This window comes from Mustela putorius, unplaced genomic scaffold (genome assembly GCF_011764305.1).
Source record: "Mustela putorius furo isolate JIRA1106 unplaced genomic scaffold, ASM1176430v1.1 tig00000281_pilon_pilon_pilon, whole genome shotgun sequence".
Classification (NCBI taxonomy): domain Eukaryota; kingdom Metazoa; phylum Chordata; class Mammalia; order Carnivora; family Mustelidae; genus Mustela; species Mustela putorius.
In genome coordinates, this window is record NW_025421343.1 from 29,048,075 (window position 1) to 29,120,163 (window position 72,089).

Here is a 72,089-nt window from a genome sequence, read left to right on the forward strand (position 1 = left end):
AATGTCATCTCTTCTACACCGTGATCTCTACTACACCTTTGTCTTATGAAATAGGTTCATGATAGGGCATCGCCTGATCCTCTCCACGGGGGGGGGGGGGGGGAGAAATTCCACAAAATGGACACGATATTTGGTGGATTTCTCAGTCTCTGGCTATTTTCCTCCTGCATGAGTTCTTCAGAAATCTGAATGGCAGCCCTTAAAAGGCAAGAATCATGTCTCACTCAACAATCTCCCTCCACCCCTTACCATTTTCCATATTTTAAATAATAAATGACTTTAGAGGGAACGAGTGTGTTCAGGACTTAAATTCACACCCATCCAAATAGGTTATGCTGAGTCTCTCTTCTAAAAGCCTGCTATGCCCCCTACGAAGACAGACAGACTTCTGGTCCTTAAAGGGATAAGGTAGGATAACTGTTCTGACCAGCTATATTTCAACACTGCATTTCAACACTGCAGGTCTCAGTGTCTCCATATATTGTGTGAAAAGATGGAACTAGTGGATGTCTTAAATGTGCTTCTGCTCTTTCATTCTGAAAGAACACTATAACATCTTCTACAAGGTCAATAGGAAAACATTCCCTCCATGAAAATTTTAGCAAGACTGAGACAGACTATCTTGTTAGCTAAGCCACTGTCATATTTTACTCTCTGGTTTCAAAAACCACTCCCCAGAAACCTAAATTTACCATATTTTTTGTAGCACTCTAGTTTTAGGAGAAAAGGGAAATACATTTAGGGATGGGCACACCTTCCCTTCAGACTTTTACTATACTCAATCTGCATACATATTCTAGTCCCGACAGAGAAAACGGGCCAAAAACTATGGTCCCAGAGCATGGAGAATACCTCAGTTTCAAGGGAAGAGTTAAGATTGTGTGAAGTTTATTTCACCCTATGTTTAAATTAAGAAGGTGCACATTAGGGGCACTAAGGCTCTTTTGGTAGAGCTTGGCAGGTTTGATCTTGTGGTCATGAGTTCAAGCCCCACGCTGGATATAGAGATTACTAAAACATAAATAAATTTTTAAAAAGGAAGGATTATGATCATGTTTTTTTTTAAAGATTTTATTTATTTATTTATTTATTTGAGAGAAAGAGAGAGTGAGAGAGAGCATGAGAGGGTAGAAGTTCAGAGGGAGAAGCAGACTCCCCATGGAGCTGAAAGCCCCATGCGGGACTCGATCCTGAGACTCTGGGATCATGACCTGAGCAGTTGCTTAGCCAACTGAGCCACCCAGGCACCCAGGATTATGATCATGTTAATCTGAAATGACAATAGGGTTTTTTCAATTTCCAAATATGTATATTACCATATTAAATCAGGGTTGGCCTATAAATTCTAGAGAGTGCCCTCTTGTAGCAAATTTAAAAAAAAAATGCAGTTGCTGAATGGCCGCAGTTTTGTCCCAAGATTGCACCTCCTGGTCAAAAGGGAGCTGCCATTCATTGAGTGCTTATTACATTTCAAGGACTGGCCCAGATATTTTATATGGTAATAAGATAAAGGTTTTAATAAAGCCAATTTTCAATGTCATGGAGAGAACTGGAAGACTTTCATTTCACTGAGCCCAAGCTATACCTTAAGATTTATGTCACTGAGAATATCTCGCCGTCTGTGTATTCCTAAACATTAGGGGTGGCATCTGGCCTTAGCGCATTCTCCAGCACCTTGCCTGCACCTGCTTCCACGACTGAGCTATGGTTGAGAAATCATATAAGTTATATTTCTCTTTTGTTTTCAACTCAGAGCCCCTAATTTCAAGTTGACAAAATGAAGACAGAGGGCAGAAAAGAAGCAATACTTTTAAAGAAAGAAAGAAAGAGAGGAAGGGAGGGAGGGAGGAGGGGCGAGGAAGGAAGAAAGGGAGGCCAACAGTAACAACAACAACAGGGCACCTGGGTGGTTCAGTGGGTTAAGCCTCTGCCTTTGGCTCAGGTCATGATCTCAGGGTTCTGGGATTGAGGTGAGGCCCATGTCCGGCTCTCTATGCAGCAGGGAGCCTGCTTCCCACCGCCTTTCTCTCTGCCTGCCTCTCTGCCTAATTGTGGTCTCTCTCTCTGTCAAATAAATAAATAAAATCTTTTTAAAAATTCTTTAAAAAAGGGACGCCTGGGTGGCTCAGTTGGTTAAGCAGCTGCCTTCGGCTCAGGTCATGATCCCAGCGTCCTGGGATCGAGTCCCACATCGGGCTCCTTGCTCCGCGGGGAGCCTGCTTCTCCCTCTGACTCTGCCTGCCACTCTGTCTGCTTGTGCTCACTCACTCTCTCTCTCTCTGACAAAATAAATAAAATCTTAAAAAAAATTCTTTAAAAAAAAACAACAACAAAAAAAAACCCACAGCTCTACCAACACCTTATAAAAATCTTCATGAGCCCAGGAATTTTTCAATTCAAACAAAATTACTTAGCATCCATGATTTGAGAGGCATTTAATAAAAAGAAAACAGAAAACATTTACATGACTACAATTTGTATTTTTCAGTAACATACATCATCCTCAGACCTTTCAAACGTCTTGTTTCTTGTACAGTGAATTTCTGTACTTAGTACCTTACCTGACCAAATTGGTGTACCTTTCCCAAAAGGGCTTGCTAAACATTTCCAATGCTTGCCACACACCTAGATCCGAGAGGACAAATAGTTTCCTACATTCTGATTCTGAGTCTTTAGCCCCTCCCTTAGAGAGCCCAGCATCTGAGCACCCACTCTAGGGTGACCGGTCCACCAAGGCTGCAAATTCTAATACATACTAGCTGATCAGTCCACATTCTTAGGGGGTTCCATGGGCCCATAGCCTCCAATGCTTTAAGGGAAACTGGAATGCAAGATCTAACTTTGAAAACTTCCAATGTTTAAAGAAAAAAACAAAAAACAGAGAAAGTCAAACTGTGTGAATCCTTGTCTGAGCTGAACAAAAGATGTTTTCTGCCCTGCCTGTGCCCTCAGGGACTTGGAGGACCCATGTTCAGGCTGCCGCTAGGAAATACATTTCTCAGCAGATCCCAAAGACTGCCGTGAAGAAATTGCAGAAAAGTTGCCAAGCACTTCTGGAATGCTTCCATGTCACTGCCAATGTCCTATCCAGGCAAGCAACAACATATGATCTTGCTCAGTCATTTCCCTCTTTTGACACTCTCTCATCATTTGGGTATTTCCACAGGTTTCTGAGAATATCGGAATGGGCAGTGTCTACCGTAAAAGGCTTTTTCACTCTCTCACTAGCCAACCAGAGTCATGTCTCTCCCTCTGTGGTCAAGAAAACCTGACATTCAACAAACCCACACCAGTTTTCTGAGATATCTCTGACAGGGATCTGGGAAACTTCAGGAGGACAAAGGTGCGAGACCGTGCACAAATTTGAGATGGGGTCAATGCCTCCACCTTCGGCCATATGAAGAGAGGGCTCCTCTATTAAAAGCCCATGTCATCACTTCACATCCTTCATAATTAACTGAGGGAGAGGAAAGCATGACTGGGTTTTCATTTGGGAGATTTGCTCGGGGTCCATGCAGCTCCAGAATTTCAATATTGCTCATTTGTATAGGCGTAAAATATGTACCTTTAATAAATTCTACAAGCACTGCCCTCAACTGAAAACTATCCTGGCTACAGGGATTTCTTACATTGACAGAGAGCCACACATACTTAGATCACCCAAAGAAGGAAAGACATGGGGAAGTTTCGCACTTTCTAGGAGGACTAGATAAAGAGCAGATAGATGTCTCCATGCAGAGAAAAGCCTTGTCAAAGCTTCAACAGGAGATCAGGAGAGAGACCCTGGAAAGACACACAGAGACACACGGAGTAGCCACCCCACAGGATCTCCAGGCTGGCTGTCAGAACACAAGAGGCCTCCTGGTTTATATACACATGGGAACTTTCAAAGTTACAAGCTCAGCAGCTTGATGGTGTTCAATAGTCATGTGGGAGCTTTTAGTTTCTTTTTTATCTGGTTTCTTTAGAAGATAAATGGAATGAGGGCCTTCCGAGATTTGGGATAGTCCTCAAACATCTTGAGGTAGAACCTAAAAGATAAGAAAGGAACAATTATAATAAGCAGTGGTCAACCACTGAGGTTTGCTGGGTCTGAGATCCTTGTTCCAAACCAACCTACAGTTACGCAGGGCCTGACACTTGCAGATGACCCTCTGTCCATTTCCCTCCTCCCTCCTGCATCTCCTCCCATAAATGTTGAAACTTCTTGGATTGGGAAATAAAAGTAACTGCCAGAGGACAGTGGTGATGATTGCGCAACATTATGGATGTACCTGATGCCACTAAATGGACCACTGAAAATAGCCAAAATGGTAAATTTTATGTTATGTGTATTTTACTACAATAAAAAAAGGGAAAAGCCAGAAGGAACTACTCAGTGGATTCAATTGTGAATTAAGGAATCAGAGCCCCCAAAGATCATGGGCAAGATTAATCCTAGAGAACTGGCAATTTCCCAGGAAAATATCCCCTCACAAAGCCTTGGAAATGCCAAGAAAATGTTACCTCGTATTCTGGGTTGAATTGTGTGCCCCCAGAATACATGCTTGAAGTCTTAACCTGGAAGACTTACCTGGAAATAAGGTCATGACAGATACAACTTAGTAGGTAAAACAAGGGCATACTAGAATAGGAAAGGCCCTTAATCCAATGACTGAAGAGAACAAGAGACACCAAGACAGAGACAGGAAGGGGAGGAGGCCATGCGGACATGGAGGCAGAGAATGGGGATAGAGCTGTAGACCATGGAATCTCAGACTGGGGCGCAACCAAAAGCCAAGAAGAGGCAACGAAAGATCCTTGCCTAGAACCTTCAGAGGGAATATGGCCCTGCAAACACTTGGATTTCAGGCTTCTGCCTCCAGAACTTGAAAGAATAATTTTCTACTGTTTTAAGCTACTCGATTTGCAGTCATCGGCTTTGGCAGGCCTGGAAGATTAATACTCATTGTGAAATGGCTTTCTCCTTGAGTGACCAGGCTGTCCTAGCTAGTTGAAGCTGATAGTTCTCCAGTGATAATCACGATGATGCACTCTGTTAAGGTACCTTGATGTGAACGGGGGACAAACAGTAATAATATGTGACAAGAGGTGGCTGGTTTCTCGTGCTATGCTCAGAAAGGGGTAAGGAATTTCTTCTCACAAAGGCCAGTTAGCCCTACAGGAAAGATGCCTGGCCTTCCTTCTGGAGCCATCTCATCTCACAGGACAGGGCCATGGTTTGGATTTTGCTGTTGCACCAGCTGGAAACCTCTGGTGGAACTGCTGTCCCTCCGCTGACTGGCCTCACCTGAGACTACTGCCCAGGACCCCTCCAACTGCTGGCTGATGGCACTCTGCCCTCTTCCCCTCTGCTTCTGGTGGGCAACAGACTCTGCCTCAAGGGAGAATGTGGACGGTCTGACAGGCTGGAGACGCTCTTTCTGAGGACAGCTACTGTTTCATTCATTTCCGACACATCTGCATAAAGTCCACTCTGAGGAAAAGATTCTTGGTTTAACCTTCAAAACTACAAAATTAGCCTGACTAAAACACCCATGCAGGAGCTTAAAGGGTCCCCTCGGTCCTGGTTCCAAAGCTGTTCCCCCTTGAGCTATCCCTTCCTCTCTGTCTCTCCAGCTGCAAATGTCATTTGGGATCTGAATGCCAGAAAGGATCTGAAGTTCAGGTGCAAATCCTGATAACAGCTTAGTACATTACTCTTCCTTGCCTTGCAGTGATGCTTTTAGTTAATGCCTTTGTCCCCAGCCCATCCCAGGTACAGGGTCTGGCGGGGAGGTAGAAGTTAGTAAGGCTTTAGCCTAGACCTATAGAGAAAGGGTTCTAAGCCCCTACAATTCCTGGCATTCTCCAGATGAGGGGACAGTCCTGAAATCACACCACATAAGCGTTCACTTATTGTAACTTCCCAGGAAGCAGCTATGACCTTGGCTGGATTTATGGAGGGTGGGTGTTGCGGATAGAGGGGAGTGCCAGAGTAAGCACTGGTGTTACACAGATTCTGGGAGATTAATCCTGGCGTTTGCAGGGCTCTGTGATTACCTGAACTATTAGCACCAAAGCCAGAATTAAACATGGGAGCCACACTAGACCAGGGGCTAGCCTTTCCCCTGGTGGTACTATATCGTGGCTGGACCTCAGGATTATCTGTGAAGCTGCGGACTGTGCTGCCCATGGGACGCACTTTGGGAAATGTGGCAGAGGTCACTTGAACTGAAGCACGGAAATGGAAGATACTTCAGGGACCTCTCAACCCTTACTTAGAACCCATTGCCAGTGACCCTACTAGGAATGCACAGAGCCCGGGTCAACTAACTCATAATTTCCTTGCCAGGAAACCTTCTTCCATAAGGTAGCAGGTGTGGCTTCCCAAGTCACCGAGGGTGTGCCTCTCCCTACATGGGTTTCGTTTTACTCATTTAAAACAAAAAAAAAAAGTATTTACGGTACTGTCACCCAGCTGAAATCCAAATTCGGTGAAAGCCCAGAAAATCAGAGTTTACCAATCCGGACTTGACTGATCAAGAAATTTACCTGTGATGGTGAAAAGCTCGAAGCCCCAGGAAACAAAGTGAGAAAAACGCAAATCCAAGTGAAGGGAGGGACCAACTGGCCAGGGCATAGCCGATCCATTCAGTGATCTCACCGAGGAAATTGGCTCCAGAAACATACTTAAACAAGCCACCTGCATGCGCAGAATGAAAAGTCCATCATCAGAACTGGATCACGGCCACAGTCAAACCCCACTGCTTTGTTCCAAAACACATAAAGGCAGTTATGACAAATGTGGGGCTGGAGACTTCCTTATGGTCATCGCAGTCTGGTGCAATCCTCTTGGAGAGAAGGGTAAACACAGTGACAATAGCCTGTTGCCCTCAGAACTTCCTGGAATCCTGTCGCCAACTGCTTGATGGGCTCAAGCTAATCTCTAGCGACTGCTGCACCCCTGACTCAGGGCTGGACAATGATGAAGAGCAGGAGGTCTGGTTTTTGTTTTGGAACAAAACAAAACATTTGTTTGGGAATGTTTGGAAACATTAAGTAATGTTTCCAAGCTACCTCACTTTTCCCCTGGACACCTGTACAGCGTATTTCACGTATTTCAGACAAAATGAACAACATGTTCTGTGACAACCTGAGCTGATTCCAGAAGTAATGAGAGTTTCCCATGGCATTTGCAGGTCCCCACCCACAAGGGAGTGTATGTAGACTGTTCAAGTTGAAAGACGTGAGTGGGAGCTGCAGGGGTTTTGCCCCCCATGGGGGCCTGGTGAGGTCTGCTTCTGCTGATGTTCAAGGTTTACTTTTCTTTTTTTTTTTTTAAGGCTTACTTTTCTATCCAACCATATATGTCTAACATCAGACCTGTAAATAGAAATCAATACATTTCCAATGATAGTAAATGTATCTACTTTCTGCCCCACAGTAAACTAAAACTAATTTTTTCTTTCCATATTTATATAAAGAATATTTTGTTTTTAAATCATCCTGTAACATACCTTAATAGTTAGAAATGAACTTTGACAATCTACCTGTTAAGAGAATTCTGTGCTTTTCTTTGGCTAGTTTTTGAGTGAATATTTAAAATCCCAAAGCTCCTTCAAGTTGTCTTCCTTAAGGATGACACTGCATGAGCAATTCCAGACCGGTGATTTCCCAGACCCTGGGAGAAACCACTGACCTCCTACAGAGGGTCTATAAATTGCAAATGGGATATCTCAATATATGGCTCCATTTTTGTTGGATATAGACATCATGAGGATGTCAGCAATGCTTAAATTCATTTAAATGCTTTCCTGAATTCATGGTAGCCCTGCCATTATTTGATTCATAAATGAATATCAATACCATATTGTAATTTAGGAAAAATTTTAAACATTTTAAAGATTTACTTTATTTACACCCATTTACAGCAAAAAGGGTGTAAATAATAAGGGTGAGGATAAAAATAAATAAATAAAATCAAAAAAATAAAAATAAATAAATAAACAATAAGAAACAAATAAATAAATAATAAGATAAATAAATAAAATAAAATGAATTTAAAAATAAATAAATAAATAAAGGTAGATAAAAATGAATAAATAAATAAAGATAAAAAGGGTAAATAAATAAGATTTACTTTATTTACACCCATTTAATTACTCCCATTTACACCCATTTACAGCAAAAAGGGTGGGAGCTCTCAACCCACACATATAGCACGTAAAATAGTGACAGATTACTTGGACTAATCACTCTCACCTGCTTATGTTTGTCAACGTCACACATTGGTTTCTTGGAAACAGTTGAGATTTCAAATATTCTGTGACTTCATATCTGACAATGCATTTGTACTTGCAAGACCCCCATCTTAATTTTTGATTAAATAATTTTGGCTCATCATGCCACTAAGAAAATACAAGAGGCAGGAAGTAGATACAGTACAGTGCTACCCCTGACACTGACTAGATTAAGTCTGGGTCAGCTGGAGAAGACAAGTCATATACAATTCAGCTTTATTGGCTAACTCATGAAGAACCAACACTGTGTGTACATATGATGCTTAATTTTCTGTGCTAACCTGACTGGGCTACAGTATGCCTAGATATTTGATTAAACATTATTTCAGTGCATAAACAATTAATTCTGGAACACGGAAAAGAAATTTTAAAAATAAATAAATATTTAAAACATATGTATTTTAAAAAAATTATTTCGGGTTATGTCTGTGAGGTTGTTCCTGGGTGAGATTAACATTTGAATCTACACACTGACTAACGCAGATTGCCCTCCCCAATATGGATGGACCTTATCCAACCCACTGAAGGCCTGAATAGAACAAAAAGGCCAAGTAAGGGAGATTTCACTCTCTCTGCCTGACCATCTTTAGGCTGTCGTCAGTCTTCTCCTGTGCACGGACTAGAACTCACACCATCTACTCTCCTGGGTCTCCAACTTGCAGGTAACAGATCATGGGATTTCCCAGCTCCCATAATCATGTGAGCCAACTCCTCAGAATAAATTTCTTTATGTATCTATCACTGTATCTTTATCTATATCCTGTTGGCTCTGCTTCTCTGGAGAAGCCTAATACGGTACATGGTAATCTTACCTACTGTGACGAGGTGGCAGCCAATTCCCCCCTTACCCCAAGCTTCGCTGTCCCCCATCCTCAAGGTATTATGACATTGTACCTTCCTGAGGGTGCCCCTAACTGAACTTCCAGGTTTAGATCCATAAACACCAAAGTGCTGTGGGGTAGAAGGGGATATGAAGGAGAATGCAGAGGCAAATTGGGATATATTGTGTCATTTGGGCCCTCACTGCCCCCTCTATAGTTGCTGCTCATAGCACAATCCCTGGGACAGGCTCTCAAGGCAGAGTGGAAATCTGGAGGTGTTACCTTGTGGAATCCTATAGATGACTTCTCCGGGCTTCCTGAGCTGGCGCAATATATAGTCACTATGAATGTTGACTCCCATTCCCAAAATAAATAAGAAGACACCTTAGCAAAGAAGACAGAGGGAAGAAGTTACAAATGTATCCTGGCGGGATGCCTGGGTGGTTCAGTCAAGTTAGGCGTCTGACTTTGGCTCAGGTCATGATCTCAGGGTCCTGGGATTGAGCCTGCACTGGGTTCCCTGCTCAGCGGGGAGCCTGCTTCTCCCTCTCTCTCTGCAGCTCCCCCTCCTTGTGCTCTTGCTGTCACACACTTTCTCTCTCAAATAAATGTAATTTTTAAATTTTATTTTATATAAATTGTATTTATATATAAATTGTATGAATTTATATATATAATTTATTATATGTAAATTTTGTATCTTATTTATTTTTTTTTTTTTTTTTTTTAAAGATTTTATTTATTTATTTGACAGAGAGAAATCACAAGTAGGCAGAGAGGCAGGCAGAGAGAGAGAGAGAGAGGAGGAAGCAGGCTCCCTGCTGAGCAGAGAGCCCGATGCGGGACTCGATCCCAGGACCCTGAGATCATGACCTGAGCCGAAGGCAGCGGCTTAACCACTGAGCCACCCAGGCGCCCCCTTATTTATTTTATTACATATAATTTATTTTAAAAATAAATTTTTTAAATTAATTTTTAATTTTTTATAAACATATATTTTTATCCCCAGGGGTACAGGTCTGTGAATCACCAGGTTTACACACTTCACAGCACTCACCAAAGCACATACCCTCCCCAATGTCCATAATCCCACCCCCTTCTCCCAAACCCCCTCCCCCCAGCAACCCTCAGTTTGTTTTGTGAGATTAGGAGTCACTTATGGTTTGTCTCCCTCCCAATCCCATCTTGTTTCATTTATTCTTCTCCTACCCACTTAAGCCCCCATGTTGCAAGGGAAGCAAGGGAAAAAATGAACTATTGGGATTTCATCAAGATCAAAAGCTTTTGCACAGCAAAGGAAACAGTTAACAAAATCAAAAGACAACTGACAGAATGGGAGAAGATATTTGCAAACGACATATCAGACAAAGGACTAGTGTCCAGAATCTATAAAGAACTTAGCAAACTCAACACCCAAAGAACAAATAATCCAATCAAGAAATGGGCAGAGGACATGAACAGACATTTCTGCAAAGAAGACATCCAGATGGCCAACAGACACATGAAAAATAAATTTTTAAATGTATCCTGGTTTTGGTGTTTTTCTCACAAGCTAAGTTTCTTTTGTTTTGATTTGTTTAATAAAGGAGAAAGAAGGGCATTCAATTTCAAATTCTAAGAATGCTCCAAAGATATTGCAAAGGGTGGCCAATTAGCCATTGTTCCAAGTTTGTGTGGAGAGGCCATATTTTCATAGATCAAAAGACTGACAGTATACACTGACATGAGATGGAACAATGTGGGAGATGAGAGAAAGGGAAGAACACCATTGTCCAATACTTGAATGAACGAATGAATGAATGAACAATAGCAAACTTTTGGCTCATTCCCAAATAATTAAATTGTGGTTGGCAAACAACCACTAATTCCAAACCCTCCTCCTTTGCCTGCCCCCACTACAGAGGCTGGAAGTCTGAAAGCAGTCACGTGACCTATTTCTGCCATAGGATACAAAGAGACATTTCCTTGGAAATTTTTACTTTCCTGATAAAAGGGAAGATGGGACCAGTGCCTCTACTGCTTCCCTCCTCTTTCATCGCCAGATGTGATGCCTTGAGCTATAGCAACTGTCTTGCAATCGTGAGGTGAATACAATGGGACCAGAGGTACACATGTTAAGAACAGCGGAATAGAAAGTATAGAAATTTCCAGGAATCTTAATGATATCTGTAAACAACTAAAGGAACGCAGAAGCCACCTACCTTTGGACATTCTTGTTATGTCAAAAATAGACATTCTTAATTATTTAAGTCATATGCACTAGTTTCCTGTGACTCACTGCTGAGAGCATTCTGGATTGATCCACCCATTCCCATGGAACTTAACATAAGTCAGACTGGGGAGCTTGGCACCTAGCAAACTGGTTTCAACCACTATCGGGTCACACCCACAGTCTTGTTGCCCATTCATGAGCTCAGAAAGAAGCCCTGGTCTGACGTGAGGAGAGCCAGGATCAGGGATGTGAGGTCTTGCTCCCCAATGGGCACCATGACAACCCAGAAACACTCACTGTTCCACATAGATGTCCAACTTTACCTCTCAACAATGTGTATTTGTGCTATCAAAATACAAGAGGTGAAAAGCAAGAACACTTTAATCAAAAACAGATCTACTCTCACCTCCTTTGCTATGACAGGAAACAATGATTTGCAGTCTTGTCTAGTCAAAAGATCATTGGCCATTGTATGGTGACAGGTGATGACTGCACTGATCTTGGTGAGCACTGAAGAATGCCTAGAATTGCATAATTACTACATCATGCATCTGAAAGGACTCTAACATTGTATGTCAACTATACTTCAATAATAATTTAATTACTGGCCTAGAAGAAAGGGAAACTGGGGAAAGACACCAATGGCAGGAGGTTGAAAGAAGGAGGGGAGATAGCACGCACAGTAGCAGACAATGCAGAAATCCTAGACTCTGTGTCTATGTGTCCTTGGGCAAGCCACTGACCCTCTCTCAGCCTCCGTTTTCTCATCTGTAAAATGTAAATTTGAATAGTATCTATTTCACAAGTGCCGTACAAGTCTCCCTCATTTGTTCACTCATTCACTCATTTATTCATTCAAATAATATCAATTGAGAGCTTACAATACAAAGAGTTGTCCTAAACACCAAGGATACAGTCATGAGAAAACAGTCAAGGTGTCTGTTTTCATAAAGCTTATATTTTAGCATAAGAAGACAGAAATGAATTCAAATAATTAAAACATTTTAAATCATATAATGTCACTGTAAAGCAGAAAATCATAGGATCATGAGATAGAAAGTGAACTTGGGGTGGGGGGAAGGTATCTCCAACTTAGATGAGGTGAATGGGGAAAACTTTTCTGAAAATTTGGCATTTTGACCTGTAATTGGAATAATAAGAATGCACAGATCTGAGGGAGAGCAATCTGGCATAGGAATTAGCAGGTGCAAAGGCCCTGAGGCTAGAATAGTTTCATTATGTCTAAAAAAACAGAAGGAAGGCTGGTGCAGTTGAAACTTTAAGATAGAGGGAAAAGTGGGAAAATGTGGACAGAATGCTAACTAAAAAAAATATATACCCTGGGGCACCTGGGGGGCTCAGTGGGTTAAGCCTCTGCCTTCAGCTCAGGTCATGGTCCCAGGGTTCTGGGATTGAGCCCCACATCAGGCTCTCTGCTTAACAGGGAGCCTGCTTCCCCCCCTCTCTCTGCCTGCCTCTCTACCTACTTGTGATCTGCCTGTCAAATAAATAAATCAAATCTTTTAAAAAAATACATTAAGCATTACAGGCTTTGGTGAGGAGTTTGGATTGTTACGTACGAAATAAAGCCACTGGCAGGTTTGAAGCAAGGACAAAATAGGAAATGATTCTCATTTGTTATTGCTACAAAAGAAGTAAATATGTTATGTGGAATACTAAATGTGAATGAGCAAAAATAAGAAAACCGAGACACCTTATTCCACCACTCAGAAATTATAACCATTAAACACTTTAATGTACATCCTTCCAGATTTTCATCTTACATAATATCTAGGTCGTATTTCAGTTTCCCCAGATAGCCCCAAGATGCTTCTTATAGGTGGTTTGTGAAAACCAAAGTCCAGTATAGGACCATCCTGTTATCTAGACATTATGTCCTTTAAGGCCATTTTAATCTTGCCCAGACCCATACTCTTAGGGAAAAAGAAAAAAAAAAGATTTTTTTTTTATTCACTTTAAAGAGAGAGAGAGGTATTCATACACACACAGGTGGAAGGCAGAGGGAAAGAATGTTCAAGCAGACTCCGCAATGAGTGCAGAGCCCAACTCTGGGCTCGATCTCATGGATCATGGGATCATGACCTAAGCCAAAACCAAGAGTCAGATGCTCAACCGACTAAGTTGCCCAGGTGCCCTAACCCTTATCTTTTTAAAACTTTTTTCAGGGCACTGGCTTCTTCAAAAGACACCAGACAGTTGTACCTCAGAATACCTCCCTTTCTAGACAAGACTGGCTCACTTCTTGATGGTGACATTCAACTTACTTCTTCAGTCTCCTTATTTCTTGTAAACTGACAAACCATTTTCCTGTACAGTTATATTACCAGCTCAACATATAATTAGGTTCATTTATTGTTTTTTTCTCCATTTTAGGAAACTTTCTTCCAGTTAGATTTTGGTTTTTTTTTTTATTTAGTTTTATTTATTTAAGTAATCTCTACACCACACCCAGGGCTCAAACTCATGACCCCAAGATCAACAGTCACTCGCTCCACCAACTGAGCCAGCCAGGGTCCCCCATTTAGATTTTTTAAACCAAATTATTAAGTTTCCTAATTCAAAGGACAAAACCATATTAAAAGAAAAGCTTTACCTGCCATCCCAATCTCTTTCCCCCAGACCCTCCATGCCACCTTTTTAAAATTAGGGTTTTTTCAAACGAATATTCCTTTTTCCAGTTTCACACACACACATTTTCCTTCCATCATTTTTACATGAAAAGTAGCATACTGGATATACAATGGTCACACTTTATTTTATTTAAACAACACATATTCTGGAGATGTCTGGTAGGAGCACACAGAGGTCCTCCTTGTTTTTGTTGTGTTTCGTTTGTTTGTTTCTGTGGCTCTGAACACTCCATTCTGTGCACGTGTCAACCCTCCAGTCGGCTGTGTTTTCAAAGGTTCCGTCTGACGGCTGTGTGCACAAGGGGCTACTACTGAAAGCCAGGCCCCATGGCAGCAAGAAACTTAGTTGGAAGGTCCCCAGGGCGGTCCCAGCAAGAGGTCATCACGGCTCAGACTAGGATGAAGTCGGAGCAGTGAGGGAGGAAGGGAGCCTCGTGGGTACATCTTACTGAGCTCCACACAGCCCTACTAAGCAAGCGGACTGATAGAATTTGACCAGTGATGTAAAGAGGAATTAAGGGTAATCCCTGCGTTGGGGTTTAAGGCAAAACAATACACAAACAATTGAACCTTCTAGACTTGAGTTCCTCATTGCAGATAATGAAAAAAACTTCAACAGTGTTTTCTACTATTTTAGATAAAATGGTCAGGAAAAGTCCCTTTGAAGAGGTACAAACTGTTAGACACCTAAATAAAGTCAGGGACCAACCTCCACCAGTGTATGTGGAGAGAATATTCCATATACAGGGAATGGTCTGTATAAGAGCTCTGGGGCAGGACCAGCTTGACCATTTCAGGCCCCAGCAGGAAGGCCACAGAGGCTACAGCATAGTAATTGGTTGGAGGCAAGAAATGGGGTCAGGAAATGGGGCTAGACCAACCACATTTGGGTGTCACAGGCACAGGCAGCATTAGGAATTTGTCTTTTATTCTGAGATTAGTGGAAACGCCCTGGAAGAGTCAGAGGTAGGGAGTGACATGTTTTTCAAAGGGCTCTCTGGCTGCTTTATAGAAAATAGAGGGGGGTAGCAGGGGGAGAAGAGGAGAATGGCATTCCATGGGGGATTACTGCAGTAGGGTGGGGGAAAGTGGTGGGGATTTAGGCGGGGGTGTGGGTAAGAAGTGGCCAGATTTACTTACCCAGGCGAAACCGTCCATCTGTGTACCACTCAGCTGGGTATTCAGCACAGTAAATCAGGTAGTAGCCTTGGAGAAGTCCATTTCCCGTGCAGAAGATAAACCCTCTGACAAGGAACGCAACTGGGAAAGGCCTCCCTCTAGTAAGCAATGAGTAAACAAATGTCCTGAGATAGATGGAAAAGAAATGATAGGATACAGTGTTAAAAAAAAAAAATCAATCAATTAAATGAAACAATTACATCAAACCCATTTTTAAAAATCATTTTCCCTTGAACTTATGCAAAAAAGGAACATTATTATTATTCCATTCTAGAGCAATCATTTATGCTATCATTTGTCTTGCTTCATTAAAGGCCATAGTAGTCACCATGTATTACCTTATTTTATTCTCAAACCAGCCTTGAAAGGTAAATTTCATCTCCATTTGGCAGTTAATAAATTCAATCCTATGAGCCCAGGATTGGAGCTCAGCTTTATATCAATCTACAAATGAAAACCAGATGACACTGGAAAAAGGGAGAGCCTTGCTCGCCTTTGCAGCAGTGGAATGACATTTTGATAGCTGATCATACAGCTTTCTATATGTCGCTCTGAAATGATTTAATTACCGATATTGTGGCATTTCCTAGGAAATGGGCTGCAGACTCTCTCGAGAAAAGAGAGAGATTCCTCTGCCTGTTAGGAAGCATGATTCTAGAGGAATCTAGGAAAATGGGATTAAAAATATATAAACAGCCTCAAAATAAGATTTGCCCAAGATACAATGTTAAATACTAGAAATCAGCTACATTTTCTTTATAATTTTTCTTCTTTTATGGTGCAATATAATAATCATATAGGTAAGCTCATAAACCTACATGAATAGTTTAATGCATAACTATTAAACACTCATGTAGTCACTTAACAAATCAAGAACTAGAACATTCCCTTCACCATCAGAGGCTTCTTTATTCACCATATATTCTCTCTATTCACCCAGAGGTAAGCACCAACCTGATTTTTTATAAAAACCACTTCTTTTACTTCTTTATAATTTTGCCACATTTGAATGCATGCCTTAAAAAAATAGTTTATTTTGTTCATTTTTAATTCCATACAAATGGAGTGATATTCTATGATTCCTAGAGTATCCCTTAATGTTTTATTTCTTTAACTCATCATATTTCTCAGATTCAAGCAGGCTTTTGTATATAAGCTATAGTTCATATATTTTCACTGTTTTATATTACCATCAAGTATAAACATACCACATATGTTTATCTATTTTACTTTGATGGATATTTAGGTTGGTTCCAAAATCTTGTAACCTCTCAGAGCTATTTTCCCATTATTTAATGATTGTATATTTTATGTTTAAACTTCAATACATCTGGAATTTCTTTTGTTGTAAGAAGTTCGATAAGAATCCAACATAAGAGGCACCTGGGTGGCTCAGTGGTTTAAGCCTCTGCCTTCAGCTCAGGTCATTATCCCAGGGTCCTGGGGTCAAACCCCGCATCAGGCTCTCTGCTCAGCGGGGAGCCTGTTTCCCCCCTTCTCTCTGCCTGCCTCTCTGCTTACTTGTGATCTCTCTGTCAAATAAACAAATAAGATCTTTAAAAAAAGAAAAAAGAATCCAACATAATATTTTTCCTAATGCTAGTAAATTTACTAAACTGTCTTCTTTCACTGACAAGCACTTCCATGGGTATTATGTACTAAATTATAAAAGTTGGTTCTTTCTCTGGACTCTTGATTCTGTCCCATTGATCTATTTACTGTCACTACTACACTGTCTTAATAATTGTACTTTTAATATATGTCTTAATACCAGGTGGGACAGGGGCACCTGGGTGGCTCAATCAGTTAACCATCTGCCTTCTGCTCAGGTCATAATCCCAGGGTCCTAGGATCAAACCCCTGCATCAGAGTACTTGCTCCATGAGGAGCCTGCTTCTCCCTCTCCCTGTAGTCCTGCCTACTGTGCTCTCTCTCTCTAACTCTCTGTCAGAGAAGTAAATAAATAAAATCTTAAAAAAAAAAAAAGCTAGGTGGGATTACTATTTTCAAAGTAAACTCTATTCCCAACATGGGGCTAAAACTCACAACCCCAAGATCAAGAGTTGTAGGCTCTACTGACTGAACCAGCCAGACATGGAGTGGGTGGTCGGGTGAGGCATTCTTACATTACTACTGTTTTTGAGGATTTTCAGTTTATCCTTATTTATTTCTTCATGTGAACTTTAAAAACAACTTATGGAAATTTCAGAAACACTCTTGAAGTGTGAAAATTAATTAAGGGAGTGAAATAGCAAGAGGACCTCTGAGAGTTCACTCCTCCATAAAAGCAAAGAAAAAACTGGCCAAAAAAAGAAAAAGTCAGAATCCACTTTTTCAAAACTCAGTATCAGCCGAAGGCTTACAGCAACCTGGGGAGAATTTAAGCAAGAGAATATCTGGACATCAGGAAGGGCAACAAACATTGTGGCCTTTTCATTTACCCTAGTGCCACTTCCCACTTTACAGCTTGGCAGAAGCTGAAAGGTAACAGCCCACCTTCCTGGGACTGGAGGGAGGCAAATGGGGCTGGATCTCTTTCAAAGCCTCAAACCCAAAGAGAAATCACCATTCAACCTGTTTAGTGGTTCCCTAGAAGACTGCTCAAAAGGCTAGTCTTACTCCACCTCATTCAAATGTACCCCGTGCTAAATGTTTCTGGGCCAGGGGAATGTTTTTGGATGTTTTGCCAAGACAGTGGCCTGAAGCAATGGATAATAGGTAGGACAAATAATAAACTCACCAAAAATCTTTAAAGGAAAGACAGAGGAATGAGACACCCATAAGGGGTTTTGAAAATCTTGGGTATATTTCTGGGAATCTAGACCGCCATGCACATTCATAGGACCATGCCTAAATTCAAAAACACACCTGAAAATGTCTTAAACTCTCACCTCTGATTAACCTCAGGGTTTTCCCAAGTAGCTAATGAGGCTAAAAGCAGAACTATAAATTATGTGGGTGATTATACTGTACAGAGGCCCTTGGCAAAACCGGGAGACATTTGATCCAGGTGTTTAGGTAAGGCTCTGTCCCACTGCTAACTGATCCTTGAGCTAACCAAGCAGTGACTTCAGTGACTACAATAATCAAGACTTCATAGATGGGACACCTGGGTGGCTCAGTCAATTAAGCCTCTGCCTTCAGCTCATGTCATGATCTCAGGGTCCAGGGTTGGAGCCCTGCATGGACCTCCCTACTCAGCGGGGAGCCTGCTTCTCCCTCTGCCTCTGCCCCCCCTCCCCCTGCTCATTCTCTCTCTTAGTCTCACAAATAAATAAATAAAATATTTAAAAACTTCAGTGAATGAGTTCAGAAAAGTCACCAAGTAAACAAACAACTATGACAAGAACAAAACCCCGAGCCACCCAGGCACCCCTAATTTCAGGACTTTATAAGTCTAAATGCAAAGCCAAAACTCACTGCATCTCATCCAAAGGAGTACATAATAACCAGAACAGGCTCATGGCTATAATAAACAACTCTAAAGTATCAGAGTTTCCACATAATAAAAATCCATCTCTTGCTGGTGTCCCGTTGCAATGCTGTTCAGGGCTGGTGCTCTGTGCCACAATCATTCAAGACCCACACTTGTCCTAAGCATCTTCCTCTTCTGGCAGGCAAACAGAGAGAGGGAGCATGGGGGAGTATGTACAGGTTTTCCCTATGGCCAAGCCACAAGCTAGAAGTGGGATAGAGATGACTTCCTCCCTCACTCCTCTGGCCACTGCCTCTGGCCACCAACCTTAAGGAAAGTGGGGAAATGTAGCCTCACTGGATTTCTCAGTGGGAAAAGGAAAAGAGAATTGATGAAACAGAGCACAAGTGATAGGTTCTAGAAAGCCAGAACCCTGGAGAACAAATAAAATCCTTCTGATAGAAATGACTCTGCTGCCCGGTAGCTGAAAAGCTGGAAGCAGTTCAAAATAGATGTTTCAATGAATAAAGCAATTAAAAAAAACAATGACGAGAAAGGAATACAGAGTCAAGCAGCCTGAGAGGTTAAAGATTAGTACCAGTGGAGGGTTGCTGGTGAGTCTCGCCTTCAGATCCCACATATGCCCTGAGACTCAGTTTCCCTGGTTTGGGACCACTTTGGTTTAATTCCCTCCTAACGACATTTTCATTCTTTTGTGTTTGTTCTGATACAGAAACTGATAAGTACTCTGTAAATATAAACTTTTCTATCCCTGCTAAGTAAATATTCATTTGGGGGACTCTTATTGGAAAGGGTTAACGGAAATTGCAAATCCAAATTAAACCAAAGAAACAGCCTTTAAAATTACACATCTTCCATAGACCAACTCATATTTAACTAAGTCTTCTTCAAATATAAATCCTCTTGCTAAGATTATCAAGCCTATTGAAGACTTTTCACTATATGAAATTTTAGACTTCATTGTCAATCAAAGTAAATTCAAACTCTATGTTTAAATATAAGTTTCCCATGTAAATATTTACTTGTTATGTCTAGTAATGACTCCCTCACCCCATGTCCCCCTTCACCCACCACTGCATTGTTTTGCTTTCCTTTACAGCAAAACTCCTTCAAATAGCTGTCTACACTTGCCATCTCTTTGTCTTCTCCTCTTCTTCTTTCCTCCGTCTCCTGCTGTAGAAACTGATCTTGGCAAAACCACCAGAGATCTCCACATTTCCATATCTAAGAGTCAATTTTCTGTTCTCTTCTTGTTTGACAAATTAATCATTCCATCCTTCTGGAAACACTTTCTTCACTCAACCTCCAGTACACCATTTTCTGTTGGTTTTTCTTCTACTTTATCAATTTTTTCCTATTTTCCTTTGATGGTTTCTCTTTATCTCCTTGACCTCTAAATATTAGAGTGCTCCAGGGCTCAGGACGCTTTTCTTTACTTCCAGCCACTGTAGATGAGACCACATCTAGTCTCATATCTCTAAGTATCATATACAGAATGAAAACTCCCAAATTTCAACTGAGTTCAACTCCTTGAACTCAGATTCATATAGCCAATGTTCCACTAGACATCTAGTAAACTAGATTTTAAAAGCTAGATAAAAAAGGATGTCTCAAGGGACACCTGGGTGGCTCAGTCCATTAACTGGCCGCCTTTGGCTCAGGTCATGATCCTAGGGTCCTGGGATTGAGTCCTGAAATGGGTTCCTTGCTCAGTGGGGAGTCTGATTCTCTCTCTCTCTCTGCCTCCTCTGCCTGCCACTCTGCCTGCTTGTGTGCGCTCTCTCTCTCTCTCTGACAAATAAGTAAATAAAATCTTTTAAAAAAAGGATAGCTCAAACTTAATCATCCAAACCCAAACCCCTGATCCCCCACTTTCCCCAAAATTTGCACCTCCTTAAGTCTGCCCCTTCTCAGTAAATGACAAGTTCATTCTTCCAATTGTGCAGATTGAACCACTGTTGACCTCTCTCTCTCTCTCTCTCTTTCTCTCTCTCTCATACCCAATATTAAATCTATTAACAAATCCTGTCAGCTCCACAATCAAAATATTTCTGGAATCTAACTACTTCTAACCAACTCTATCAAACAGAAAGATAATAAGAAAATCTCCAAAACATGGGAATTTAACTGGATAATTCCAAATAATTTATAGTTCAAAGATGAAGCTCAAAGGAAATCAAAAACTATATTGAACTCATTAAAAATGAAAATTACAACATATCAAAATTTGTAGGACACAGCTAAATCAGTGCTGGGAGGGAAGTCTATAGCTCTAAATGCATACAACAGAAAATAGGAAAGATCTCAAAGCTCCCACCTTAGGAATCTAGGAAAAAAGAAAAGCATAACTCCAAATACTCCCAAAGGAGGCAGAAGAAAGGCAATAATAAAGATAAAGATAAAGATAAAGCAGACATTGAGGGAGAGAGGATGGCAGAGAAGTAGGAGGTTCTGTTTCAACCTGTCCCCTAAAGTAAGCTGATTACCTAAGAAAGAACTCTGATCACCCACGAAATCAGCCTAATATTAGAATTATACACTTCTGGATCTCTACAGGGGCAAAAGACATCAGTGGACAGGTAAAGCAGAATGGAAACATAGGACTGATATCGGAAGATGAACAAAAAGGGGAGGGAGCCACCAGAAGTGACCCATTGGAAAGTAATAACTCCAATATGAGAGTGCACTGTGATTGGGGATGAGCATTAACTTGGAGTCTGCTTGAAAGAACTCAAAAAGAGCAAAAGATCTTAAGGGGAAATTGGTGGAATTGGGCAGTTAGGGACAGGGACTTAAGTCCATGGACCCAGGACTGCCACCACAGGTGAGCAATCAGAGAGCACGATGAAGAAGCCAGGTCTTGGTCCCTGAGCCACCAGTGCACGTGAGAGCATCTGGGTGGCAGCACCATGAGGGAGTCTGGTGTGGAAGTGAGCCAGCACTCTCTAGAACCACAGCCTTTTGCACTCTGCCCTCTAGTCTAATCTAAATCCTCTAAAAGCTAGGGTAACTGAGGCAGAAGATAGAAGTAGTGATCTGGAGGACAAAATGATAGAGAAAAAGGATCCGGAAGAAGCCTAGAACAAACAGCTTAGACGCCATGAAAACAGATTCAGGGAAATAATGACACCATGAAACATTCCAATGTCAGAATTATTGGAATTCCTGATGGGGAGGAGAAAGAAAGAAGACTAGAGGATATAGCTGAACAAATTCTCCATGAAAATTTTCCCAATCTGGCGAATGAAACCAGTGTTCATGTACTAGAGGCAAAAAGGTCTCCCCCCAAGATCATAGAATCTAGAAAGACCTTGAGACACGTGATTGTGAAAATGATGAGTCATAATTTTAGACAGAAGCTCTTGAAAGCAGCTAGAGGGAAGAGATTCCTTATGTACAGAGGAAAGCCCATCAGAATAACATCAGACCTGTCCACAGAAATCTGGCAAGCCAGAAAGGACTGGCAAGATGTATTCAGGACACTAAATGAGAAGAATATGCAGACAAGAATACTTTATCCAGCAAGACTGACATTCAAAACGGATGGAGAAATAAAGAGCTTCCAAGAACCACAAGGTTTAAAAGAGTATGTGAACACCAAGCCAGCATTGCAAGAAATATTAAGAGAGGTTCTATAAAGGAGGAAAAAATCCAAGAATATTATTGAACAGAAATATATGGGGACAATCTATAGAAACAAAGACTTCACAGGTAACATGATGTCAATAAAAACATATCTCTCAATGTGAATGGCCTAAATGCGCCCATAAAATGGCACAGGGTTGCAGATTGGATAAAACGACAGGACCCATCCATATTTTGTCTAAAAGAGACCCATTTTGAACCTAAGAATACATCCAGACTAAAAGTGAAAGGATGGAGAAGCATCTTTCATGCCAATGGGCCTCAAAAGAAGGCTGGGGTAACAATTGTCATATCATATCAATTAGATTTTAAACTAAAGACTGTAGTCAGAGATACAGAAGGACACTATAAAATTCTTAAAGGGACTATCCACCAAGAAGATTTAACAATTGTAAATATGTATGCCCCCAATATGGGAGCAGCCAATTACATAAGAAAACTGTTAATCAAGATAAGGAGTCATATTGATATGAATACATTGGTAATAGGAGATCTTAACATGCCACTCTCAGTAGAAGACAAATCATCCAAGCCAAAAATCAATAAAGAAACAAGAGCATTGAATGACACATTGGGCCAGTTGGACCTCATAAATATATACAGAACAATCCACCCTAAAACAACAGAATACTCATTCTTCTCGAGTGCACGTGGAACATTCTCCAGAACAGAACACATACTGGGTCACAAATCAGGAATCAACCAATACCAAAAGATTGAGATTATTCCCTGCATATTCTCAGATCACAACACTTTGAAACTGAAGCTCAACCACAAGGAAAAGTTTGGAAGGAATTCAAACACTGGAAAGCTAAAGACCACCTTGCTTAATAATGCTTGTATCAACCAGGAAATCAAAGAAGAACTTAAACAATTCATGGAAACCAATGAGAATGAAGACACTTCGGTCCAAAACATATGGGATATAGTGGTCCTAAGGGGGAAATACATAGCCATCCAAGCCTCCCTCAAAAAAATTGAAAAATCCAGAATACATCAGCTGTCTTTACACCTTAAAGATATAGAGAATCAACAGCAAATTCAGCCAACTCCATACACAAGAAGGGAAATAATCAAGATTAGGGCAGAAATCAATGAGATAGAAACTAGAGATACAGTAGAATGCATCAATGAAACTAGAAGCTGGTTTTTTGAAAGAATCAATAAAATCAATAAACCATTGGCCAAATTAATCCAAAAGAAAAGAGAAAAGCCCAAAATTAATAAAATTATGAATGAAAAGGGAGGGATCACAACTAACACCAAGGAAATAGAAACAATCATCAGAAATTATTGACAATTATATGCAAATAATTTAAGCAATCTAGATGAAATGGATGCATTCCTGGAAAACTATAAACTCCCAAAATTGAACCAGGAAGAAATTAACAACCTGAATAGACCAATATCTAGTAACAAGATTAAAGCAGTGATGAAAAACTTCCCAAAACACAAGAGCCCAGGAACTCTTTGGTAGGATTCCCTGGGGAATTCTACCAAACATTCAAAGAAGAAAAAAATACCTATTCTCCTGAAGATGTTTCAAAAACTTGAAGCAGGAGGAAAACTTCTGGATTGAAGTTTGGTCCCCAAACCAGGCAAAGATCCCACCAAAAAGGAGAATTTCAGACCAATATCCCTGATGAATATGTATACTAAGATTCTCAGCAAGATCCTCGCTAATAGGATCCAACAGCACATTAAAAAGATTATCCACCATGACCAGGTGGGATTCATCCCTGGGCTGCAAGGATGGTTCAACATTTGGAAATCAACCAATGTGATAGAACAAATCAATAAGAGAAGAGAGAAGAACCACATGGTCCTCTCAATTGATGCAGAAAAAGCATTTAACAAAATCCAGCATCTGTTCCTGATTAAAATGTTTCAAAGTATAGGGATATAGGGAACATTCCTCAACTTCATAAAATCTATCAAAAACCCACAGCAAATATCATCCTCAATGGGAAAAAGGTGACAGCGTTCTCTTTGAGATCAGGAACACAACAAGGATGCCCACTCTCACCACTCTTGTTCAACATAGTATTAGAAGTCCTAGCAAGAGCAATCAGACACAAAGAGAAATAAAAGGTATTCAAGTTGGCAGTGAAGAAGTCAAACGCTCTGTCTTCATAGGTGACATGATACTTTTTAGGAACACCCAAAATTACTAGAATTCAAACAGCAATTCTGGAATGTGGCAGGATACAAAGTCAATGTACAGAAATCAGTGGCTTTCTTATACACTAACAATGAAAATACAGAAAGGAAAATTAGAGAATTGATCCCATTTACTATAGCACCAAGAACCATAAGATATCTGGGAATAAACCTAACCAAAAAGGTAAGGGATCTGTACTCAAGGAACTACAGAAAACTCATGAAAGAAGTTGAAGACACAAGAAGATGGAAGACCATTCCATGCTCATGGATTGGAAAAATAAACACTGTTATACATGATAGAACCCTACATCTAAAGGAGCTGGACAAAGAACAACAAAGAAAGGCTAAACCCAGCAGAAGAAGAGTAATAAAGATCAGAGCACAAATCAATGAAATAGAAACCAAAAATAAAAATAAAAATAAAACAAATCAATGAAACTAGGAGCTGGTTCTTTGAAAGAATTAATAAGATTGATAAACCCCTGGCCAGGCTTATCAAAAAGAAAATAAAATCAATAAAATCTTGAATGAAAGAGGAGAGATGACAACCAACACCAAAGAAATACAAACAATTATAAGAACATATTATGAGCAACTCTACACTAACAAACTTGACAATGTGGAAGAAATGCATGCATTCCTAGAGACATATAAACTGCCAAAACTGAACCAGGAAGAAATAGAAAACCTGAGCAGACCCATAACAGGTAAAGACATTGAAACAGTCATCACAATTTCCAAATAAACAAAAGCCCAGGACCAGACAGCTTCCCAGGGGAATTCTACCAAACACTGAAAGAAGATTAATTCCTATTCTCCTGAAACTGTTCCAAAAAAATAGAAATGGAAGGGAAACTTCCAAACTCATTTTATGAGGCCAGCATCAGCTTGATCCCAAAACCAGACAAGGATCCCATCAGAAAAGAGAATTACAGGGGCACCTGGGTGGCTCATCGGGTTAAGCCTCTGCCTTCGGCTCAGGTCATGATCTCAGGGTCCTGGAATCGAGCCCCGCATTGTGCTCTCTGCTCATGGGGGGCCTGCTTCCCCCTCTCTCTGCCTGCCTCTCTGCCTACTTGTGATCTCTCTCTGTCAAACAAATAGAATCTTAAAAAAAGAAAAAGAAAAAGAAAAAATCTTCTCTTAAAAAAAAGAGAGAGAGAGAGAATTACAAACCAAGATCCTTGATGAACACAGATGCGAAAATTCTCACCAAAATACTAGCCAATAGGATCCAACAGTACGTTAAAAGGATTATTCACCACGACCAAGTGGGATTTATTCCAGGACTGCAAGGTTGGTTCAACAAATCAATCGATGTGATACAATACATTAATAAAAGAAAGAACAAGAATCATATGATACTCTAAATAGATGCAGAAAAAACATTTGACAAAGTACAGCATCCCTTCCTGATAAAAACTCTTCAAAGTGTAGAGACAGAGGGCACATACCTCAATATTACCAAAGCCATCTACGAAAAACCCACCACAAATATCATTCTCAATGGAAAAAAACTGATAGCTTTTCCGCTATGGTCAGGAACATGGCAGGGATGTCCATTATCACCACTCCTATTCAACATAGAACTAGAAGTCCTAGCCTCAGCAGTCAAACAACAAAAAGAAATTAAAGGCATCCAAACCGGCAAAGAAAAGGTCAAACTATCTCTCTTTGCAGATGATATGATACTATATGTGCAAAACACAAAAGACTCCACTCCAAATATGCTAGAACTTGTACAGGAATTCGGTAAAGTGTCAGGATATAAAATCAATGCACAGAAATTAGTTGCATTTCTCTACACCAACAACAAGACAGAAGAAAGAGAAATTAAGGAGTCAATCCCATTTACAATTGTACCCAAAACCATAAGATACCTAGAAATAAATCTAACCAAAGAGGCAAAGAATCTATACTCAGATAACTATAAAGTACTCATGAAAGAAATTGAGGAAGACACAAAGAAATGAAAAAATGTTCCATGCTCCTGGATTGGAAGAACAAATATTGTGAAAATGTCTATGCCACCCAGAGCAATCTACACATTCAATGCAATCCCTATCAAAATCCCATCTATTTCTTTCAAAGAAATGAAACAAATAATCTTAAAATTTATATGGAACCAGAAAAGGCTTCCAATAGCCAAAGGAATATTGAAAAAGAAAGCCAAAGTTGGTGGCACCACAATTCCGGACTTCAAGCTCTATTACAAAGCTGTCATCATCAAGACAGTATGGTAATGGCACAAAAACAGACACATCGATCAATGGAACAGGATAGAGAGCCCATAAATAGACTCTCAACTCTATGGTCAACTAATCTTCAACAAAGCAGGGAAGAACGTCCAGTGTAAAAAAGACAGCCTCTTCAACAAATGGTGTTGGGAAAACTGGACAACCACATGCAGAAAAATGAAACTGGACCAGTTCCTTACACTACACATGAAAATAGACTCCAATTGGATGAAGGACCTCAATATGATACAGGAATCCATCAAAATCCTTGAGGAGAACACAGGTAGCAACCCCACCCTCAGCTACAGCAACTTCTTCCTAGGAACAACACCAAAGGCAAGGGAAGCAAGGGCAAAACTGAACTATTGGGACTTCATCAAGATCAAAATTTTTTGCACAGCAAAGGAAACAGTTAACAAAACCAAAGACAACTGACAGAATGGGAGAAGATATTTGGAAACGACATATCAGATAAAGGGCTAGTATCCAAAATCTATAAAGAGCTTATGAAATTCAACACCCAAAGAACAAATAATCCAATCAAGAAATAGGCATAGGGGGGCACCTGGGTGGCTCAGTGGGTTAAGCTGCTGCCTTCAGCTCAGGTCATGATCTCAGGGTCCTGAGATTGAGTCCTGCATCGGGCTCTCTGCTCAGCAGGAAGCCTCTTTACCTCTTTCTCTCTCTCTCTCTGCCTGCCTCTCTGCCTACTTGTAATCTCTCTGTCAAATAAGTAAATAAATAAGATCTTAACCAAAAAAAAAAAAAAAAAGAAAGAAAGAAAGAAATGGGCAGAGGACATGAACAGACATTTCTGCAAAGACATCCAGATGGCTAACAGACACATGAAAAAGTGTTCCACATCACTCAGCATCAGGGAAATACAAATCAAGACCACAATGAGATACCACCTCATACCAGTCAGAATGGCTAAAATTAACAAGTCAGGAAATGACAGATGCTGGCAAGGATGCAGAGAAAGGGAAACTCTCCTATACTGCTGGTGGGAATGCAAGCTGGTGCAACAACTCTGGAAAACAGAATGGAGGTTCCTCAAAAAGTTGAAAAAAGAACTAACTTAAGACTGAGCAATTGCACTACTGGGTATTTACCCTAAAGATAGAAATGTAGTGATCCGGGGCACCTGGGTGGCTCAGTGGGTTAAAGCCTCTGCCTTCAGCTCAGGTCATGATCCCAGGGAACTGGGATCGAGCCCCACATCAGGCTCTCTGCTCAGCAGGGAGCCTGCTTCCTCCTCTCTCTCTCTCTCTGCCTGCCTCTCTGCCTACTTGTAATCTCTGTCTGTCAAATAAATAAATAAAATATTAAAAAAAAAAAAAGAAATGTAGTGATCCAAAGAAGCACATGCACCTGAATGTTTATAGCAGCAATGTCCACAATAGCCAAACTATGGAAAGCCTAGATGTCCAACAACAGATGAATGGATAAAGAAGATGTAGTATATATGTATACAATAGAATACTATGCAGCCATCAAAAGAAATGAAATCTTGCTATTTGCAACAACGTGGATGGAACTACAGGGTATTACGCTTAGCAAAATAAGTCAATTGAAGAAAGACAGCTATCATATGGTCTCCCTGATATTAAGTGGAAATGCAAGGGGGCGGGTGTTGTGGGGGTAGGAAAAGAATAAATGAAACAAGATGGGATTGGGAGGGAGACAAACCAAAAGAGATTCTTAATGTCACAAAACAAACTGAGGGTAGCCAGGGGTAGGGGTGTAGGGAGAGGGTGGTGTGGTTATGGACATTGGGGAGGGTATGTGCTATGATGAGTGCTGTACATCTGGTGATTCACAGACCTGTACCCCTGGGGCTAATAATACATTATATGTTTATAAAAAAATAAATAAAATAAACATTGTTAAAATTTCTATACTGCCTAGAGAAATCTATACTTTCAATGCCATGCTGATCAAAATTCCACCAGCATTTTTCAAAGAGCTGGAGCTAACAACCCTAAAACTGTATGGAATTAGAAAAGACCCCAAATTGCTAAGGAAATGTTGAAAAACAAAAATAAAACTGGGGGCATCACGTTACCTGATTTCAAGCTTTACTACAAAGCTGTGATCACCAAGACAGCATGGTACTGGCATGAAAACAGGCACATAGACCAGTGGAACAGAGAGCCCAGATATGGACCCTCAACTCTATGGTCAAATAATCTTTGGAAAAGCAGGAAAAAATATACAGTGGAAAAAAGACAGTCTCTTCAATAAATGGTGCTGGGAAAATTGGACAGATATATGTAGAAGAATGAAACTCAACCATTCTCTTACACTATACACAAAGATAAACTCAAAATGGATAAAAGACCTCAATGTGAGGCAGGAATCCATCAGAACCCTAGAGGAGAATATAGGCAGTAACCTCTCCAATATTGGCCACAGCAACTTCTTTCAAGATATGTCTCCAAAGGCAAAGGGAACAAAAGCAAAAATGAATTCATCAATGTATTGATGAATTTTTGGACCTCATCAAAATCAAAAGCTTCTGCACAGCAAAGGAAAATAGTCAACAAAACAAAGAGGCAACCCATGGAATGGGAGAAGATATTTGCAAATGACAGTACAGACAAAAGGCTGATACCCAGGATCTACAGAGAACTCCTCAAAATCAACACACACAAAACAGATAATCAAGTCAAAAAATGGGCAGAAGACATGAACAGACACTTCTCCAATGAAGACATACAAATGGCTAACAGACATATAAAAAAATGGTATCATCACTAGCCATCAGGGATATTCATATCAAAACCACATTGAGATACCACTTTACACCAGTTAGAGTGGCCAAAATTAACAAGACAGTAAACAACATGTGTTGGAGAGGATGTGGAGAAAGGGGAACCCTCTTACACTGTTAGTGGGAATGCAAGTTGGTACAGCCACTTTGGAAAACAGTGTGGAGATTCCTCAAGAAATTAAAAATAGAACTTCCCTATGACCCTCCTGGGTATTTACCCCAAAGATACAGATGTAGTGAAAAGAAGGGCCATCTGTACCCCAATGTTTATAGCAGCAATGGCCACGGTCGCCAAACTGTGGAAAGAACCAAGATGCCCTTCAATGGACGAATGTTAAGGAAGATGTGGTCCATATACACTATGGAGTATTGGGCCTCCATCAGAAAGGATGAATACCCAACTTTTGTAGCAATATGGATGGGACTGGAAGAGATTATGCTGAGTGAAATAAGTCAAGCAGAGAGAGTCAATTATCATATGGTTTCACTTATTTGTGGAGCATAAGAAATAACACAGAGGACATGGGGAGATGGAGAGGAGAAGGGAGTTGGTAGAAACCAGAGAGGGAGACAAACCATGAAAGACTATGGATTCTGAAAAACAATCTGAGGGTTTTGAAGGGGTTGGGGGTGGGAGGTTGGGTGAGCCTGGTGGTGGATATTATGTAGGGCATGTATTGCATGGAACACTGGGTGTGGTATATAGACAATGAATTCTGGTACACTGAAAAGAAATTTTTTTTTAAAAAAGAAAGAAATCCTATTGTAAAGGAAACCCTTTCTCAATTCTACCATTTCCCAAATTTTTTGACCAAATAATTCTTTGTTATGTGTCTTAGTAATAACTTTTAATAGACCATATCATTAGTTCATGTTAGCAGTTCATAATTCCATGAAATCTTTTGGGAAATGCTGTGCTTAAGTGTGACCTACTTGTATCAAAGTATTGATCATATCATAGTGATACATTTACATTGTTATGAAGTCTTAAGCTTATTTTTTTTAAAGTGTGCTCCCAGTCTGAAGTCAGTGGATTTGTCAGAGATTTTAGTTCTTTTGTGTACTGTAAAGCTTCCACATTGGTATAGGATATTGGTACTCTAGTAGCTTGGCATAAATGTCTTATTTCAGGCCTATGTTGTCTTCCTTCACCCCATTATGTATGTTTCACTGCTCCCTTAGAGTGAAGTTTATATTGTAAGACATCTCTGTCACTTGGAAATTCATTGTAGGGAAGATCTTATTTCTCAGAGAAAAAAATACTCCATTTAAAAAATACTGTAATTCAAATTTCTCATAGCATACAACTTTGGTTAGAGTTTAGGTAGAATATTTCAGGACTGTATTTTCTCATCCAGTAAGTTTCTACTATCGAATATGTTTCTATTGTCTAATATGTATGTGATATTTTAGGTAACATATAAAGATCTAAATTCTACAAAAAAAAAGAGATAAAGCAGATATCAGTGAAATTCAAAACATTAGAACAACAATTAAAACAAATAAGACAAAGACCTATTTTTTGAAAGATCAATGAAATGTACATACTTCTAAAAAGACTAATAAAGAAAAAGAGGGAAGACACAATCAGGAATGAAATGGGGCTACCATTACAGAATTTGCAAACATAAAAAGAATAATAAAGAGATACCAGGAACAAGTCTACCTGCATAAATTTGACAATTTAAATGAAATGAACCAATCCTTGAAAAACACAGCTATCATAGCTCACCCTAATGAAATAGATAATTTGAATAGCCCAATAACTATTAAGGTAATTTAATTCATAATTTTAAAACTCCTTCTCAAAAAAAAGCCCACGTCCAAATGATTTCCCTGAGGAATTCTACAAACATTTAAAGAATTAACACCAATTCTACATAATTGCTTTATTTTATAAAGCTAGTATCACCCTGATACAAAAGCCAAAGATAGTATAAAGAAAAAAAAACTATAGATCACTAACCCTGACAAATATGAACACAAAAATATTGAACAAATCGTTAACAAACAGAATTCAGCAATAGAATTCAGCAATATATATAAATAATCATGCAGAAGGAGTAATTGGGGTTATTCCAGGGATGCAAGACTAGTTCAAAATTCAAAAATCAGGGACGTCTGGGTGGCTCAGTTGGTTAAGCCACTGCCTTGGCTCAGGTCATGATTCTAGGGTCCTGGGATTGAGTCCCACATGGAGCTCCTTGCTCAGTGGGGAGCCTGCTTCTCTCTCTGCCTCTGCCTGCCACTCTACCTATTGTGCGCTCTCTCTATCTCTCTCTCTCTGACAAATAAATAAACAAAATTCAAAAATCAATCAATGGAATCAAATATATTAGCAGAACAAAAAGAGAAATATTGTGGTCATATCAGTCATTGTAAAAAATACATAGATGTGATGAAATTCAACACCCAATAATGATAAAAACTCAGAAAAGAGGAATAGAGTAAAGCTTCCTGAACTTAATAAAGCACATAAACAGGAAACATTATACTGAATGGTCAATGACTGTTCTCCCTCTAAGATAATGAACAAGACAAAGATGTCTATTCTCACCACTCTTATTTAACAAAATGCTGAAAATTCTAGTCAGTCAATAAGATAAGGCAAAAAAAAAAAAAAAAAAAAGCAAACACATCAGAAGGGAAGAAACAAAACTGTCCCTGTTTGCAAATGACATGATTGTCTCTATAGAAAATCCTAAATAATATACAAAAAAAAAAAAAACCCAACCTCCAAATAAGTGAATTCAGCAAGTTTATGGGATACACTATATTCAGTTATATTTCTATATGTTATTAATGGACATAGGAAACTGAAATTAAAAATACAAAGTAATATTTACAATAGTTCAAAAATAAAATACTTAGGTGCAAATCTGAACAAATATGAACAGGACTTGTATGGTGAAAACTGCAAAGCATTAATGATAGAAATCAAAGAGCTAAATAAATGGAGACATACTATGTTCATGGATTGAAAGACTCAACATAGTTAAGATGTCAATTCTCCCCAAACTGGTAGTGAAATTCCTATAAATTCTAACAAGATTTTTTTTTATAAATATAGAAAACATCCTTCTAAAAATTATATTGAAAAGAAAAGGAGTTTCAATAACTAAAGCTATTCTGAAAAAGAATAAAGTGGGAGAAATTTGCCCACTATATTTTAAGATCTATTGCACAACAGCAGTGATCAAACCTGTGTGGTATTGGTAGAGAGATACACACATAAATCAATGGAACAGAGAACACAGAAATACACCTACACAAATAGGCCCAGCTAATTTTTATAAAGGTGCAAAAGCAATTAAATGGACAAAAGATAGCCTTTCAACTGGAAAATTATCATAATCTAGGGCTAAGCAAAGAGGTCTTAGGCTTGACACCAAAGTATCGTCCATAAAAGAAGAAAAATCATAAACTGGACTTTATCAAAACTTTTAAAACTTTTGCTCTTTATAAGACCCTGTTAAAAGGATTAAAAGTAAAGCTACATGTTTGGGGGAGCCCCATATCTTACAGAAGACTAGAACTTAGAACATATAAAGAACTCTCAAAACTCAATATTAAAAACAAAACAAATTCAATTATAAAGTGGACGAAAAACATGAAGAGACATTTTATTTAAAGGTAAGTCAGTTTTTATTTTAGCCACTCTGATAGGTTTGCAATAATATCTCCTTGTGGTTTTACCTTACATTTCCTAAAGATGTGAACATCTTTTCAAGCACATATCTGCTATCTTTATATACTTGTAAGTATATAGAACCATCTGTTTGATTGCTTCTATAGGGATAACTGTGGCAAGGTGAAAATGGATGGTGGATGTACTACTTCCAAAATACATTAGTTATTTGTTACTGTTGCATAATAAATCACCTTCAAACTTAATGGTTAAAAACATCAATAAAGGGGCACCTGGGTGGCTCAGTGGGTTAAGCCTCTGCCTTCAGCTCAGGTCATGATCTATGGTTCTGGTATGGAGCCCCACATTGGGCTCTCTGCTCAGTAGGAAGCCTGCTTCCCCCATCTCTCTCTGCCTGACTCTCTGCCTACTTATGATCTCTGTCAAATAAATAAATAAATAAAATCTTTTAAAAAAATCAATAAACATGGGCTTTCACTTACAGTTCCTATGTTTCCAGAACTTAAGAGTGGCTTGTCTGGGCAGTCCTGACTCAAAGTCCCTCATGAGATTACAGTTAAGGTATTGACCAGGGCTACAATCATAAAAGGTCTGACTGAGGCTGGAGGATCTGCTTCCAAGATGACTCATTCAAATAGCTGGATTGTGGGGGCTAGGTGTGGACAGGTGGCCTCATCTTCTCCACACATGGGTCTTCTCCACATTCACTTCAACAAAGTGTAGCTTGGGTATTCTCATGACATTGTGGTAGGCATCCCCCAGAACAAGCAATCCAAGATAGTGTGCCAAGAGAAACTCCCTTTTTTGTGACCTAGTCTCAAAAGTCACATATCATCACTTTGCCACATTGTATTCATCAGAAGCAAGTCACAAATTCTGGCCCCCATTCAAAGAGAGGGTGATTCAGTACCATATTTTCAAGGAAATTGCGTCAAAATTATGTGTGAACATGTTAAAAATATGTTTAAAAAACTACCAGTAGTTTAAAAAACTACCACAATGACCTTGGCAACTTAATTCCTCCACACCTCAGTTTTTTCATTCATAAATGGAGGATAATAATGATGCCAACCTCAGAAGGTAGCTGGAAGAATTAAATGGTATAATTGAATAGAACTGATACATATTAGAACTTAATGACTCTTTCTTTCCCCCAGCCAAGGGAATATATCAGTTTCTCTCTATAAAGCTGGGGCCAGCATAAGAAAAACAATGAAACAGTCTTTGGCCTTAGTCTTTGTGTCTGTTCACATAATATCCCCCCTATGTGGGCCTCTCCTCCTGATTCACTCTCTCAGGATCTGAAGATCCATAACATGCTTATCATAGACATGCTTGGTTATACCCCAAAAGATTTCTTTTTCCTGGAAACTTCCCCATCTTGACAGTTTTTCAACTCTTTTAATGAAACCCACTATTCTTTTGTCCCAGTCCCTCAGGATGCTCTACTCCCTGTTACCATCTAAGTGATGGCTAATACCTATGGCCAACAATCTTTCAGAAGCAGAGTTAGAACCTGTTGAGACTACATTTGCAATTGATTTTAGAGGAGTAGAAATGTGACACAAGTTATCCTCCCCCCCAATTTTTTTTTCTTAAAACAAAATAGAAGATTGAAGATTAAACCTTACCCCCCTGAAAGTTGAGGCTGTCACTCATTCACACTTCACAGGAATGCTTTAATCAAATCAGGTGGCACTTGCCCTACCTAACATCAACTTCACTGTGAAAATGAGAATTGTGATTATGAAGGAGAGATATCATTTTGAAACTGGACTTACTTGGGAAAGAGTTTTTTAATGTGGAGATTCCCTGTCATTGAATACCTCCAGGGAACATGAAGGACAGGAGGAACAGTGAGAAAAAATGCTCAAATGAATGTGAAAGGACATTTTTCTCAGCCTTGCATTGTTGCCTTGCATGTGGCAATGAGAAACGCCTCCCAAGGTGACTTGGCTCATCCCTTCCATGATGGCAGACAAGGAAGGAGCAATCAAGAATGCAGGATTTTGTGTTGTCTCTCCTTTGGATCTATTTTGATCTTTTACCTGGCTCTCTGGAACTTTACTGCTTTAAATCAAGCAAAGCACTTGAATGGTAAGAATTTCAGACCAATCTCCAGGTCCCTCAGCCAATCAAAACCTTGTTGTTTCAGAGATGGGCACATGACCCAAAAAACCCCAATAAAGTTTTGCGTACATTTTTTTGAGAAGTGTCCTTCTCCATGTGTCCTAGATCAGAGAGTATACAAGCTCTTAGATGCTACAGTCTTGCTACCACTGAAGGACAGAACCAGTAAAGGCAGAGCCAAGAGCTAGAGAGAGAAACCGAATCCTGAAGGTATCTTTGGAACCACTCTATCAATCTGGACCTAAAGCTGGAATTTTTCAGTCATGAGCATTAATAAATTCGTTTTACTTCAGCCTATTTGAATTGACTTCTCTGTCACGTGGAACTGAAAGAGACCTGATGAAAGCACAATCACACTCTTCTCTTTTGAAATAAGCATCAGGCTTTTCCAAATATAAAGCCAGAGTTGGTGAGGGTTTTGGGTTGCATTTAATCATAAAACAAATATCCCCCCAGTTATTCCCTTCGGAGTAAAACCCACCAAGAGGTTCTTTCCTTGTTGGAGTCTCTCTGCATGCCAAAGGCATTGGGACAACTAGTCCTCTGAATCCTTGGCTCACTTCTCAGAGCCCTTCCCCAAAAATAACAAACACTGTCAATGAACAGTCACTTGTCTGTATATACAAAGATGATACCTATTATTGTAAATAATGGTTTGGGATATATTAGAAGTGGGATGTGCAGGCCAAAAGCAAAGATGACTAAACACAGAATGAGTTAGTGATGCATCCCATTCAAACTTACATTTTTTATGGACCTTGTGTCATGGGTTGAATGGTGGCCCCTAGAAAAGATGTGTCCATGCCTTAATCCCCAGAACTTGTGAATATTACTTTATAACAAAAGAGTGAAGATTGTGCTATATGGCAAAAAATGTGATTAAATTAAGGATCTTGAGTTGATTATCCTGGACAGTCTTGGTGTACCTTAAATGCTATCACATGTATCCTTATATAAGAAAGGGACAGAAAAAGAGAAGGAAGACACATAGAAAGAAGACAATGTGAAGCCAGAGAGCAGAGATGTGACCTCAATCCAAGGAATGCTGACAGTCAGCAGAAGACAGAAGAGACAAGGAATGGATTTTCCTTTAGAGCTTCCTGAGGGAGCAAAGCACTGCTGACACCATGATTTCAGACTTCTGGACTCTAGAATGGTGAGAGAAAAAAATTATGTTATTTTAAGCCACTCACTTTGTGGTAATTTGTTATAGCAGCTACAGGGAAATAATACATCTTGTTAGAATAATATTAGGCCACTGAAATTAATTTCAGTTCAGACATTTGATAGGGAAATACCAATAAAGGACAACAGAGCTAATATTTATATAGTGCTTACTAAGTTCTTTGTACACATTAACTCATTTAATCTTTATAGATACCCCAGGAGATAGATATTATTATTACCCCATTTTGCAGATCAGGAAACTGAGGCACAGTGAGATTAAGCAACTCAGGGTCACACAGCTATGAAATATCAGAGCTGGGATTTAAGTCCAGGTGGAACTAGTTCCAGAGTTTATGCTCTTGAGTACTTTGCCCTACTGCAGTGGTTATGTAGAAACAAAAACAAAAACAAAAACAAATCAAAACAAAAACAGTTGTATAGGCATTTGTCTACATCAGAGGTTCTCATTTCTGGTCGCACTTTCAAATCACTCAAAGGGCTTTAGGAGCACTAAAGAGGAAGACGCACACTGAAGACAAGTTGTTCATAATCTTCAGCATAGAATCTTGAACATCAGCAGTTCTTAAGAGTTCTCCCAGATGATTCTAATGGGCAGCCAAGACTAAAGAACACTGACATAATAACCTCCAATTGTAGATTTAGCTAATTTTATTTCAAGTTAGCATTGACCAGATGTTTGACTTCTCCAAAAGCTATGTCTACAGAGAGAAATTAGATTGCCAAACCTAGTGAAAGGCCCAATTCAATAATACTACATTGTTTTCTCCTGCAGGGGAGTAGCTGACCATTTCATATCAAGGGCCATAGCATGGGAAAAATTCAATACATTTCCCCAAGGATACTGTGACTTCTTCTCATCTTGCTCTGACACCCTGTAAGTGAGGATAGTCAGGTTACATTGTCAATGTCCAGCAGAATGTCATCTGGTTTGAATTATCTACTGGTCATGATCTAGCAGATCTATTTTAAATTATGAAAAACATTGAGATGATTAGCTCATAAAGACCTAAAATATAGCAAATTCTTTTTAAACTATTCTATTCATGTGTTTTTATATCTTTATTTTTTTTTTCACCCCATTACTTTACTTTTATTACTCAAGTACTGAAGTATAGTTGACATACAATGTTGTATTAGTTTTAGGAATACAGCATAATGATTTGACAATTCTATATATTACTTACTGCTCACAAGTGTAGTCACATCTATCACCATACATTATTATATTGACTATATTCCCCAACTGTACTTTCCATCTTTGTGAGTTACTTATTTTATACTTCTAAGTTTGTATCTCTCTTTTTTTTTTTTTTTTTTTTTTGGTTTTGTGAAGACGATCTAATTTTATTTATTTTTATTTATTTTTTTATTTTTTATAAACATATATTTTTATCCCCAGGGGTACAGGTCTGTGAATCACCAGGTTTACACACTTCACAGCACTCACCAAATCACATACCCTCCCCAATGTCCATAATCCCACCCACTTCTCCCAAACCCCCTCCCCCCGGCAACCCTCAGTTTGTTTTGTGAGATTAAGAGTCACTTATGGTTTGTCTCCCTCCCAATCCCATCTTGTTTCATTGATTCTTCTTCTACCCACTTAAGCCTCCATGTTGTATCACCACTTCCTCATATCAGGGAGATCATATGATAGTTGTCTTTCTCTGCTTGACTTATTTCGCTAAGCATGATACGCTCTAGTTCCATCCATGTTGTTGCAAATGGCAAGATTACATTTCTTTTGATGGCTGCATAGTATTCCATTGTGTATATATACCACATCTTCTTGATCCATTCATCTGTTGATGGACATCTAGGTTCTTTCCATAGTTTGGCTATTGTGGACATTGCTGCTATAAACATTCGGGTGCATGTGCCCCTTTGGATCACTACATTTGTATCTTTAGGGTAAATACCCAATAGTGCAATTGCTGGGTCATAGGGCAGTTCTTTTTTCAACATTTTGAGGAACCTCCATGCTGTTTTCCAGAGTGGCTGCACCAGCTTGCATTCCCACCAACAGTGTAGGAGGGTTCCCCTTTCTCCGCATCCTCGCCAGCATCTGTCATTTCCTGACTTGTTGATTTTAGCCATTCTGACTGGTGTGAGGTGATATCTCATTGTGGTTTTGATTTGTATTTCCCTGATGCCGAGTGATATGGAGCACTTTTTCATGTGTCTGTTGGCCATCTGGATGTCTTCTTTGCAGAAATGTCTGTTCATGTCCTCTGCCCATTTCTTGATTGGATTATTTGTTCTTTGGGTGTTGAGTTTGCTAAGTTCTTTATAGATTCTGGACACTAGTCCTTTATCTGATATGTCGTTTGCAAATATCTTCTCCCATTCTGTCAGTTGTCTTTTGATTTTGTTAACTGTTTCCTTTGCTGTGCAAAAGCTTTTGATCTTGATGAAATCCCAGTAGTTCATTTTTTCCCTTGCTTCCCTTGCCTTTTGCGTTGTTCCTAGGAAGATGTTGCTGCGGCAGAGGTCGAAGAGGTTGCTGCCCATGTTCTCATCAAGGATTTTGATGGATTCCTTTCGTACATTGAGGTCCTTCATCCATTTTGAGTCTATTTTTGTGTGTGGTGTAAGGGAATGGTCCAATTTCATTTTTCTGCATGTGGCTGTCCAATTTTCCCAGCACCATTTATTGAAAAGGCTGTCTTTTTTCCATTGGACATTCTTTCCTGCTTTGTCGAAGATTAGTTGACCATAGATTTGAGGGTCTATTTCTGGGCTCTCTATTCTGTTCCATTGATCTATGTGTCTGTTTTTGTGCCAGTACCATGCTGTCTTGATGATGACAGCTTTGTAATAGAGCCTGAAGTCCGGAATTGTGATGCCACCAACGTTGGTTTCTTTTTCAATATCCCTTTGGCTATTCGAGGTCTTTTCTGGTTCCATATAAATTTTAGCATTATTTGTTCCATTTCTTTGAAAAAGATGGATGGTACGTTGATAGGAATTGCATTAAATGTGTAGATTGCTTTAGGTAGCATAGACATTTTCACAATATTTATTCTTCCAATCCAGGAGCATGGAACATTTTTCCATTTCTTTGTGTCTTCCTCAATTTCTTTCATGAGTACTTTATAGTTTTCTGAGTATAGATTCTGTGTCTCTTTGGTTAGGTTTATTCCTAGGTATCTTATGGTTATGGATGCAATTGTAAATGGGATTGACTCCTTAATATCTCTTTCTTCTGTCTTGCTGTTGGTGTAGAGAAATGCAACTGATTTCTGTGCATTGATTTTATATCCTGACACTTTACTGAATTCCTGTATAAGTTCTAGCAGTTTTGGAGTGGAGTCTTTTGGGTTTTCCACATATAGTATCATATCATCTGCGAAGAGTGATAATTTGACTTCTTCTTTGCCGATTTGGATGCCTTTAATTTCCTTTTGTTGTCTGATTGCTGAGGCTAGGACCTCTAGTACGATGTTGAATAGCAGTGGTGATAATGGACATCCCTGCCGTGTTCCTGACCTTAGCGGAAAAGCTTTCAGTTTTTCTCCATTGAGAATGATATTTGCGGTGGGTTTTTCATAGATGGCTTTGATGATATTGAGGTATGTGCCCTCTATCCCTACACTGAAGAGTTTTGATCAGGAAGGGATGTTGTACTTTGTCAAATGCTTTTTCAGCATCTATTGAGAGTATCATAAGGTTCTTGTTCTTTCTTTTATTGATGTGTTGTATCACATTGACTGATTTGCAGATGTTGAACCAACCTTGCAGCCCTGGAATAAATCCCACTTGGTCGTGGTGAATAATCCTTTTAATGTACTGTTGAATCCTATTGGCTAGTATTTTGTTGAGTATTTTCGCATCTGTGTTCATCAAGGATATCGGTCTATAGCTCTCTTTTTTGGTGGGATCCTTGTCTAGTTTTGGGATCAAGGTGATGCTGGCCTCATAAAATGAGTTTGGAAGTTTTCCTTCCATTTCTATTTTTTGGAACAGTTTCAGGAGAATAGGAATTAGTTCTTCTTTAAATGTTTGGTAGAATTCCCCCGGGAAGCCATCTGGCCCTGGGCTTTTGTTTGTTTGGAGATTTTTAATGACTGTTTCAATCTCCTTACTGGTTATGGGTCTGTTCAGGCTTTCTATTTCTTCCTGGCTCAGTTGTGGTAGTTTATATGTTTCTAGGAATGCATCCATTTCTTCCAGATTGTCATATTTATTGCCGTAGAGTTGCTCATAGTATGTTCTTATAATAGTTTGTATTTCTTTGGTGTTAGTTGTGATCTCTCCTTTTTCATTCATGATTTTATTTATTTGGGTCATTTCTCTTTTCTTTTTGATAAGTCGGGCCAGGGGTTTATCAATTTTATTAATTCTTTCAAAGAACCAGCTCCTAGTTTCGTTGATTTGTTCTATTGTTTTTTTGGTTTCTATTTAATTGATTTCTGCTCTGATCTTTATGATTTCTCTTCTCCTGCTGGGCTTAGGGTTTCTTTCTTGTTCTTTCTCCAGCTCCTTTAGGTGTAGGGTTAGGTTGTGTACCTGAGACCTTTCTTGTTTCTTGAGAAAGGCTTGTACCGCTATATATTTTCCTCTCAGGACTGCCTTTGTTGTGTCCCACAGATTTTGAACCGTTGTATTTTCATTATCATTTGTTTCCATGATTTTTTTCAATTCTTCTTTAATTTCCTAGTTGACCCATTCATTCTTTAGAAGGATGCTGTTTAGTCTCCATGTATTTGGGTTCTTTTCAAACTTCCTTTTGTGGTTGAGTTCTAGCTTTAGAGCATTGTGGTCTGAAAATATGCAGGGAATGATCCCAATCTTTTGATACAGGTTGAGTCCTGATTTAGGACCAAGGATGTGATCTATTCTGGAGAATGTTCCATGTGCACTAGAGAAGAATGTGTATTCTGTTGCTTTGGGATGAAATGTTCTGAATATATCTGTGATGTCCATCTGGTCCAGTGTGTCGTTTAAGGCCTTTATTTCCTTGCTGATCTTTTGCTTGGATGACCTGTCCATTTCAGTGAGGGGAGTGTTAAAGTCCCCTACTATTATTGTATTATTGTTGATGTGTTTCTTTGATTTTGTTATTAATTGGTTTATATAGTTGGCTGCTCCCACGTTGGGGGCATAGATATTTAAAATTGTTAGATCTTCTTGTTGGACAGACCCTTTGAGTATGATATAGTGTCCTTCCTCATCTCTTATTATAGTCTTTGGCTTAAAATCTAATTGATCTGATATAAGGATTGCCACTCCTGCTTTCTTCTGATGTCCATTGGCATGGTAAATTCTTTTCCACCCCCTCACTTTAAATCTGGAGGTGTGTTGGGCTTAAAATGAGTTTCTTGGAGGCAACATATAGATGGGTTTTGTTTTTTTATCCATTCTGATACCCTGTGTCTTTTGACAGGCGCATTTAGCCCATTAACATTCAGGGTAACTATTGAGAGATATGAATTTAGTGCCATTGTATTGCCTGTAAGGTGACTATTACTGTATATGGTCTCTGTTCCTTTCTGATCTACCACTTGTAGGCTCTCTCTTTGCTTAGAGGACCCCTTTCAATATTTCCTGTAGAGCTGGTTTGGTATTTGCAAATTCTTTCAGTTGTTGTTTGTCCTGGAAGCTTTTAATCTCTCGTTCTATTTTCAATGATAGCCTAGCTGGATATAGTATTCTCGGCTGCATGTTTTTCTCATTTAGTGCTCTGAAAATATCATGCCAGCTCTTTCTGGCCTGCCAGGTCTCTGTGGATAAGTCGGCTGCCAATCTAATATTTTTACCATTGTATGTTACAGACTTCTTTTCCCGGGCTGCTTTCAGGATTTTCTCTTTGTCATTGAGACTTGTAAATTTTACTATTAGGTGACGGGGTGTGGGCCTATTCTTATTGATTTTGAGGAGCGTTCTCTGAACCTCCTGAATTTTGATGCTCGTTCCCTTTGCCATATTGGGGAAATTCTCCCCAATAATTCTCTCCAGTATACCTTCTGCTCCCCTCTCACTTTCTTCTTCTTCTGGAATCCCAATTATTCTAATGTTGTTTCGTCTTATGGTGTCACTTATCTCTCGAATTCTCCCCTCGTGGTCCAGTAGCTGTTTGTCCCTCTTTTGCTCAGCTTCTTTATTCTCTGTCATTTGGTCTTCTATATCACTAATTCTTTCTTCTGCCTCATTTATCCTAGCAGTTAGAGCCTCCATTTTTGATTGCACCTCATTAATAGCTTTTTTGATTTCACCTTGGTTAGATTTTAGTTCTTTCATTTCTCCAGAAAGGGCTTTTATATCTCTCGAGAGGGTTTCTCTAATATCTTCCATGCCTTTTTCGAGCCCGGCTAGAACCTTGAGAATTGTCATTCTGAACTCTAGATCTGACATATTACCGATGTCTGTATTGATTAGGTCCCTAGCCTTCGGTACTGCCTCTTGTTCTTTTTTTTGTGTTGAATTTTTACGTCTTGTCATTTAATCCAGATAAGAGTAAATGAAGGGGCAAGTAAAATACTAAAAGGGTGGCTACAACCCCAGGAAAATATGCTTTAACCAAATTAGAAGAGATCCAAAATCGTGAGTGGGGAGAAAGGGGATAAAAAGAGGTTCAAAAAGGAAGAAAGAAAAAAAAAAAACAAAAAGAAAAGAAAAAAAAAGAAAAAAAAGAAAAGAATTTTTTAAAAAAGAATACACCTAAGAAAAATGTAAAAAAGAAAAAATATATATATTAGATAAACTAGTAAAAAATCGTTAAAAAAGAAAAAGGTAACAGTTAAAAAAAATTTTACCCGAAGGCGAGAAAAAGAAAATGAAAAAGAAAAAATTAAATTAACTGCAAGACTAAAAAAAATCACAGGAAAAAAGCCATGAGTTCCGTGCTTGGCTTTCTCCTCCTCTGGAATTCTGCTGCTCTCCTTGGTATTGAAACCGCATTCCTTGGTAGGTGAACTTGGTCTTGGCTGGATTTCTTGTTGATCTTCTGGGGGAGGGGCCTGTTGTAGTGATTCTCAAGTGTCTTTGCCCCAGGCGGAATTACACCGCCCTTACCCGGTGCTGGGGTGAGTAATCCGCTCGGGTTTGCTTTCAGGAGCTTTTGTTCCCTGAGCGCTTTCCGTAGAGTTCCAGAGGACGGGAATACAAATGGCGGCCTCCTGGTCTCCGGCCCGGAGGAGCCGAGAGCCCAGGGCCCCACTCCTCAGTGCGCGCTCAGAGAACCGCGCCCAGTTACTCCCGTCTGCCTGACCTCCGGCCGCGCTCCGAGCTCACTGAGCCTGCGACCGGTTCAAGGTAACACGGAGCTGTGAGCTTACTGTCGGCTCTGTCTCTGTAGCCGGCTTTCCCATTCCAATACCCGCAAGCTCTGCAACACTCAGACACCCCCGATCCTTCTGTGACCCTGCGGGACCTGAGGCCACGCTGACCCCGCGTGGGCTTCGCCCCGGTTTAGCCTCTGGAGCGATGTCCCTCAGCGGAACAGACTTTTAAAAGTCCTGATTTTGTGCGCGGTTGCTCCGCCGCTTGCCGGGAGCCGGCCCCTCCCCCCGGGGTCTATCTTCCCGTCGCTTTGGATTCACTTCTCCGCCGGTCCTACCTTTCAGAAAGTGGTTGTTTTTCTGTTTCCAGAATTGCTGTTATTCTTCTCTTCGATCTGCCGATGGATTTTCAGGTGTTTGCAATCTTTAGATAAGCTATCTAGCTGATCTCCGGCTAGCTGAAGCAGTGTCAGCTTGCTACTTCTCCGCCATCTTGACTCCTCCCCTATATCTTTATATTTATGTCCTGATTGTACTGGGAGACCCTGGAACTCCCTTCTCTTTTTTCCTGCCCCTACACAGAAGTTCAATCTGAATATATGATGAATTACCAAAGTTTTAAGAAATTCTGTGTGTTCCTCTGAGTGATAGAAAGATAATCATCATTGAGTTACTACATCTTACAAAAGACATACTACAACTGACCACTATTTATACCCTCAAAGGTAAAAAACACAAAGAGAATCAGATCAACCTGTTGGCCTGAGTAACTGATAGGTTAATTTGAATAACTGGTTTAACTTTTCTTTTTCTTTAAGTTGATCAGTTTGAGGTGGATTTTGGCATTGTATAGGCACACCAGCTCAACCACTCATCCTAACTGCTCGTGACCAAATAAACAAATTGTAAATGGTGCAGGGGGTGGTTTTCAGCTTGAAGCACAAAGTTCAATAAGCCTATTATTGTAGGCTCAGGGCAAGGCACGTTCACTGTTGGACACAAACACATCATTTCCCTAAGCTGCAATTTGTCTCTATTTCTCTTTATTTGCAAAAAGAAATTTCTGGTTTTCTAATTCCAGCTCTTTGGATTCATACTGCAGACTAGCTTTATAGGGCTTCTCTTGTTGTTTGAAAACTATTCTATATAGCCATGTGACAATGAGGCCTATATATGCCATCATTCTGAGAACCTCTGAGAAGTTTCTGCTTTCATATATATATTCTACAAATATTGTCCTGGGACTAAGTAGCCCTGGATCTGCCGGATCTCCCTCAGTTCATCTTCCTCCTACATCTCCATTCCATTATTCACACTAATGAAAAGAGAAAAATTCGTTTCTGAGGTCTCTGTGGCAGAATTTACCATGTGAAAGTTTCAGACCTGTCATTCATATGCTCCTGTTGATATCTCCCACGCTATCCCCCACCTTAAAGTCTTAGGGCCACCTTGCCAGCAACAGAGACATGGAGCCATGTAACTCCTATAAAGGAAGCCACCATTCTCCTATCATGCTTAGCTCACCACAAGTTTAGAAACTTGTAACATGGGACCTAAAGGTCATTGTACATTAAGCCGGAGAACAGAAAAAGCAATAGGGTTATAATGGAGAAAAAAAAAAAAAGAAACTGTTAGGGACTAAATGTTTGTGTTCCCCCAAAATTCGTATGTTGAAATCTATTCCACAATGTGATGGTATTTGAAGATGGGGCCTTTAAAGGTAATGAGGTCTTGAAGATTGAACCTTCATGAACAGGTTAGTCCCTTTACAAAATGAGGCCAGAGAGCTAACTCATCCTGTTTTCACCACATGAGGATACAATAAGATGTCAGTCATCTGAAACCCAGAAAAGGGCCATCACCCAAACTGGTCTTGCTAGCACCATGATCTTAGACTTTCAGCCTCCAGAACTGTGAGAAATAACTTTCTATTGTTGATAAGCATCCAGAGTATGGTGTGGGATTTTTTTTTAATTATTTATTTATTTGTCAGAGAGAAAGAGAGCATAAGCAGGGCAAGCAGCAAGCAGAGAGAGAAGCAGACTCCGTGATGAGCAAGGAGTCTGATATGGAGCTCAATCCCAGGACCCTGGGATCATGACCTGAGCTGAAGGCAGACATTTAACCAAATGAGCCACCCAGGTGTCTCAACTATGGTGTTTTGTTATAACAACCTTAGCTAAGACAGAAACACTCTGAACAAAGTGGTAGAAAGTTTAGAAACACAAACCAATGAGTTTTAAAATAACACTGAGTACAAGCAGAGGTTACTAAAACCAACATGTCAACAAGCACTACAAATTATCAAATTAGCAAAGATAAATGCCAAAACCCATCAGAGGAACTTTTGTTTCCACCAAGGATGGGGTAACAAGTTACCCTTCAGGCTGATAAACAAAAATATAAAACAAGAAGACAAATTATATGAAATATGATTTACACAACATTGAATATCAGGTAATGAAAGACAAGATTCCCTGAGAGACACACAAAAATAATGTAAGCTTTATAACAACTGATCCAGGTTACTTCTTTGAGAGAATTTTTTTTTCAGGGAAGGGGATCTCAGAAGTTTGAAGACTTGCTGCACTGAGGAAACACAACTGAGATTCTAGATCAAGACATGTAGAAGTCTCAGGACAGAGTACTTAAGATGAGAGCAATACAGAGAGACCTGCAAAGGATCCTTCTCAAGTATTCAGCAGAGCCTTAATTAATGCACTTATGTAAGGACAGGGTGATGGAAAAGGATTAAAGGGAACAGTGCCCAGTGCTCACATATGGTCAGGAATAGAGCCCTTTCCTAAGAGCCAGAAGTAGAAAGTCATAATACATGGGACATTTGTTAGAATATTCATAAAGGCCTTATCTCATAGGAGAGAATTAATTAGCCCTGTTACTAGCACTCTTCTAAAACCACTTAGAAAAATCAGATCAAGACCTGAAAGGATCAAATTATTTCCAAGTTATTTAACTGCATCCCAGAGTAAAGCTCAAGAATATGTATAGGAATACAAAAATATTTAACACACAAGAAGGTACACCTGACCACCCAATCAAAGATTATCAGGCATGCAAACACATGGGAAAACATTCACCATAACTGGAAGAATAATCAATCAAAACTGACACAGAAATGATACAAATGCTAGCATCAGCAGATAATGACATTAAAATAGCAATATGGGGCACCTGGGTGGCTCAGTGGGTTAAGTTTCTGCCTTCAGCTCAGGTCATGATCTCAGGGTCCTGGGATCAAGTCCCGCATCAGGCCCTCTGCTTGGCAAGGAGCTTGCTTCCTCCTCTCTCTCTCTGCCTACTTGTGATCTCTCTCTGTCAAATAAATAAATAAAATCTTTTTAAAAATAGCAATTATGACTATTCCAGTTTTGGAATGAATAAGTCATGGAGATAAAAGGTATGGCATAGGAAGTATAGTCAATGGTATTATAAAAACATTATATGGTGACAGATGGTAGCTACACTGTGGTGAGCACAGCATCATGTGTGAACTGGTTGAATTACTATGTTGTGCACCTGAAAGAACTTCAATTTTTAAGAAACAGCTATTATAACTACATTCCACATGTTCACAAAATTAAGTAGAGACATGGAAGACAGTAGAAAGACCAAAATCACACTTCTACTGATTAAAACTACAACATCTGAATTGAAAATATCCCAGATGGAATCAACAAGATAATATAATGCAGAAGAAAAGACTATGAATTGAAGACATAGCAATAGAAACTACTCAAAATGAAATACACTGAAAAAAAGAATTTAAAAAATGACAGGAGCATCAGTGTGCTCTGGGATGGTTTTATACATGTGTGGGCCCAATAGATATGTAATCACAGTTTCTGAACAATAGGAGGGAGAAGCAGGGAAATGAAGAATAATGTATAAAAATAGTCCAATTTTAATGAAAACCTTAAATCCATGGATCTAAGGAGTTTAAAGAATCCCAGCACTAAAGTCGTGAAGAGAACTATACCAAAGTATATAATAAATTGCTCAAAATAAATGATGAGAAAGAAATACTAAAAGTAGACAGAGATAAAAAGGCACCTGTACAGAGGAACAAAGATATGAAGGACAGCAGATTTCTTTTTATAGACAATGCAAGCAAGGTGACAATGGAGTTACATCTTTAAAGCACTGAAAGAGGACCACCGTCATTCTAGAGTTCTATATCCTAGAAATATATATCTTCAAAAACAAAGGGACATAAAGACATTTTCAGATATACAAAATCTAAAAGAACTGTTCTGAAAGAAATAAAGTTCTTCAGGCAAAATAAAAAATAACACCAGATATAAATATGGATCAGTCCCCAAAAGTGAAGAGCATCACAAGGGGCAACTACATGGGTAAATACATAGTAAATACATAAGTTTTTTTTATTATTGAAACCTCTTTAAAAGATCACTGACTGCGGCACCTGGGTGGCTCAGTCAGTTGAGTGTCTGCCTTCAGCTCAGGTCATGATCTCAGGGTCCTGGGACAGAACCCCATGTTGGGTTCCCCCCAGCAGGGAGTCAGCTTCTCCCTCTGCTTCTCCCCCATACTCATGCCCTCTCTCTCTTTCTCATTCTGTCTCTCTCTTAAATAAATAAATAATATCTTTTTTTTTTTTAATTTTGTTTAAAAAGGGGTGCCTGGGTGGCAAAACCATTAAGCATCTGCTTTCAGCTCAGCTCATGATCCCAGGGTCCTGGGATCAAGCGCCACATCAGACTCTTAAAAAAAAAAAGAAAAACACAAACCTGAAGTTTCAGCTATTTCCATCATTTTGTATTCCAATCATTACCAATACTAACTCATACATGTTAATGTGGATTTTTCAGAGTGTACTCTTTATGTGCTATTTTTTTAAACAAATATTCTAACATGTACAGTTTGGGTTTTTTTAGAAGTTTTAATTTATTTATTATTATTTATTTATTTATTTATTTTATTCTTATTGGGATAGTAGCTAACAATGGAATGGCTAGGTCATATGGTAGACAGCAAGAGAGGAAACAAAGCAGGGGGAGAAGGAAGAGGAGGAGCAGGCTCCCCACTGAGCAGGGGCCCCAATGTGGGGCTCAATCTCGGGACCTGGGATCATGACCTGGGCTGAAGGCAGACGTCTAATGGCTGAGCCACCCAGGCACACCTACATGCTCTTTTTTTCACTAAAGGATTTTATATAATTATTTTTATCATATGTCCAAAAAACTAATATTTTTAACTATACATGACATTCAATCATATTGATTATTATCACCTATTTATAGAGCATTTAAATAACTTCCACTGTTTCACAGTTCTGAATAGTAACACTATAACTTTATATAAACTGATTTCTTTCTTTTAGATTATTTCCCTTGAGAATTTCCCCTAAATGAAATTCCTGAGCCAAAAAACAAACAAACAAAAAAGTGTACAGTTTTTCAGCTATTATTAAAACTTGCCAGGTTAGCCTCACAAAAACTTAGAGCAATTCTCAGTGACACAGGGCCACATATTCATATAATTTTCTCACTAGTCCACCTACAGTATTTTTTAATCTTTACTGAGGCACAATTAATTAACTACATGTATTTAAAATATGAACTCTGATAAATTTGGAAACTATCATGGTTTCAAACCATGAATATATCCATCACCACCAAAAGTTTGCTAATACCCTTCATAATCCCATTTCTATCCTTCTTTTTCCCTAGGAAACCACTGATACTTTAGGTACTCTAGGTTAATTTCAAGCTCATAGAATTAAAAAAAAAAATGGAATCATAAAGCATGCGCTCTTTTTGGCTTGGTTTCTTTTACCCAGAGTATTTTGAATTTCATCCCATGTTGTAGCACACATCAATAGTTAATTCATTTTTATTGATGAGTAATATTTTATTAAATAGATACAACACAATTTCTTTGCTAATTCACCTGTTGGCAGACATTTGGGCTGTTTCCAGGTTTTGGCTACAACTAAAGCTACTATAAACATTTGCATACAAATCTCTGTATAAATATATGCTTTTATTCTTATTGGGATAGTAGCTAACAATGGAATGGCTAGGTCATATGGTATATTTATGCTTAAATTTTTTAAGAGACTGTCAAAGTGTTCTCGAAGTGATTGCCATTGTACATTCCCGTCAATCATGTAGGTGAATTAGTATGGTAAGACTTTTTAATTTCAGCCATTCCAGTGGTTGCATACTGGTATCCCATTTTGCTTTCATTTACATTTCCCTAATGCCTAATGATGTTGAGCATCTTTTCATGCTTTTATTTGCCTTTATGTTTTCTTTATTGAAGTATCTGTTAATACCATGAGATGCAAAAGCAATTCATTAAAGAAAGAACAGTCTTTTCAATGAATGATACTGAAACAAATGGATATCCATACACAAAAGAAGAACTTTGATTCATACTTCTACCACTACATAAAAATTAACTCAGGATGTCTGGGTGTCTCAGTCAGTTAGGGGTCTGACTGGAATTCAGCTGAGGTCATGATCTCAGGATTGTGAGACTGGGCCCCATGTCGGGCTCCATGTGAGGCGTAAAGCCTGCTGAAGATTCTTTCTCTCCATCTCCTTCTGCCCTTCCCCCATATAAAAAAGATTAACTCAAGGTGAATCATATACATAAATGTAAAACCCAAAACTATAAATCTTTTATAAGGAAACTAAGAGAAAACCCTCATGACCTAAGATTAGGTGAAGATTTCTTTGATATGACACCAAAAGCACAAAAACAAATAGAAAACTTGGATAGCATCAAAATTTTAAACTTCTGCTTTTCAAAAGACATGATCAGGAGAATGAAAAATAAAAGGCACACAGACTGGGAGAAAATACTTGCAAAGCATATACCTGGTAAAGGATTTGTATCCAGAATATACAAAGAACTTTTGAAACTCAATAATATAAAAACAAAGGATCCAATACTCTAATACTTAGAATTGTTTATCAGATATGTAACTTTGGGCAAGTAAAGAACATTCACTGAGAGACTGAAGTGAGGCATTGTACTGTTGTTAAAGAGAGCAGATAAGGACATGAGAGAGAAATAGACACCACACTCAGAAAAGGAACACAGCGTGTTTCACATCAGATAGAAAAATGTCAAAAGCATATTACCTATTTTCTTCATGCTAACTTCTAGGATCAGCCTTGAACACATAACCCAAGTATAATAGAAAAATTTTGAAAAGGTCATGGAACCTGATTAAGGTTTGGATAGTAGGATTAGCTATTATGGCATATATTCAAAAGATATTTGGTATTAAAAGGAAGAGGAGCATTCCAAGTCAGAGTATCTGAAGCACTGGGCAATTTTAGGTCACAGGTCATCAGGCCCCTTTTCCTGACTGACCATCACATTCCCACCCCCAAGTGTGGGATAGAACATGCTTTGAGGACAGCTCAAGTGCCAGCCCATCACTCCCACTCACCCCAACCAATCACTGTGGTCAGATGGAGTGCAGTTTTTTGTGAAATAGCATTAATGATAGTGGTTGTCTCCAAAGACAAAATAAGATAACCAATGTAAATCATGTAACATAATTCCTGGAACATCCAGAGCCTAATAAATATTGGTTTCCCTTTCTTTTTTCCCTTCTCTAACCAAATGGAAGGCAAATTGCACTGTTGGCCCTAGTTCAGAGGGTTTTTAAATTTAGAGCTCCTATGCTGAGCTCTTATTAAAGGATCTTGGGTTGAGCACGGCGACTTTTAAACAACTTGATTCCAGATTTTGATGACCCCATTGCCATATGTGGGAGAGAGTCAAAAATGGAATGGAAGGGGCCCCAGGCTCCAGAACCAAGTTGCCAGGCTCTGGCAAGAATCCATAAGGAGACAACTTTTCTGTTCCATCTAGAAACAGAAAGCATTTATGCCCGCCCTCCTGCTGGCTAAGGGCCCATCATTAGAGTATCTCTCTCCTGGCCTTTCCACTGCCCCCCACTCATTACTCCTCAGGGAAGGAGAAGTGAATTGCCTGACTGGTAAACTTAAAAGCAGTCCCTCTCAAGAGGTGTGTGCATCTCAGCCCATCTATCACTCAGCTGTCTTTTTCAGAACAGGCTCCCCTGGGGAAAGGCCCGAGGTTGTTCAGCTGTGAGTGCTGCTGAGTATTTCTGAGGTACAGTCTTAGGAGGCCCATATGTAAGCCACATTGCCCCAAATCAGCTTTAAAGAACTCTAATAAGGGTGGTCATTTGTTGCATTCCTAGGTTTATCTCTCCATTGGTTCTGAACTTGGGTGGGAGAGAGGAGTGCCCTCTGGTCCATGTACACACTCAAGCGCAGATAAGCACCACAGACAGCATGTTCAGTGGCATGACTGTGGCTCCCTATAGGTCCTCCTCAATTTGCATCCTCCCATCTGCTCTATGCCTCTCAGACTGACATTGCCAAATCCCACTTTCACACCAGAAGGAATGATAGACACATAATGATTCATAATGATTCTTTCTTGCCTTCATCCTGGAGGCCAAGGTGTTGTACTTTGGTGTCTTGCGCAGGACCTAGCATAGTTCTGAGCATGTGGAACTATGAGAAAGAATCAGGACACTGGGTTCAAGCCCCACTCTGTCCCTTCCTAGCCATGTGACTTCATACACATCACTTCACCAATTTGGATCATTGTTTCCTCATCTTATTTGTTCTTTTTAAGCAACGTTATGGTAAAAGTTTATGAGCAAGAACTTTAAAGTTATGAGAAAGAACTTCAGCTTTTCTTCAATGTGGCATAAATGAAATGGCCAAGATCTCTAATGCTTGTCTATATTTTTGGCAAACAGAGCTCTACTTTTTTAAGATGTGCTCATGATGTTGTCTCATTTAGAATGTAAACTCCAAGACTCCTTCTATTTCCCACAAGTGTTCAGAGAAAGGACTTGGAACCTGAGAATTCTCAGAAAATGATGTTACTACCAATTTCCTGTTGAAATGGACCAGAAATATTCTAGAATTGGCCCACTGGTTTGTTATAGGATTTAACAAAATTGTATTATAGTACTGCCAGGAATGCATCAATTTACTAATTAGAAAGCTATGCCATTCATGGTTTTCTTAAGGAAGGGCTGGCAGGAACTGTGGGCCATAGTCCAAATAGTGCCCACTCCCTGTTTGTGTAAATAAAGTTTTATTGGAACACAACCACATTCATCTGTGCATATATTATCTGTGGCTGCTTTCATGCTACAGTATCAGAGAACAGTAGTCCTCTGTATGCCTCTGTATGGCTTTTCTACAGAAAAAGTTTGCTAACCCTCATGCTAAAGAATCTTTCAGTTAATGCTACTTGATCAAATTAAGCCTCATAATGTCTTTAACACATAATTAAGCGACCACAAGAATGTGGCTCATCCTGCATGGTCTTTCTTCTCAATCTGTAAGAAAAGAAATTTGTCTAGGTGGTTTCTGTTATAAGCATCAGTCAATATTCTGATTCTTAGCCAATGAGTAATTTTCTCCATGAGGTTTTTGGAGGGTTTTGTTTGTTTGTTTGTTTTTTAGTTTCTATGAGTTTGTTTTATATTTAAAGACACATTTCTCTCTCTTGTTTTAATTTAAGTATCATTGACACACAATGTTACATTAGTTTCAGGTGTACAACATAGTGCTTTGACAAATTTATATATTAGGCTACGCTCACCACAGTGTTAACGACTGTAACCATATGATGCTATCATAATACCATCGACTGTATTTCCTGTGCTGTACTTTTCCACCCCATGACTTAGTCATCCGTTAGGGAAAGCCTATATTTCCCATTCCCCTTCACTCCTCACTCATTTTGCCCATCGACTACCCACCTCCTCCTCAGGCAACCATCTGTTTGTTTCCTTCATGAGGTTTGATTACTTCTGAATAGTTCAGACATCAGCATCTCTTCCAAGATTGGAGAAGCACTGACGAGGCCCATCAGGGGACTCAAATTCCAACCTCTTCTTTGCCCCTAATTGACTAAACCTCTTGGTGCTTTACTTCGTAAAATGAGGAGGCTGGACAGATGAAGATGGAGTTTCCATAGAGCAGATAATTATGGTCCCAAGTGTGAAGTGTATCCTAGAAGGCCACACTGGCTGCTATGAAAGCCCAAGGAATGGTATCACACTTGGATTTACAGCAGAGAAGGGATTCAGAGAAGGCTCCTTGGAGGAAGTGATCCTGATCTGAGTTTTGAAGAATAAGGAAGAATTCATGCTGCTGGAGAATAAACTATCCAATAAAGCAAAAATGCATCTTATGGAAGCCATCATTTTACCTGGCTAATTAGGAAAGGTCATCTGTTTCAACATCTAAACCCCAGGAAAGATCTGAATTCAGACCAACTCTAATATGTGTGTTACACTGTGCTTCGGGATACACATCATGAAAAGTCACTCCGCAAGAAACTTTTCACAATAAAATCTCCTTTTTTGTGTGAAAACATGTTTCTTTTCCTTCTTCAGCTAAATACCAAGGTCACATCCAAGTCTTGAAAGAGACAACGACCACCACAGTCATAGGTGGTGTGATGGTCATTGCACAGGACACAAAGACTTCTTGGGAAAAGGAGAATCAAGCAGAGAGTGTTAGCAAAGGATCATTCCAGGGCTGCAGGCAAGGCTAACAAGAGATAACTCTGACTTGGAACAACTTTGGCAGTGGGATTAGACAATATGCTTACATAGCAATCATTTTCATGTGGCTAGACCATCCGAACATTCACAACAATAGATTCTGAAGGGAGGAGAATTATGTCAGTTGAGCTAGCCATGCAATCTCAGTGATTTCTAAGTAATCACTGGCTCTCCCATAATCCAACCGCCTGTACCAATGTCAGAGGTAGAATTCATTCATGCATTCAACAAATTTAGTGAGTATTAATTAGGCACCGGCGCTTTTCTATACACTAGGAACACAATCATGAAGAGAGGACACAAAAATCCTTGGCCTTGTGGAACTTAAATTCTGGGAGGCACCTTTGTACCCAGAAAAGTGCAGAGTTTTAACTACTATCCAATAGAACACACTGCTGTTCTGAACAGTCCTGAAAGAAAATTTTGCAAGAGTCTAAGCCACACCTGTGCCAGCCTTCCTCCTGATCTCTTGTCTCTTCATCTTGGTCTCTGTGTCACAGCAATTTACAGAAGAGGGCCTGATGCTTTTTTCTTAATGTACCCTCATTTATCAAGCCACATGACTCCTCAAGCCTCATAGGCTCAAAGCCTCAAAGCCTCATAGGCTTTGAACTACTTCTGGGAATCTCAACTGAAAAACACACCTAACTTCTGAATAGAATTTAGGTTGCAAAAATGCACTTTCACCTAGCTTCCCCCTATAAAATAAGGGGGCAAATTAAATGCCCAACTATAAATTAATGGATAGGTAAATTATTGTTTTTACATGAGATGAAATCATATGCAGCCATTAAGATTGTACTTACAAAGATTCTAATGAATGAAAGAAAACACTTATTATAAAATATTAGGTAACCAAACAGAACAAAACTAAATATATCCATATAACAAGCCTGTATAAAAATCTACTAAGAAAAATAAAAGCCTTGAGGGAAATGTCCAAAACATTAACCACTGATATACTTAGGTGTTGAAATTATGGGTGTTTTCCTACTTTTTCTTAAGTCAACATTTATTATTTTCAGAATTTAAAAAATATTAATTTTAAGCCTAAATATAGTTTTTTTTTTTCTTTAAAGGCAAAGACAAGGAGGCAAGAAAAAGTATAGAACAGTTTATCTTGGTAGCTAAGAGCCTAAGATCTGAATTCAAACCCCCTGGGTCTGAACTACGGTTCCCCAAGTTACTGTGTGACCTTGGGCAGATTTTTTAACCTTTCTTCCCTGTAGCTTGTCGCCTGCAAAGTGGGGATGAAAATAGTACCTATCTACACAGGTTGGTATGAGAATTAGTAGATAATTCACAAAAAGTTGTTCAGCAGAGCATAATAACCCATAAGCACTCAAAATAACAGATCCAGTACTCCAGTGGTCTCCAAGAAAGAGTTCACACAAGAGGGAAAGGTGAGCAAACATCACATCTTCATGTCTCAGAAACAGTTAAATTCAGTGGGCAATTTTCCCTCAATCAGAATCAATCCCCAGATCCTTAACTTACATTGTAAATTTTCCTCTGAAGAAGATGGACAGTATGTTGATACTCATTTTATGGGTAATTACTTCCTTGGGTGTTTTCTTTTCTTTTTTTTTTTTTTTTAATGTACTGATTGGTCATCATTTGTTGTACACAGTGACTTTTAATTTTAAAAACAAGTCTGAAAATTATGTTAATAGGACCATCAGAAAACACTAATCATTACTTTAAGATGAAATGACCTCAAAAATACTGTTTATGGTACTGACAGGTGTTATTTGAAGATAAAACTAATAGTCTGATAGAATCATGTTTTTTGCCAAAAGTTGGTTCCAAAAACTATGAAATGAAAAGTTAGTCTCTTAATTCCAGCACCCAACATTTTTTTTTTTCTGTACAAATTAAGCCACTTAAATTTGGGTAAGATAATATGGTTGTTCATTAAGACTACACCTTCTCCACAACAGACTTTTGATAGATACTTGCAGAAAGGACACCCATTTCGGAAATTTTAGTTCTTATTGCTTGCCAATACTCATCTTTTTAAAAGAATGAACATTTGGTTCACATTGAATAAATACGAAATCTTGACCAATAAAGAAGATCCAGAAAGTAAGACAGGTTAAAATTTATTTCTCTACTTCTCCTGAAATGAGGCATCCTGATGAAAAAGAACGGTGCCTTGCAGCTGCCAGAATTCTTTACCTTAATTTCTAATCTAGATTTCCTTGATCTTTTGATCTTGGAAATTCTCTACTCAAAATAAGGTTGTGCTTCTGGTTCTTCTTGACTTGGTTTGGCAACTTTTCTCTGTCATAGACTCTTCTTGCATGGAGTTTCTCTGCCTGCTTAAGGCAATGAAAACGTCTTGAACGGTGGAGTTTCACGGTCTTAGATTGGAACGTGGCTGGGCACTAGCTGCATCACCTTCAGTCACTGACCCTCACTCAGCCTCGGTTTCTTAGTCTACAAAGCGGGCATCATCAACACAGATCTCACACGGTTACACTGGGGCTACAACAACTGCCTGGACACTACAGGCGACTTATACTCAGGTGTTCTTCCCTTCCCCTGAGAGTCTTTTTCGAGGGTCTACAGTCATTCTTCGAGAGCCTTTGGGTTCTTTCCAGTCTTTCCTTAGAGCAGAAGGCAAAGCTGTCCTGGATTCTTGATTGGGATTCTTAAATTAGGAGCATTTGAATTCTACATTAACTTCGACTCCTTCCCGCTTACGTCCCAGGGAACCGGCCAGGTAGAGGAGTGGTGACGAGCGCCGCGCCTTTGCGGGGAGGGGTGCTGAGAAGTAGGGTTCTCTCTCAAGCCGGTGGGTTCCCATCCCCTTCTCTCTCCCACCGTGGGAGTCCGTGTCAGACTCTGCCCACCTCCCTCCGAACCGCAAAGATTAAGTTCTCGACCGTCTGAGCCGGGTGTTCTCCGAGAGATGCCCAGACGTGGACTCTCTCGGGCTCCCAGAACTAGCCTGCCCCCGCCCTACAAAGGAAAGGGGAAGGGAGATGGAAGGGCGATGGAAGCGAGATGGCGAGCCGCCGCAGGTGTCGGCGCGGGCGGAATTGGGGAGGAGAACAGTCTGCCCAGCCTGAGCCGGCCGGCTCGCCTCCCTCCCGCTCCATCTCCTTCCCCGCAGCAGCCAGAGCGTTTGGAACCGGCAGGAGAGGCGCGCGGGGCCGGGAAAGTGCGGGAGGCGTCTGCCCCGCGACGGCTCCCCGCCTGCCCGGCGTCCAGCCAGCAGCCCTGCCGCGCCGCTGGCCCCCCTGGAACGCGGCTCCGCGCTCCGGTCTGCGATCCCGGGTGCGCCGCGCTCCTGGACCCTGGGAACCTGGCCGGGCGCCGCGCCCGCGGGGGACAAACGCTACCTGTGGAAGTAATGTGCGCAGAAGAGGCCCAGGAGCACCGTCGCAGGCTGGCCGAAGAGCGAGCGCGGCTGCCGGGCGAGGAACCCCGCGGGCACCGCGAAGGAGGGCAGCTCCTGCAGGAACCAGGCGGCGCGGGCGGGCAGGCGGGTAGCGGTGGGCAGTAGGCTCTCCGAGTACTTCCCGTAGCCGGAGGGCTTCGCCAGGTACAGGACCAGTGCCCCCAGGGCGGCCAGAGTGGCGCTGCCTGCCAGCACCGGGCTCTGCTGGCAGGGAAGGGGCATCGCGCCGTGTTCCCCGCCGGTGGCCGCTGCTCACGCAAAGGAGAGCGCCGTCTCCGCGGCCCCTTTATGGGGCGCGAGACGCCACCCTGCGTCCGCCCCTTCGGCCTTGGCTCCCGCCCTTCCATCCCGCTTTCGCTCGGCGAGGCCAGCCCTGGCTTGGCGCTGCTTCAGTGCCCGTTTCGCCCGGCTGGCGCTTGGGGAGGCAGCCGAGGCGTGGGGAAGGACCCAAGGGCCAAAAAATGTGTCCTGGGGTCTTCCCTCCCCCGCCTGGGACTAGACCACTTCCGCCCCTCTGCCGGCGCCCGCCCTTTCCACCGCCTGCCGCTGGTCTCCCCTTTGCTCCTCGAAGGCCTGTTCTCACCCATCGCCCTCTGATGCCGCAGCTTCTAGGACCAGGAAATCAGAAGAGAAAAGCCACAGGGATGATTTAGTCGGGTCGACCTCTCGCCCCCAAAACACTCCTGCGCGGCCGCCGCGCAGCCTCCACCCTCAAACCACCCCAAGCCTGGATCTCCCCAATCCCTCCGCTTCCCTACGCTCCTTCACTCCCCGTCCGATCCTTCTTACGACCCTGGGCCAGGCATCCAGGCACTTCCCACGCCCGCCAGCCCTTCTGCTTGGGGGCTTCCTGCACCTTCCCCATCTCAGCCAGTGCCCCCACTACCCCACCACGCCCCCAGGGCCCTCATTCCTCCGCCGTTTCTCTCTGCCTTGCTGGGTGCGCCCCTGGGCCTCCCGCCTGAGTCAAAGAGGTTCATCCCCTAAACGCGGGCGCACGAGCAAGTACAGCGGCTAGGAGAAGTGATCCTGTCAGTCCGCCCTCGCCTGTCCTCCAACACGGGACCCCGGCAGCCGCCCCAGACTCGGGCTGAAGTCCACGGTTTCTGCCCCCTGAAGCCCTCTCCCCACTCCTGGATCAGACGAGTCAGGTTACACGTGGTGGTGCCATTGGGGATGCTACTGTGCCCTGAACATCCAGACGTGGTTCTTTCTTCCATTTTCCACCCTCCTCTCATCCTCACCCACTCGTACATTATCTATTTCTTCTTCCCTTCTCTGAATCAGTATCCAGACCTTCTTAGCTGCCTTCCTCCGAAGATGTGTGCCCTTTTAATCTCTTCGGTCTTTCTTTGACCTGGCTCTCTCCTGCAGGTCGACCTTCTCTTTCTGCATCATTATTGCATCTTCCTGTCCCACCTCTAGTAGGGATTACTTTATCCCTATTAATTTTCTCCTCCGGTCCCTACTTCAGGATCCACCCCAGCCTTCCACACCACACGGTTCCTTGGCTCTTTCTTTATCCTCTCTCTTAGCCCCAAGTCACTGCCTCAGGAGCCCCACTCCTTCCCCCATCCACTCCTGCCTGTCCTACTGGCTGTTCCAATGAAAGGCACACTGTCCCATCTGCCCAATTTGAAGTCGTCCCCTTATATCTGGGATGCTTTCCAAACTTGATGAGAACCCCATCTTATAGTTCTAAGAACCTTGGTAAACCCTAAGCAAAATGAACACACACCCCTAACACTCACCAATCAACTTGCTGAGAACCAGTGATAAGGAAGAAACTCTTTAAAGCAGCCAGTAAAAAAAAAAAAAAAAAAGGGCCTAGAGGGACAAAGATAATAAGTACAACAGATTTCTCAGACACTATGCAAACCAGAAGAAAATGGGATGCTACATTTGAAGTGCTAAAGGAAGAAAATTTTTTCAACCAAGAATTTCACATCTAGAGTGCCTGGGGGCTGGAGTGGGGAAAGGGCTCAGTCTGTTAAGCAGTTGCCTTTGGTTCAGGTCATGATCCCAGAGTCCTAGGATGGAGTCCTACCTCAGGCTCCCTGCTCACTGGGGAGTCACTCTCTGCCCCTCTCTAGGGCTCCTCTTCTCTCTCTCTCTCCCTCTCGTCTCTCTCTCAAATAAATAAAATCTTGAAAGAAAGAAAGAATAAATGAATTAATGGATTACACATCTAATGAAAATATCCCTCAAAAATGACGGTGAGGAGACTGGTTTCCGGACATGATGGACTAAGATTTACACACACACACACACACAAGCAGAAGGCGATGACAAAACCGGAAAAGAAAAAAGTCTACCTGAAGTTACTAGGGAATGAACAGCAGCAAACATACCGATGGGGAAATCACCTTCACACGGCAGGAGAACATGGAAAACTGTAGGCATAAGTTCTTACTATAGTCTTGAAAAGGAAAGAGCCAGAGAGGGAATCCCAAACTCTATCTACCCATATCTCTGGATGACTCAAAGGAGACTCAAAGCAACTCAGCTCAGACAAAAGTCCTGAACAGACACAAGAAACAAAGTCTGAAGTTCAATCCCAGCCAAGGAAATTACCAGCTAAAATCAACCAAATAATATTCATAAGAGAAAAAGAATATAGCCCATAATCTCTACTACTTAGCATGCATAATATGCAAGTTACCTGATACAGGAAAAATCAGTTCAATAAAACACATTCTCAAGAGAAACAAAAATCAATTGAGTCCAATACTAAGATGAACCACACCTCAGAATTAACGAACAAGGCTTTTAAATTAATTATTATAATTGCAATAGTTCGCTAGGGCTGCTCTAAAAGGTATCACAAACTTGATGGCTTAAACAACAGAAGTTTATTGCCACACAGTTCTGGAGGCTAGAAGTCCAAGATCAAGGTGTCAGGAAGGCTAGTTCTTCGGAGGGCAGTGGGGAATCTTTCCATGCCTCTCCTCTAGCTTCTGGTAATTTACTGGAAATCTTTGCCATTCCTTGGCATGTAGAAGCTTCATTCTAATTTCTGCCTGTTATCTTCAACATAGCCTTAACCCTTTGTGTGTTTATCTGTGTCCAAATTCTCCTTTTTGTAAGGACACCAGTCATATTGAATTAAGGGCCCACCCTACTCCAGCACAGTTTCATTTAAACTAATTATATCTTCCATGATCCTATTTCCAAATAGGATCACATTCTTAAGTGCTTGGAGTTAGAACTTCACTACAGAGGTTTTGAGGGAGAGGGTCACCTGTCACCTGCATGGCTCAGTCAGTTAAGCATTGTACTCTTGGTTTCAACTCAGGTCATAATCTCTGGGTTGTGGGATTAAGCCCCACATCAGGCTCTGTGCTGAGTGTGAAGCCTGTTTAGGATTCTCTCTCCCCCTCTTTCTCTGCACACCTCCCCCCCATCCATGCTCTTTCTCTCTCTCTCTCTCAAAAGAAAAAAAAATAAGGAGAGAGAGAGAAGAAATTTTGAGGAAGACACAGTTTAACCAACAGCAACAATTAACTTCAATAAAGTATAAAACAAAACATGCTTTCAATGCATGAAATTACAGTACAGAAATGGGAAATGATGAGATACTGCAATGATTTTTTAAAGGATGGGTGTGGTGCATAAGCAATGTATCTTGGAGCACTGAAAAAATAAAATAAAATTTTAAAAAAAGATGGAAATTCTAACTAATAGTATACTACATGCTAATTAATTGATTTTAAATAAAGATGGAAATTCTAGAACCAAAAATGCAATTTATGAAATAAAAAATTATAGGATAGACATAAATTGAACAGAGAAGATGGAAGGAGGAATAAGTGAACCTGAAGATAGATTATTTGATAAAAGGCAGAAATTTACAAATTCAAATTATTCAATGAGAAATAAGCAGAAAAACAAAAAGGCCCAAGTTGAGGCAAAGCAAATAATATTTAACTTATTAAAAGTGAAAGATAAAGAATGAATCTTAAAATAAAAAAACCAACATATTATTTAGAGGAGGACAAAAATCTGATTAACAGCTAACTTCTTATCAGAAACATGTAAATCAGAAGAAAGTAGGACATCTTTAAAATGCTGAAAGAAAAAAATCTCTGCCCAGAATTCTACCTATATCCAAAAAAAGTATTTTCAATAATGAAGGTGAAATATGGATATTTGCAAATAAACAAAAACTATGAGCATTCATATCTTCATTATAATAAATGGTTAAGTTCTTGTGGCTGAAGGGAAAATATAACTGATAAAAAGAAATGTTGGTGAGATATAAGTTTATAAGGTTACAAGATTTCTATTTTTTTAAGTGAAGTAGTACTTTGCAATTATAACTATACTGTGGCAGTTATGAATGAATGTTGAAATCCATAGGGCAACCCTATAAAAAATTTAATAAAGAATAACTACTACATACAAGGTTGAATGTTAACTAGATTTATTGTGGTGATATTTCACAATACATACAAACATTGAATCATTATGTTGTACACCCCAAACTAACATAATGTCATATGTAAATTAAACCTCACTTTAAAAAAAGAATAACTACAAATTCAACAGTAAAATTAAAATAAAAATCCCAAAAGATAATAAAATAATAAGAAGGAGAGGACAGGAAGAGATTAACAAGAACAAAACAGAGAAATGTGAAATGGTTGTAACAGCTCGGAAAGGAAGAACTGAAACTATATATTCACAAAGGACATGATCTTATATGTCAAATACTAAAAAGCTTTTAGCACAAATAAGAGAGTGCACCAATGTTACAAGATACAGGATCAATATAGAAATATCAATCAAAACTAATGATAAGAATCCGAAATGAAATTACAAAAGCAATCCATTCACAATAGCACCAAACCCCCTAAAATACTTAGAGAAAATAAAGGAATGAAACAAAAAAAGGAATGAGACTTAAACATTGAAAACTATAAAACATTGTTGAAAGAAATTTAAAAATACTTAAATAAATGGAAAGGTATCCTATGTTCATGGATTGGAAGCCTTAATATTGTTAAGATGTCATACTCCCTGCTATGGACTGAGTTGTGTTCCCCTAAAATTTGTATAGTGAAGCCCTAACCCCTAATGTGACTGTATCTGTACCTGAAAGTAGGGTCTTTAGGAGGGAGTTAAGGTCAAATGAGGTCATAAGGATCAGGCTGTAATCAGATGAAAGACTATGGCCTTATAAGGAAAAGATCTCTCTCTCTCTTTCTCACTCTCTCTTTCTGTTTTTCTCTCTCCCATGTGAAGAAACAGTGAGAAGGCAGACATCTATGGCCCAAGGAGAGAACTCTCACCAGACATCAACTTGTTATTATTCTGATGTTGGATTTCTAGTCTCCAGAACTATCACAAATTTAAGTTTATTGGCACCCAGTCTATGGTATTTTGTTATAGCAGTCTGATTCAATTCCTATCAAAAATCCTAACTGACTTTTCAGAAATGGAAAAGCTGATCCTAAAATTCATATGCAAATACAAGGAGCCAAGAATAGACAAAACAATCTTTTAAAAGAAGAAAAAATTGAAGGACTTCTACATCCTGATTTCTGAACTTACCACAAAGAAACAGTAATCCAGACAGTGTGGTACTAGCATATGGAGATATATATAAATAGATAGATAGATATAGATATAGATATAGATATAGATATATGGAATAGAACTTAGAGTCCAGATATAAATGCATACATTTATGGCAAACTGATTTTCAATAAGAGTGATGAGATCATTCAATGGGGAAAGAATAACCTTTTCAAAAACTGATGCTGGTATAAATAAACAGCTTCATGTAAAAGAATGAAATTGGACTCCTAATTCACACCATATACAAAAACTAACCTAAAATAGGTCAAACACATAAATGTGGGTTAAAACTATAAAACTCTTAAAAGAAAACATGACCTTAAATTATTAGGTATTAATGTGACCTGAAATTAGGCAATGTTTCTTAGATATAACACAAGTAACAAAAGGGAAAAAAAGATCAATTTGGTTTCATTAAGACTAAAAATGTTTCTGACAGTAACACCACCAAGAAAGTGAAAAGGTAAGTCACTATGCTGTACATTAGATCTCCAGAACTTACTTATTTACTAGCTGCAACTTTGTACCTTTTAACACTATCTCCCCAATTCTACCACCTTCCAGTCCCTGATAACCACAATTCTACTCTTTGTTCCTCAGTCTAGTCTTTTCACATTCTACATATAAATAATGTCATATGATATTTGTCTTTCTCTGTCTGGCTTATCTCACTTAACAGAATATCTTTAAGGTCCAACCACGTTGTTACAAATGTCAGAATTTCCTTCTTTCTCATAGCAGAATAACATTCCATTATCACATCTTTGCTACCCATTCATCCATTGATGAACACTTACATTGTTTCCATATCTTGGTTATTGTAAACAATGCTGCAATAAACATGGGAGTGCAGATAATCTTCTTGATATCTTGTTTACATTTCCTTTGACTATATACCCGGAAGCAGGATTGCTGGATCATATGGTAGTTCTATTTTTAACTTTTTGAAGAACTTCCATAATGTTCTCCAGAGCGGCTGCACCAGTTGGCATTCCCACCAATAGCAGGAGGGTACCCCTTTCTCTGCATTCTCACCAACACCTGTTGTTTCCTGTATTGTTAAGTTTAGCCATTCTGACAAGTGTAGGGTGATCTCTCATTATAGTTTTGATTTGCATTTCCCTGATGATGAGTGATATTGAAAATCATTTCTTGTGTCTGTTAGCAATCTGGATGTCCTCTTTGGAAAAATGTCTATTCATGTCTTCTGCCCATCTTTTAACTGTTTGGGGTTTTGGGGTAATGAGTTTGGTAAGTTCTTTATAGATTTTGGATACTAACCTTTTGTCAGATATGTGATTTGCATATATCTTCTATCATCTCAAAGGCTGCCCTTTAGTTCTGGTGATTGTTTCCTTCACTGTGCAGAAGCTTTTATTTTGATGAAGTCCCCATAGTTTATTTTTGCTTTTGTTTCCTTTGCCTCAGGAAACATGTCTAGTAAGAAGTTGCTGTGGCTGATGTCAAAGAGGTTACCTGCTATGCTCTCCTTTTGGATTTTGATGAATTCCTGTCTCACATTGAGTTCTTTCATCCATTTTGAGTTTATCTTTGTGTATGGTGTAAAAAAACAGTTGAATTTCATTCTTCTGTATATAGCTGTCCAATTTTCCCAGCATCATTTACTGAAGAGAGTGTCTTTTTTCCATTGCATACTTTTCCTGCTTTGTCAAAGATTATTTGATTATAGAGTTAAGGGTCCATATCTGGGATTTCTATTCTGTTCCATTGGTCTATGTGTCTCCTTTTGTGCCAGTACCATGCTCTCTTAGTGATCACAGCTTTGTAACATAGCTTGAAATCAGACAACGTGATGCCACCAGTATAGTTTTTCTTTTTCAACATTTCCTTGGTGATTCAGGGTCATTTCTGGCTCCATACAAACTTTAGGTGTCTTTGCTCCAGCACTCTGAAGATCAGGAACACAACAGTGATGCCCAGTCTCATCACTACTGTTCAACATAGCACTAGAAGTCCTAGCAACAGCTATCAGACAACAAAAATAAATAAAAGGTATTCATATTGTCAAAGAAGAAGTCAAACTCTCTCTCTCTCTTCGCAGATGACATTATATTTTATGTGGCAAATGCAAAGGACTCCACCCTCAAATTACCAGAACCCATGTAACAATTCAGTAATGTGGCAGGATACAATGATGTACAGAAATCAGTTGCTTTCTTATACCCTGGCAATGTAATTTGTAGAAAGAGAAATTAGAGAATTGATTCCATTTACAATAGCACCAAAAAACACAAGATACCTTGGAATAAACTTAACAAAAGAGGATCTATACTCAAGAAACTACAAAACACTCATGAAAGAAACTGAAGACACTAAAAGATGGAAAAACATTCCATGCTCATGGATTGAGAGAAAAAACATTGTTAAAATGTCTATGCTGCCTAGAGCAATCTATACGTTCATCCATTTTGAGTGTACTTTTATTTATGGTGTAAGAAAGTGGTCCAGTTTCATTCTTTTGCAAAGGAATCTACACATTTAATGCAATCCCTAAGAAAATAACATCAGCATTTTTCACAGAACTAGAATAAACAATTCTAAAACTTGTATGGAACCACAAAAGACCCTGAATAGCCAAAGTGATTTTGAAAAAGAAAAGCAAAGCTGATATGTAGAAGAATGAAACTCGACCATTCTCTTACACCATACACAAAGATAAACTCAAAATGGATAAAAGACCTCAACATGAGACAGGAATCCATCAGAATCCTAGAGGAGAGCATAGGCAGTAACCTCTTCAATATCAGCTGCAGCAACTTCTTTCAAAATACATCTCCAAAGGCAAAAGAAAAAAAAGCGAAGATGAACTTTGGGACTTCATCAAGGTCAAAAGCTTCTGCACAGCAAAGGAAACAGTCAACAAAACAAAGAGGCAACCCACAGAATGGGAGAAGATATTTGCAAATGACAGTACAGACAAAAGGTTGATATCCAGGATCTATAAAGAACTCCTCAAACTCAACACACACAAAACAGACAATCATATCAAAAAATGGGCAGAAGATATGAAGAGACACTTCTCCAATAAAGACATGCAAAGGGCTATCAGACACATGAAAAAATGTTCATCATCACTAACCATCAGGGAGATTCAAATTAAAACCACATTGAGATACTACCTTATACCAGTTAGAATGGCCAAAATTAGCAAGACAGGAGACAATGTATGTTGGAGAGGATGTGGAGAAAGGGGAACCCTCTTACACTGTTGGTGGGAATGCAAGTTGGTGCAGCCACTTTGGAGAACAGTGTGGAGATTCCTCAAGAAATTAAAAATAGAGCTTCCCTATAACCCTGCAATTGCACTACTGGGTATTTGCCCCAAAGATACAGATGTAGTGAAAAGAAGGGCCATCTATACCCCAATGATTATAGCAGCAATGGCCATGGTCGCCAAACTGTGGAAAGAACCAAGATGCTCTTCAATGGACGAATGGATAAGGAAGATGTGGTTCATATACACTATGGAGTATTATGCCTCTATCAGAAAGGATGAATACCCAACTTTTGTAGCAACATGGACGGGACTGGAAGAAATGAAGCTGAGTGAAATAAGTCAAGCAGAGAGAGTCAATTATCATATGGTTTCACTTATTTGTGGAGCATAACAAATAACATGGAGGACATGGGGAGATGGAGAGGAGAAGGGAGTTGAGGGAAATTGGAAGGGGAGGTGAACCATGAGAGACTATGGACTCTGAAAAACAACCTGAGGGTCTTGAAGGGGTGGGGGGTGGGAGGTTGGGGGAACAAGGTGGTGGGTATTAGGGAGGGCACGTATTTTATGGAGCACTGGGTGTGGTGCAAAAACAATGAATACTGTTACACTGAAAAGAAATTTAAAAAAGAAAGAAAGAAAGAAAGAAAAGAAAAGCTGGAGGCATCACAATTCTGGACCTTAAGTTATATTACAAAGCTGTAGTAATCAAGACAGTATGATGCTGGCACAAAAACAGACACAAAGATCAATTGAAGAGAATAGAAAACCCAGAAATGAACCCACAAGCATATGGTCAACTAATCTTTGACAAAGCAGGAAAGAATATTGAGTGGGACAAAGACAGTCTCAGGGTGCCTGGGTGGTTCAGTCAGTTGAAAGTCCGACTCTTGGTTTGGGCTCAGGTCATGAGCTCCTGGTCGTGGGATGGAGCTCCCCATCAGGCTCTGGACTGATGGGGAGAGGAGAGTCTGCTTGAGATTATCTCTCCCTCTGCCTTCCCCCTGATTTCTCTCACACTCTCTCAAATAAATAAATAAATAAATCTTTTATAGAAAGTCTCTTCAAGGGCGCCTGGGTGGCTCAGTTGGTTGAGTGACTGCCTTCGGCTTGGGTCATGATTCTGGACTTCCAGGATCGAGTCCCTCATCGGGCTCCCAGCTCCTTGGGGAGTCTGCTTCTCCCTCTGACCTTCTCCTCTCTCATGCTCTCTCTCACTCATTCTCTCTCAAATAAATAATATCTTTAAAAAAATAAAAATTCTCTTCAACAAATTGTGTTGGGAAAAATGTACAGCCACATGTGAAAGAGTCTTCATTAGTTTCTGTTTATATTGCTGTTTCCCCTGAAGAATGTGAGCCCCTTCTGGGCAGTGTGCATAACTTAAGAAAATTGGCTTGGAGTCAAATATTGATTCTTTTTTCTACTATAAAGAGCTGTATAACCCTGAGAATCAGACTTAAACTCTCTGATGGTTTTCTACATCAGTAGAATGGGTATAATAATACTACAATGAACAGTAGTTTTTAAGATAAAAAGTGACAGAAATCTAACTCAAAATATCTTAACCAAAAAAACAAAATAATACTGTGTGTGAGCGTGTGTGTGCATGTGCATGTGTGTGTGTGTTTATAAGTAGGAAATTCAAGAAGTGGCTAAAAGGCAAGACTGGATCTGGGGCTCAAACATTGTCACTAGACTTTCCTATCTGTCATTTACTAACTCTAATTTCTTCTTCACTTTAAGGAAGGGTTTCTAGCAGCTTCAGATTCAGCCAGGCCTTACTTCTTGCAATCTAAGTAAATTCCTCTATGAAGAAGTTATTTCACTAAGAGAATTCTACCCCTGCTTAGATCATATTCCTGGAAGAGATAAAAGCTACTCTTCTTATATTATTTTATTTTATTTTTTACTTTAACCAACTTCATTTTTTTAATTAACATACAATGTATTATTGGTTTCAGAAGTATAGGTCAGTGATTCATCAGACTTATATAATACCCAGTGCTCAATGTATCATATCTTCCTTAATGTCTATCACCCAGTTACCCCATCCCTCTACCCTCCTGCCCTTCAGCAACTCTCAGTTTGTTTAATATGATTAAGATCCTCATGGGGTTCCAGGTGGCTCTGTCGGTTAAGCAGTTAAGTATCTGCCTTTGGCTCTGGTCACAATCCCAGGGTCCTGGGATTGAGCCCCATATCAGGTTCCCTACTCAGTGGGGAGAGTCTGCTTCTTCCTCTGCCCTTTCCCTCTACCCCCCCTCCGCAAGCTCTCTTTCTCTCTCACTCTCAAATAAATAAAGTAAATGTTTTTTTAAAAAGAGTCTCTTAGAATTTGTCTTCCTTTCTGTTTTTTTCTTGTTTTATTTTTCCATACTTCCCCTATGATCCTGTTTTGTTTCTTAAATTCCACATATCAGTGAGATCATATGATAATTGTATTTCTCTAACTGACTTATCTACTTAGCATAATGCCCTCTAGTTCCATCCATGTCATTGTAAATGGCAAGATTTTGATTTTTTTTGTGCTTGAGTAATAGTCCATTATATATATACTATATATATAATATAGTGATTTTAAATATATATGGTATATATATAAGTATATATATAAATATATAGTGATTATATCGTTTATATATATAAAAGATGTGATTATATATATATATATGATGTGATTTTATATATATAAAATTTTATATATATAAAATCACATCATTAAAATTTTATATATATAAAATCACATCATTATCCATTCATCTGTCAATGGATATCTGGGCTTTTTCCACAGTTTTGCTATTGTGGACATTGCTGCTAGATACATTCGGGTGCATGTGCCCCTTCAGATTACTACATTTGTATCCTTGGGGTAAATACCTAGTACTGCAATTGCTGGGTTATATGATAGCTCTATTTTTACTTTTTGAGGAACCTCCATGTTGTTTCCCAGAATGGCTGAAACAGTTTGCATTCTCACCAACAGTGTAGGAGGGTTCCCCTTTCTTCCATTCTTTCCAACATCTGTTGTTTCCTGATTTGTTAATTTTAGCCATTCTGACTGGTGTGAGGTGGTTTTGTGGTTTTGATTTGTATTTCCCTGATGCCAAGTAATGTTGAGCATTTTTTCATATGTCTGTTGGCCATTTGGATGTCTTCTTTGGAGAAATGTCTGTTCATGTCTTCTGCCCATTTCTTGAATGGATTATTTGTTCTTTGGTTCTTGATTGGATTATCAGTTTTTTACAAATTTTGGGTACTAGCCCTTTATTTGATATGTCATTTACAAATATCTTCTCCTATTCTGTCAGTTGTCTTTTGGTTTCCTCACATGTTTCCTCTGTTGTGCAAAAGCTTTTGATCTTTTTTTTTTTTAAAGATTTTATTTATTTATTTGACAGACAGATGACAAGTAGGCAGAGAGGCAGGCAGAGAGAGAGGAGGAAGCAGGCTCCCCACCAAACAAAGAGCCCGATGTGGGGCTCGATTCCAGAACCGTGGGATCATGACCTGAGCCGAAGGCAGAGGCTTTAACCCAATGAGCCACCCAGGCTCTCCAAGCTTTTGATCTTGATGAAGTCCCAATAGTTCAATTTTGTCTTTGTTTCCCTTGCCTTTGGAGACATGTCTAGCAAGAAGTTGCTGTGGCCAAGGTCAAATAGTTTGCTGACTGTGCTCTCCTCTATGATTTTGATGGAGCCTTGTCTCACACTTAGGTCTTTCAACCATTTTGAGTCTATTTTTGATATGGTGTAAGGTAATGGTCCAGTTTCATTCTTCTGCATGTGACTGTCCAATTTTCCCAACACCATTTATTGAAAAGATGGTCTTTTTCCCCTTAGATATTCTTTCATGCTTTGTTGACAATTAGTTGACCATAGAGTCAAGGGTCCATTTCTGAGTTCTCTATTCTGTTCCACTGACCTATGTCTCTTTTTTTGTGCCAGTATCATACTGTCTTGATGATTACAGCTTTGTCTTAGAGCTTGAAGTCCAGAATTGTGATGCCACTAGCTTTGTTTTTCTTTTCAACATTTCCTTGACAATTTGGGATCTTTTCTGGTTCCACACAAATTTTAGGATTATTTGTTCCAGCTGTATGAAAAAAGTGGATGGTATTTTGATAGGGATTGCATTGAATGTGTAGATTGCTCTGGGTAGCATAGACATTTTCACAATATTTGTTCTTCCAATCCATGGGCATGGAATGTTTTTCCATTTCTTTGTGTCTTCCTCAATTTCTTTTATGAGAGTTCTATAGTCTTCTGCTTACAGATCCTTTGGCTCTTTGGTTAGGTTTATTCCTAGGTATCTTATCCTTTGGGGTTCAAATGTAAATGGAATTAACTCCTTAATTTCTCTGTTTCTCATTGTTAGTGTATAGACATGCAACTGATTTCTGTGTATTGATTTTGCATCCTGCCATGTTGCTGAATCACTGTATGAGTTATAGCAATTTGGGGATGGAATCTTTTGGGGTTTCCACATAAAGTATCATGTCATCTGTGAAGAGTGAGAGTTTAACTTCTTCTTTACTAATCTGAATGTTTTTTTTTTTTCTTTTTGTTCTCTATTGCTGAGGCTAGGACTTGTAGTACTATGTTGAACAACAGTGGTGAGAATGGGCATCCCTGTCATGTTCCTGACCTTAGGGGAAAAGCTCTCAGTTTTTCCCCATCAAGAATGATATTTGCCATGGGCTTATTATACATGGCTCTTATGATATTGAGGTATGTTCCCTCTATCCCCACACTTTGAAGAGTTTTAATCAGAAAGGATGCTGAACTTTGTCAAATGCTTTTTCTGTATCTTTTGAGAGGATTGTATGGTTCTTGTCCTTTCTTTTATTTATTTAGTGTATCACATTGATTTGCAGATATTCAACTAGCCTTGCAACCCAGGAATAAATCCCACTTGGTCATGGTGTATAACCCTTTTAATGTACTGCTGGATCTTACTGGCTAATTTTTGATGAGAACTTTTGCATCCATGTTCAAAGACATTGTTCTATCATTTTCCTTTTTGTGGGATCTTTGTCTGGTTTCAGGATCAAGGTAATGCTGGTCTCATAGAAGGAGTTTGAAAGTTTTCCTTCCATTTCTATTTTTTGAACCAGCCTCAGAAGAATAGGTATTGATTCTCCTTTAAATGCTTGTTAGAATTCCCCTGGGTATAGGCTACTCCTAATGGGGTACATTTTTATGCTCATCCTATGGCCTGGAGGCCTCTATTGATAATCCCATGAAACTTAGAATTCACATGGTTGTGTGCGCGCGCGTGTGTGTGTGCGTGTGTGTGTGTGTCACGTGCACATATAGAGGGGTGGGTGTTAGTCACAATTTAGCACAAAAATTAATAGTATTCAAACTAGTTCAAGTAGAAAGGCCTGTCTTGCAGGGAATTACAAAGTTGTTGGAAGGCCTGCAATAACTAAAGTCAAGATACTGCTGCTGGGCTTCACCTCACCATTGACTTCAAAGTCATTGCTGACATGCAGAGGTCAGCATCTTAGTGTGGCCCACAAAGTCAGTGAACATACACTGGGAAGTGGGTTCTCTCTTTCTCTTTCTCTCTCTCTCTTTTTTTTTTTTAAGATTTTATTTATTTATTTGACAGAGAGTTAGAGAGCGCAAGTAGGCAGAGCAAAAGGCA

The 72,089-nt window shown here is 39.7% G+C and overlaps 1 protein-coding gene across 1 annotated transcript; it reads right to left on the bottom strand.

The window, feature by feature from the left end:
• Positions 1-2,436: 2,436 nt before the first annotated feature.
• On the bottom strand, positions 2,437-57,860 carry SRD5A2 (steroid 5 alpha-reductase 2). Its single transcript, XM_004777901.3, has 5 exons — positions 57,561-57,860; positions 15,107-15,270; positions 9,386-9,487; positions 6,535-6,685; positions 2,437-4,031 (listed from the first exon to the last, which is right to left on the bottom strand). The coding sequence occupies exons 1-5, from the start codon at positions 57,839-57,841 to the stop codon at positions 3,965-3,967; spliced, it is 765 nt and encodes a 254-aa protein (XP_004777958.1). The 5' UTR covers positions 57,842-57,860; the 3' UTR covers positions 2,437-3,964.
• Between the last annotated feature and the right edge of the window lie 14,229 nt (positions 57,861-72,089).

Coding starts and splice junctions, on each gene's coding strand:
- SRD5A2 (XM_004777901.3), bottom strand. CDS start 57,841: ATGCCCCTTCCCTGCCAGCAGAGCCCGGTGCTGGCAGGCAGCGCCACT. Junction 6,686..9,385: donor CATCTATAGGATTCCACAAG/GTAACACCTCCA, acceptor CTGCGCATGCAG/GTGGCTTGTTTAAGTATGTT. Junction 4,032..6,534: donor CGAGCTTTTCACCATCACAG/GTAAATTTCTTG, acceptor CTTATCTTTTAG/GTTCTACCTCAAGATGTTTG.